This window comes from Castanea sativa, chromosome 11 (assembly GCF_040712315.1).
Source record: "Castanea sativa cultivar Marrone di Chiusa Pesio chromosome 11, ASM4071231v1".
Lineage (NCBI taxonomy): Eukaryota > Viridiplantae > Streptophyta > Magnoliopsida > Fagales > Fagaceae > Castanea > Castanea sativa.
This window is the reverse complement of record NC_134023.1, coordinates 46480884-46552972: the sequence shown is the minus strand read 5'-3', so window position 1 is coordinate 46552972 and position 72089 is coordinate 46480884. Positions and strand designations below refer to the sequence as shown.

The 72089-nt window shown below is 34.6% G+C and overlaps 5 protein-coding genes and 3 pseudogenes across 5 annotated transcripts; 1 reads left to right on the top strand and 7 right to left on the bottom strand.

Annotated features, from left to right (window-relative positions):
• Positions 1–14768: 14768 nt before the first annotated feature.
• On the bottom strand, positions 14769–19332 carry LOC142617892 (receptor-like serine/threonine-protein kinase SD1-8; annotated as a pseudogene).
• A 10561-nt stretch (positions 19333–29893) lies between these two features.
• LOC142615340 (uncharacterized) lies at positions 29894–33020 on the top strand. Its single transcript, XM_075788089.1, has 6 exons — positions 29894–30381; positions 30472–30531; positions 30736–30848; positions 31562–31630; positions 32412–32463; positions 32577–33020. Exons 1-6 carry the CDS (start codon positions 30085–30087, stop codon positions 32712–32714), a joined length of 729 nt encoding a protein of 242 aa, XP_075644204.1. The 5' UTR covers positions 29894–30084; the 3' UTR covers positions 32715–33020.
• Positions 33021–35619: 2599 nt separating this feature from the next.
• Positions 35620–36838, bottom strand: LOC142615331 (F-box/kelch-repeat protein At3g06240-like). Its single transcript, XM_075788075.1, has one exon. It carries the CDS (start codon positions 36836–36838, stop codon positions 35687–35689), a length of 1152 nt encoding a protein of 383 aa, XP_075644190.1. The 3' UTR covers positions 35620–35686.
• A 4719-nt stretch (positions 36839–41557) lies between these two features.
• Positions 41558–42947, bottom strand: LOC142617628 (F-box protein CPR1-like). The gene has a single exon (XM_075790575.1). The coding sequence runs from the start codon at positions 42881–42883 to the stop codon at positions 41675–41677; it is 1209 nt and encodes a 402-aa protein (XP_075646690.1). The 5' UTR covers positions 42884–42947; the 3' UTR covers positions 41558–41674.
• A 6187-nt stretch (positions 42948–49134) lies between these two features.
• Positions 49135–50647, bottom strand: LOC142614550 (F-box protein CPR1-like). Its single transcript, XM_075787085.1, has one exon. The coding sequence runs from the start codon at positions 50552–50554 to the stop codon at positions 49373–49375; it is 1182 nt and encodes a 393-aa protein (XP_075643200.1). The 5' UTR covers positions 50555–50647; the 3' UTR covers positions 49135–49372.
• Positions 50648–58424: 7777 nt separating this feature from the next.
• LOC142616596 (F-box/kelch-repeat protein At3g06240-like) lies at positions 58425–59624 on the bottom strand (annotated as a pseudogene).
• A 544-nt stretch (positions 59625–60168) lies between these two features.
• Positions 60169–61366, bottom strand: LOC142615175 (F-box/kelch-repeat protein At3g23880-like; annotated as a pseudogene).
• Positions 61367–64665: 3299 nt separating this feature from the next.
• LOC142617594 (F-box/kelch-repeat protein At3g06240-like) lies at positions 64666–66805 on the bottom strand. Its single transcript, XM_075790501.1, has 2 exons — positions 65537–66805; positions 64666–64788 (listed from the first exon to the last, which is right to left on the bottom strand). Exon 1 carries the CDS (start codon positions 66761–66763, stop codon positions 65576–65578), a length of 1188 nt encoding a protein of 395 aa, XP_075646616.1. The 5' UTR covers positions 66764–66805; the 3' UTR covers positions 64666–64788; positions 65537–65575.
• Between the last annotated feature and the right edge of the window lie 5284 nt (positions 66806–72089).

The following is a 72089-nucleotide window of genomic DNA, read 5'->3' as shown; positions in this document are numbered from 1 at the left end:
CAAATTGGGGTGTTTTACTTTTATTCGGATGAAAAGGAATAAAAAAGATGAACTCGAAGGGAAAAAAATTTCTAACTTTAGGAGTTCTTTTTTTGAATTTATAATAAAAATTTGTCATTTAATATTTATGACTCTATTTCTAAGAGAAGTTACCCTTCATTAGTGAGGGAATTTTCAAACCACATAAAATTCCAGGTCAAATAGGGAACTCCCCTTATAGATAGTGATAATGCTTGAAAATTAGTAGGCTGAATGCTCTGGGTTTCAACGTCGGTTGGATGACCTGAAGAGGAAGAAAGAGACAATCAAAGGTGACCGGGGTGAATCGGCTAAGAACTCTCCGATGATTAAGTCAGTTTTCTCTCTAGAACACAAATATAGTGAATGGATGAATAGTAAAACTTACCATGGTAGGACGAGGCTTGGTCCCTTTTATAGAGAGTTTAGAGTGGATCTACTTGTTAGGTGTCACTAACATCATGGGAGATGTGTGAACTTAATGGGGAGAATAGAGCGAATTTCGGGGAATTCACTCCACGTTTAGAGATGAGGGTTAGTGATCTAACCATTCAAGATTGTTGAAAATGTTCAAAAATTTACTAAGTGATTATTGATCATCCATTCCTTCTCATGATATGGATGACCATATTCTCTTTAGACAACTGGTGACATGCTTGGATGTCCTCATTTTATGTTTGTGGTTTATATTCCTTTTTTATCTTTTCTGAAGACTATCTTGGACGTTACTGGTCTTGGACGACCATTAAGGACGAAGACTACTTGTTGTTGATTACCATCAATTGCCCCCTTGTCCATAGGTTGTCCATGCCCTCGTCGTACTTTCCATGTCTTGCTTTTTCTGGGTTTTTCTAAACTTTTTTTTACACATGGCACTTTCTAATTCGTTGATGAGTTATACATGTGGTGTCCAAAGATTTGATGAAATCAGACAGTGTAGATGTTGCCACATGGCTTGATCATAACAACCAAGAGGTTGCGTCACTTTGTGCTTTGGGAAAGTGGCCACATGGCATCTTCTGGTTGGTTTATGTCGTTTCAGTGACCCAACTAGTCACCAATAAATAGCTCAATGCCTATCTTACCCTCTCACTTTTTTGAATTTTCCTTTTTGACATTCTTGTCTCAGTTTGTCCTTTATGCCTCGTCTAGAAGTCCTCTTTCATCATTAGTCTTCTTTGTTTAGCATCAGGTATTATCTCCTTCTTGGTCTAAGGTTTTCTTCTTTAGAGCTTTCTTATAAAAGGTTGAGATTGTAGTTTCTCCATTTAGCGATAGGGATGATAGGGAGATAGACAAGAATCATGACGATTATAATAGTAGTAGGGGTAGTAGTAGTAGTAGTAGTGGGGGTAGTAGTAGTAGTAGTGAGAATTATTTCATAGACGAGGTGTACTCGTCTAGGACTCCTGGGAATCCTTTAGAGGTTTTCTAGGAGGAAATAAGGAGAAGGGCAACATTTGGATCGTCTGTTGACTTGTCTACTACTCCTCTACTGTCCATTCCTTCTCCTTCTCGTCAAACGAAGGATATTTTGGTGTGTTGTGCCATGAACATTCCATCAAAGATAGACGATAAAAGGCTTCTTAAGTTTAGAGACAAATACCAAATTCCTGATGAAGTTCACACTCGTCTTCCTGTTTCGGGCAAGTGGTGTTGTACTCCAAATTCTCTTGGAGTTTTCATATATGAAGTTTATCTCTTAGGGGGATTTAGGTTACCTTTAAACGCCTTTGCTAGAGAATTCCTCCATAGGTTAGGTATTGGACGAAACCAACTTAACCCCAATGGATGGAGGATTATTATGGCAATGCAAGTGTTGTGAAGGGAGGCTTTTGAGAAGAAGCCATTCTGTTACTATAAACGAGTTTTTATATTTTTATAAACCCTTTAAAATAAACCAATCCTTATGTTTTTATCATTTTTCTGATAGGTGTTCTAGCTATAGGATGATTAGGGCTCTTCCTTCATCTGATAGGTTGTGGAAGAGCTAATTTTTCTTTGTTTTTGGGTTCTGGGCTGGTGACCCTGTTGAAGTAGGTAGGGATACATTCCCTCCTTATGTTGGTGCCATGGGTCATCTACACTCTGATAGTATGTTGCTTACTATAGCTAGTCGTAATTATCTTATCATCTTCATTTAACTTTATTTTCTTCTTTCAACTATAGCTTGTCCTTCTTTGAGTGACTTTCACTTGTGTCAAGTCTAGAGAGCTCACTCCTTTACTGATATAGATTTTCATTCCTTGGTAACACTCCATCGTCTAACGGCTTGGGGGCTTGGACCTGTTCCAACTAAAGAAGCTTTGGCTCACGAACTCACAACTCATCAACGTGAGTTTTTTCTTCTTCCCTTTTCAATTATTTATTATGTACATATGTGGTTTTGTCTAAGCTTTGACGATCCTTTTCAAGAATGGCAACTATGAAGGAGAATAAAGAGAAAGAGCTTGCCAATGGTGATGAGATTGTCTAAACTAAAGATGTTCCTCCCTTCTAGACTCATCCAAATGTCTCAAAGACTTTAAAGCTTGTGCCTCCCAAATCTTCAGAGAAGAGGAAGGCTATGTCCAAGATGATTGACACTTGGAACCTTCCTAGTGGTCAAGGCCACAAAAGGCCTAAGGTGGACACATCCATCCCTGCCAAGGCTCCAGTCGTCAAGCTCGACCCTTCTACTTTTCCTGTTGCAGAAACTCGTCCTTAGGCTCCAACTTCTGAAGTTCCTTTTTCTCGTCTTAATCCAGAACCATCTACGGTTCCTCCCGTTAAAGATCCCGCTATTGCCTCTCACACCCTTCTAAGGAGTGAGAGCTTGGCCTGGAACAGGTTCAAGACGGTTTTGAAGTAAGAGGACGTCATGGCTTGCTATGACATGTCTATCAAGGAGTTTGAGTGTTCCTCTGTCCTTGAATTGTTTTAGGTATTTTCCTCCATCTATAGCAACCTGCTAATTTTATTGCCAAGTCATAATTTAACATTTTGTTTTGCAGGTCATGTCCAAGTTTATGGTGGCGTCTAGACAAGCCACAAACTTAGACAATGAGAAGATCAGGTTGGACGCCAAGTTTCTTGCTATGGAGAGGGATTCAAGCAAGCAAGCTGGGAAGAGGTTGAAGTTGGAGGACAAAGTAAAGCACCTGGAGTCTAAGGTGAAAGAGATGAAATACTTGGCTGAAGAACTTAGGACAAATATCGTCAAAACGGAGTCTTGTTTGGACCACCTTCAAAACAAGTGTGACAAGCTTTCCTCTTCTCTAAGCAAAGCCAAGGACAAGGAAATCAAAGAGTTCAAAACTTCTGACACATATACAAAACTCCTAGACAAGAACTATGCTGTAGGATTTGAGGACTTTCATCAAGATGCATGTGAAGCCTTTCCTGGAGTAGATTTTGACTCCATAAGGCTTCGCATTGCTACTTAAAGCTCCTTACTTCCTATCAGCTCAAAAGAAGTCAACATTGAGGACGATGCCACCACCTCTGATCTACCCAAGGACAATGCTCAGCCTAAGGACAATGCCCTAGCCTAAGGATGATGCCCAAGCCAATTTATCCAATTAGCTTTCTCCTTTTTTTTTTTATTCAAGTTATTTTGGTCCATTGTTTTGGACCATTTTTAATTTTCTGTAAGTACATTTACTTCGACCATGGTTTTGGATACAAGTTTTGTACATTCGCCTTTTAGACTTAACTTTTAAGGGTTTTTGGATGTTAGTCGTTCATTTTCCATAAGATTGAAGCATAAAAATTAAGAAAACTCATCACTATAAGACAAGTCAATTATAGTCAATCATTAAAGAACTGTGGGAATTTGTTTGGTTATGGAAGACAAGTCTTTAAATGGTACTCCTAAGTTTATATATACAGATATTTTCCAATTTCTAGTTTGAATATAGTACATGGTTTTTGAAGTACCTTTATGCTTTTTTTTTTCTTTTTTTTTTTAGAGAGAGTTTTAACCTATGGCGTCCGCTCCTGATGATGCTCTTTTTCATTAGACCAAGACACCAATCAGTTTTTAGTGTGGCAGAGATTGAACCCCAGATCTCTTATCCAACCATCAGAGACTTTATTAGTTGAGCTAACTAGAACCCACTATTTATGCTTTATTGAGAGAACATTGTAAATGATAACAATGCATATAAACCAAATGAATGAAAAAAAAAAAAAAAAAAAAAAAAAAAAAAAAAAAAGTGACTCTTGCATTCAGCCTCAAATTACAATACAAATTGAAATGGCTTCAACAACAATGGCAGTTCCAAGAATACTTTTTAGGGGCTATTCAAATTCGTGCTAAGGACAATGACCTTTTTATAAATAATATTTTATTATTTCAAAATTAATCATTAGGATGATAAAATGATATTTTTTCTTGTTACCCATGATTCGAAGGAAATATTTTCAAATCAATACAAGTTCTCTTAGAAGATGAATCTTAGGTAAGAGATAAATCTTAAGGTACATGTGATTTTCTTATCAGAAATTATCTATAGTACTAGCAAAATAATAAATGATAAACTATAAATGCATTGAGCATATTGCTTCTTAGTATAATGAAAATATTAATTATTGTTGCTAAAATTAAGTTTTAGAAATCATATATTGTCTCTTGCAATAATAAAGTTATTTATTATTGTTGTTAAGTAAACTTTAATTATTCTTGCTTAGAGTACTTTAATTTATTTTATTTATTAGTTTTTTTCTTTACTCTTTTCAATTCTTTTATTTAATAGTGTAACTCAATTTTGACAACTTATTGGTCTTTGTAATTCATAAAGAAGAATTTTTATTGTGTCTTTTGCATTAAAAAAAATAATCTATGAAGAATTAAACACAATAATACAATTATTAAATTTTTTTTTTTATAAAATAATTGTCTTCACTCCCACTATCCCATACCTCACTTTCATTACGTCACACATATTTGTCTTTCAGTGTTTAAAATAATTACTACCCACTTTATTGTCTTTTTCTGAGATTTAAGATAAAAAAATTACTTATTTTTGTTGTTAGCTTTGCTTCTTCTTCTTTTTCCCAAATTTTAGATCAAATTGGTTTGTTAATGGGCCTTTTCCTTTTTGTTAAAAAGGCCAAGATAAAAGTTGGTGTTGAATTGTTTTGTTGTTGGGTTTATTTTAGGGTGTTCAAAATTTTATTTTAGAGTAGTGTCAAAACTAAAAATTTTAAAAATATTATATGTAATTTTTTTTTTTTCCAAATCTCGAACCCTTGGATGCAATGTGACACAACCACTATTCAAGGGTACAACTCGATTGATCAGGAAGTAATATTGTACCAGTATCGTCTGTACTAGAGAAATATACCATACCGGCCATTAAACTGATACTCCTCCAAAATGTACCAAAAAAATATCAAGTTATACAAACCTATTTCAGCTATACTGGCCGATATTGACATTTCAGTCAGTACAATAAAAAAAAATAAAAAATTGAAAAAATTTATTAAAAATTTTTTATTTAATCTAATGTATTGGTTAATGTACTTTAGCTAATATTTAGGCTTATAAAATATGTGGACTTTAAATTTTATGTTGATAAATATAAAAATTAATAAATTTATACTTACATAAATAATACAAATATATATATATATGTGTATAGAAATATATAAATTGCAATAATCTCAAAACGGTACACCGGTATCAACTGATACCGAAATTTCGTTCTCCTAACCAAACTGAAACAACATCTAGAACGAAATTGACTCCCTTGTGATTGATACCAATCAGCTGCTTATTATTGATATAGAAGCTAGTATTTACATCTACTCCAAAAGTTACTAAATTACAAGAATTTCTATGATAAAAGTAGATTTGAACAATTAATGACGGCTTGTATTGTCTTTTAGTTGTTCCTTAAATTGTTGGAAAACATGGTTTTTATCTCATTTAAAACAAGTAGTGAATTTTTTTTTTTTTTATCTACTCTATCATGTAAGATAACATGAAACTTTTGAATTTTAGAAAAAAGAAAATATAACTTGATTTAGTAATTCTTAAAATATAAAAAATAGAAGATCAATCTTAGGAAACTTTCAATCTTCATGATAAGAACTTGCTAGAATATGAATATGAATTGTGGAAAAGTAAGAATGGTGAATTGGAATAGTAGTTGTTGTAGGCCACTTCAAGGGGACCTAAACCTCCGGGGAGAGAGAGAGAGAGAGAGAGAGAGAGAGAGAGAGATGCAATAAGCAATTGATTCATTCTTCAATGATATCTAATGTTGAATTACAATTATGTACTTATAGAAGACTAAGTCTAATTTTCTTGGCCCACGTCAAGATAATTGGCTAGTTAATTCAACATGTACTTTATGAATTAAGTCATGTGTTAAATGAGCTACATGTACTCAAATTCTAACTAACTCATCCTAATCTCAATTAACTAACCAACTAAAGAAATTACAACAACTATGAGGAGATTACAAGACATACTTTGGGGCTCCTATCATTTCCCTCCCCTTTAAAACACTTTGTCCACATGGTATTGTTGTAGTTGGCATCTTCATTAAAGGAGGTCTTGCATAGGACCAATTCCTTAGTGACATTTTAATCACCATATTTATGCACTTCTCTTTGACAAGCAGTCTCATGTACATGAATGTTTCTTTTTCGTAGAACTTCAAACTCTCAAATTATTGAGTCTTTAATGGTTCTTCAATCTTCAAGGTCTCATTGGTTCTTTGAACCTTGGAATGTTCTTAGATCCTCAAAACCTCATTTGATTCTAGAACCATTAGAATTGTTGGTGCTTGCATCTTTGATTCTTGGCACCGACACTTGGATTGCCGATTCTTGAATCATAGACTCTTGAGTGAAAGCCTCTATTGGTGCATCAAGAATTGGTTCTTGGTCCAATGGCATGAAATTCAAGCTCTTGCATCTTAGATTCTTGGGTGGTTTTCTCCATTAATGTGTTAAGGATTGGTGATCGAAACCAATTTTGTAAGGCGCATATGACATACTCAAATCCTAACTAACTCATCATTATCTCAACTAACTAAGAGCATCCACAGCAGTGGAGTTAAAAATTTAGCTTTTTAGCTCCACAAAAAGTTACTTTATCTATTTTACCTACTCACTTTACAAAACATGTTGCAACAGTGGATCTATTTTAGCTTTTAACATAATAAAATAATATAAACATTACAATAAAATAATATATCTACTACAATAAAATAATATATTCACTATAATAAACAACAATCACATCCACCCTATCACCGCCACTACCGCTGCCACTGCCACCACCGACTCTTCCACCGCAGCCGCCATCACATAATAGAATAATATATTCTCTACAATAAACAACAATCACAGCCACTACCATCACCACTGTCACTACCACCATCGCCTTCGCAACTGCCACCACCACTGCAACCGCCACCATCAAAAAAATTATTTTTTTCTTACAAATATTAAATAGTAATAACCTACCACTTAAAATTTATTGCAAAAATATTATAGGAACATTTCTTAATTTTAATTTCTTATTATTCTTTATTTTATTTTTCCTATTTATCTTATTTGTTGGTTTCATCCAAATACACGTTTTTTTTTTCCTCTTTGTTTTTCTCATCCACACACGTACTCCTCTTATCTCTTCCACCCTCAGCCACACCTTTTAACTTTCAACCTTTTCTTTTTTTTTTCATTGTTTTATCTTTTGTTACTTTTTTTCCTCATCTCCTCCTCCATTATTCAATAACCTTCCATCTCCCGTGCTTCATTTCTTCAATCTTCTGTACTTTTCCTTCCATGGCTAGCTTGAGCTTCATCATTGGCATTATTGGTTAGTCTATGCTGTCTCACACACAGTTTCTTTAAGTTTTTTCCATGGTTATTTAAGTTTCCTTCTCCATTATTTAAGTTTCTTCTGTACTTTTCTTTCCGATGTTTGCTTCTTCTTCTTTTTTCTTTTTTTTTTTGAGAGTTTGAGCTAATCGGCGGTGAGCTCAGAAGGATCGACGGTCAAACTCAACCAAAAACCCAGATCAAACTCAGAAGGATCGGCGGCGTGGGTCTGAGCTTATCCGTGGCGGCGACGTTGACGACGAGTCAGTCCGGTGGCGGTAAACACAGTGAGGAGACCGGAGTTGAGAGAGTGAGCTTGAGAGAGAGAGAGAGATGAGATGAAAGTGAATGAGAGACAAAGAGAGGCACGGTGATAAAAGAAAGGAAAAAAAAAATGGAGCAAGTGGTATTATTTTATTCTTCAGCTGGGATAAAAATTTTTTTTTTTTTTTTTTTTGCTTTGAGCTACAGTACACATGTATCTATACATGTGCATTGTAGCTCAAAGCTAAAAAAAAATACCTATACCTCCACTGCTGGAAGGTCATTTCTTGTGTTTTGGTGGAGCTAAAATAGCTATATAGCTATTTAGCTCCACTGCTGCAAATGTTCTAACTAGCTAAAGGGATTACAACAACTATGAGGAGATTACAAGTATGACATAATTTGGTTTTTTTTTTTTTAAATGTTATGGATTATGTTTGGAGGGCCAAGATTATTTTTTTGAGAAATGCTACTCCCACAATTTTTCACAAAAATTTCACAATAAATTTTAGATGACAAGTTATTACCAATGAATAAATAAAAAAAAATTGCTGTGGAATTGTTGCGAGCATAAAATTACTCTATTTTAGTTGAACCCAAATTACTCTATTTCAATTTACTCTATATATATATATATATAAAAAAAGATGTTTATATATATATATATATAGCTGTATAGTAAACAAAAGGTGTTATTTAAAATAAATAATAAATATAAAAAATTGCAAGTATATATTTGGGTTTTGTTTTTTGGCAATCATAAGTGGCTTGTAACTTAGAGATTTTTTTCAGTCAAATATAAACTTCATCGCTTGTTTTCTTTTGTTCTTGAGTACTTCTATGACCACGCACTAATTTTACAATTTAACCACAACTCTTATTGCATCAAAGTGATTCCTCCTCGAGCATCGGAACAACCAAAATTACCTTTCTTTTCTTGTCTTATTATTTCTTTGTTTCTCTCAAAATATTTGTTTGTATCCATCAATAGTTCAACTGTCAGTATTTTATACTTGTATGGCACAAAGCACAAAAGAACCAGCGATCGGCGTGCCCTAGTTAGGGTACCATAGACGCAAAGAATTAAAACATAAATTATTAAAATTTGACAATTTATTAGACCAAATTGGACCCCATCAAAGGGTTTGATCCAATTTTTATTTGTGAAAATGAAAGTGAGTCAAGAAGGCACATTATTGAAGAAGCCACTATGACTACAAGAGTCCCTAGAAACCAGGATGACCTCTAGCAACGAGACCGAACATGTTATATTGGTCGATAACTGGGATTGTGTGGCCCAATGCCGAAACTGGCCTTCCATTGATCGGACGGTGCGATAGTCGATGTAAGGAACTTACACCTTACTTTCCAACTATGACAAGCATTGACACAATTTCTAATTACTTCACCAAATCCTTCATATTATACTACCACCGGTGAAAGTTTCCAACTATGACTAGTAATAACACTTGTTCTACTACACCTAACCCTTCTTATTATATTACCACTAGTTCCGTGTGTCACACGATTTTTGTTATAAATTTTCTTTATATATAAATATATATTTTTAAAAACAATAATTAAATAAGTTATTGTTATATAATTTTAGAACTCAAATCTAATTAAATAAATTATTATTACTATTATTATGATTATTATATCTTGTAATAAATTGCTTATAAAATGCATAATTTTGTATATTTGTCCTTATATATAATATTTATAAATTAAATTATCAACAAAAATTTGTCTTTTTTTTTTATAAATTTTTATTTGTTAATGAAGAGTGTGATATGAACTGAAGCAATAAAACCTTTTCTAATACTTGCACCAAATTTTTTTTTGATGACATGGTGGTTTATTAAATTAAAAATCATGGTAGACAAAAAATTGCATTTTATCCATGAATTTTAAGTCACAAAGGAAATAACATGAAAAACAAAAATTGAAAGCTATGAAATAATATTCTAGCCTTCTATAAAAGGAGAAAAAAGAAAGATGGCTTAATAGTCCATTTATTGGGTACTTTGAAAGAATATGTTGATTTTATCATGTTGACTAATATGATAATCTCATACTTTTGGACACAACTTCAATCGTGCTCTAATGAACAAATATCAACTTTATTAATCTCAATTTTTCAAAACTTTGTTTGAGGATTTTAAAAAACTGGGATATTTATATTAAACGTTAAGAATGCTACATTATCAACATTGGCTCTAGAAGTATTTAAATGACTTTCCTAGAATTTATAAATTAAAATTAAAATTAATTTAAAGTCATAGAAATTATCATGACTTTCCTAGAATTTATAAATTAAAATTAAAATTAATTTAAAGTCATAGAAATTATCTCATGATACGTGCATTATTCATTCTCTAACTAAAAAAAATTAGAGTAATGATATGCCCACAATAATTTTACAACAAATTCTAACTGATAAATTGTTACAGAATTTAATCTGAGTTCATCATTGGCATCATTTTTTTATTTATCACTAACAAATTGTCACCTATAATTTGTTGTAAAATTATTTTTAAAATTTGTAGTAAAAAAAATTAGTTAGTATTTAGTCTGATGACACCCAAAGTTCAAACGATTTGGTTACATACATTAAGTTAGTTCTTCTTTTTGTCTTTCTAAACGATAACTACCTCAGTAAAATATTGGGCAGTGGACGTGAATGCTATAAACCCCGTAAAGGATTTTTTCTTTTTCTTTTTTGGTTATGATATTGGTGATTTAGGGATGGGTGTTTTTGTTGTATTGTGTTTGGACTTTGGAGGGACCACGGGCCCAATGAATGGGGCAAGTGATTAATTTCATTTGGGTCATTTGGACCAATTTCAGAAATTTGATTGGGTTCTTGGGACCAAACAAAATATTAGAGAGGGAGGGGGGGGGGGACTATAAAAATTTAGGCCCAGACTGTAAAATATGAAAATTCATATATACTATATAAATATTTTTAAAAAATTGAAATTTATAAGTTTTGAAATTTTAATAATAGATTTTTAGTTGGATTAAAATTTAAAATTCTGAAACTAAGATAATAAAGTTTTAGCTAGATTAAATTATAGGTCATGTTAACATGTGCCCTTAGGGCAATTGTTAATAAATCATATTAAGAAAGTTTTAATACTACTTTTATAGGAAATATAAAAAGCTGAGGGAAAAATTAATTGGTTTTATCATTTTTTCATAAATTTTTTCTAAAAATAGTTCTTAAAACAATGTTTTGAGGACATTCATTAACATTGTCCTTAAATTATAGTAAAATTTTATCCCTTGATTCAAGGAAATATATTCTAACAATTAATAAAATAATTTGTTTAATTATTAATAAAATGTAAGATGCAACTTAAGGGAAAAATTTATGATAAATTTATCAACTCCTATGCATCCATATAGCGTGCACATCCTTCCAGTGAAAGTGGGGTTTTTTTTCCCCTCTCATAGATTAACTATTCTTCTACCTTGCAACTACACATTTTTATGCTTTGAATTTTCTTTTTGTTATTGGCTCTGGTATTTTTCAACCTTCTTAAAAAATACATGTATAATGACAATTAAGTGTGTGTGTATATATATATTAAGTTGATATGAACAAAATCTATGTTGCATGAGTTGTTAAAACATTTATTACTACTTAATTCAATGAAAGTGATAAAAACAAATAAGTTGTTATCTCTATCTAAAAAATTGCTTTTATCCAAAATATTGTTGTAATTTGGTGAAACTACTTGACGAAATCATAGCTTAGAAAGAATTGTTGCAATTTGATGAAGCTACTTGGTGCAACCACAATTTCTAAGCCCAACTTAAAAAAAAAAAAATTAATGTAAACAAATGTTGGTTGCATATTTTGTTAAAAAAACTCACTGTTATTTTATCCAAATACATTGATAATAACAAATAAGCACTTCCAATTAAAGAATTAAGCACAAGGTCTACTCACCAAATAAGCACTTCCACATCCCATTTTCAACATTCTCATTTCAAAGCTTCCTTTTTTTTTTTTTTTTTAGTTTCCCTCCATGTTTTCTTATTTATTTACTTATATATCTTGGATTGAAGTAAGATCTGCAATCTAAATCTTTGTAACACTACCAAAGAGGCACACTAAAGGAAGTAACATGTTGAATAAGTATGCTTGTTCATGAAATCTTCAAAAGGATTAAGGTGTTTTTAAAAATTAAAAATAAAAATAAAAAATAATATAAAAAACTATCAGACTATTTTTATTGAAACAAAGCAAGGAACACATCAGACAGTCAGGCGTTATAGGACTCCTAAGCCCTAAGGCTTGAACAAATTTCCCAAATCGTCTAACTGCCAATATAGATTTCATATCAAACAGAGACAATCACTAGAAACAAAGCAAGGGACTCCAAAGCAAAAATGAAGTTGGGGCAATCTTGCTAAACAAAATAGAGTAATCAGAAAACCCCTCTTTGTGCCCCTCTAATAACGTTGCAAACACTTAGGCTCTGATACCAGTTGTAGGGGAGATAAACACTCTAAGGAGCTTCCTTGAGTAATTAATATAACATATAGAGACACACTTTAATCCAAAAGGCCTAAGCCCTATGGGTAAGTGCTCAATTATGTTATATTAACTACTCATTCTTCTTATCATTATTCAATGTGTAACTTCACTCGCGTGCACACCCAACATTGCCAAGATGTTCAGTACAATGTTGTCTGAGAGATGGTTCTTACTTTTTCAAAGGATAGGTGGTTATCGACACAGTTCTCTCATTTGGGACATTTTCAAAAGAAGAGAGACAGAGAGTGAGCGAGGAATAGTACTTGGGTACTTAGATTAAAAAAGGGAATCGATTAAGTTTGTGTGTGAACATATTTTGGGGTATTATTTGATTTTTTTTTTTTAAAGAGTGGTATTATTTTACCAGTAAACTATTGGTTGGGGTGAGTTACCAAAATTTGAAGTAAAGAATAGACATTGGTTGAGCTTATTGTTTTTTTAGAGATAATTTCAACCTACAACATCTGCTCTTGATCATTGACAAGAGACTTTATTAGTTTAACTAATTGGAACCCATTGGTTGAACTTATTGTGAATGTTCTACTTAACATCTTGGAGATTTTGATAATTCCTTAGTACTATTCAATTTAAAAATAGTATGTACACTTGTTATCAAATGAGAAACTCAATATTTTTTTTTTCACAAATATTTAAGAATTCACACATAAAATAATATTACAAGAATGTTAAGTGTTACACTCAAAACTTCAGTTGGTTTTCGAGTTTTACTAAAAGGACTTGGAATGGGTCTTGTACTTCCAGTGTACTGGACCGGTTGAAATGGCAAAACGTGTCATCATCTCAACAAATCTAATGCATTGGAGTACTAAACCTAATCTCTTCACTCACTAAATAACCAAAAAGAAGAAATAATAAGGACTCTCAAAAGTTGGGCAGCAGTAGGACTCTCAGGAGACATTTACGTTGTACCCCATTATCATGAAGCCCACATCCAATGCTCATGAATTTTATAGATTAAGGTAGGGGTGTCCACGGGTCGGTCCGGGTCGGGTTTGTGCCCAACCCGAGACCGACCCGATAGAATCGGGTTGAACAAACACTGACCCGCCGCCGACCGGCGAGGGAGTCGGATCGGTGCGGTCGGTTTTGCACCGGAAGCACGGTCGGTTCGGTCAGAACCGTCCATGGTGAAAAATCCTGCCATAATTGTTGATTTCAGGCGAAAAAACGTCAACTCCGGCGGAGACTCACCGGATTGGATGGACAGCCCTAGATTGAGGGCTGATTATGTGACATACTCCCCTTCCCCAATCTCTCAAGTCTCGATTCACAATGTAGGTTAAATCATGGCTCACGGTACACAAACCACCTCTCCCAAAAAGTATATCAAAAAAGTTATAAAGAAAGAATTATCTGCATAAGTTTACTCTTAAATCTGTCACCATTTATGTGAAATCATTAGTCCAACTCTTATAGGTTGTAAATTGATTTTGAGACTAAAAAGAATGGAGGTATCCTAATAAGGGGTGAAGCACATGGTCCTTAAGAAAAATGGATGAATAAATCTGTTAGGATTAAAATTAGCTAATATTTGTGACAATATCTGAGTCGAGGTTATATTTCATGATCAATTTGTGAAGAAAATCGAAGAATTGGCACATGAAGATCTGGCTCGAACAAGCTAGTCAGATGCTGTTTCTTCATCAACCTGAGATTTTACTCCTTTCTAGCAAATGGCCTGCTCAAGCAAAACCTTGCTTGAGCGAGATGAAGCAGAGGAAGCTTAGAAAGATTTCTCTGATATTTGGAGCAGAGAATAGACGTTAGAGTGTGTGTCCAAAGCGAAGACGAAAATATCACACAATTTTTTCACAAGGGCTTTGGGTTTTAGTTTTGTAGAGCACTTTTTCTTTAGAGAGCCAAGACTGATTTTTTAGTCTCCCAGCCATATTTGTTATTTAAACTTTGTGGCCGATCACTAATTTATTTATTCTGTAAGTTCAATCAAAATGTCAAATAATATTTTGCAAAAATATTCAGCAATAAGTGTGTAGTATATCAGTTATACAAACAAAAGTGCGTAGAAGATCCTTATGCATAAAAATTAGACAAAAAACTAGATTTTACAAAATGACTTTGACTTTGATACACCAAATAGTTATCGAGCTTCCATTATAGAAACAGTAATATTGTTTATTGAGCAATTTGCTGATAGTTGATGTATTTGTGTCCATCATATTCCGGCCTGGGGTAAAAGCAGGTTGCTTGGGTGTAGGCAGAGGAACATGTTCATTGCTAAGCCATGAGACCACGTTAGACATGGTTGGTCGATCACTCGGGCTTTCTTGGACACAGAGAAGCCCTATGTTAATAAATCGCAACATAATAGAAGTGGAAGAAGGATACCCTATTGCTGGATCCATCAATTCCAAACTTCGATCATATCTCCACAGCTCCCAAGCCTGTTTCATTTCAAATAAATGTATATTCATTACTATGAACTTTTCAATTTAGTAAACTGTGCAAAAACATAAAGAACTTGAAAGGTTATAAAAGCTACATACGTATGCAAGAAGATTGAGTGACGCGCTGTTGTAGAAACCAGTATTCTTTTTTCCACTCACAATCTCTAAAAGTAGTACCCCAAAGCTAAACACATCAAACTTTATAGAGAAGAGACCCTCCATAGCATATTCAAGAGACATGTACCCACTGGATTGCAAAAATCAATATTTGATTATTTTAGTGGCTTGCTTAGTAAATTTATTTGGCAATTGCATATATATATATATTAGATGAGAAGTTGATTTCTTACTTACTAAGTTCCAACAATCCGGTTTGTAATTGCTTGTGTTTCATTGGCTCCAAATATTCGAGCCAAGCCAAAATCTGATATTTTCGATTTCATTTCATTATCCAAGAGAATGTTACTGGGTTTTAGATCTCTATGTATGATTCGTACCCTTGAATACTGATGAAGATAAAGAAGCCCTTGAGCAACCCCTTCAATAATGTGAAAGCGTGCCCTCCAATCTAACATTTGTTTCTTGGTTGGATCTTTTCAAATGGCATAACAGCTAAGAAAATCAGTACTCAAGAACCCAAAATATTCAAATATATATAGAAAAAATACCAAGATGGAAAAATACACATCAAAAAGGAAGAAATCCCGACTTTTATTAGGCATGTATTCATAATTAGTATATTTTCATCTAGCTCGATACAGCAACCCAAGAGTCTGACTAGATTTCTGTGCTGGAGTTTTGCTATTAGTGTTATCTCATTTCTGAATTCTTCAAGCCCCTGTCCTGATCTTTTTGAAAGCATCTTCACTGCAATTTCCTGCCCCTAGAGTAATTTTCCCTGTGAAAGTGAACCACAATCTCTTTGAACTTTCATGAAAATTTAACATTGTTGGTTGTCTTATAATATGTAGAGCACATTGATTAGGAGAATGGATCATACCTTGTAAACAGGTCCAAAACCTCCTTCTCCAAGCTTATTTGCATCTGAGAAATTATTAGTTGCAGCTGATACACTCTCATAACTGAATAGTGGTAACTCCACATCTTTCTTCCCTCTCTTCTTCAGACAATCTTTAGTGTTTGATCCATCATTAATTGCTTGGATTTCATCACTAAAATCAAATAACCGTAAATCATTGCTTGAATCCTTTTCTCCTGTTTGACGCAGAATGATAAGACTTCACCACTTAAATACAGTGCTCAGTCTAATAAAATCAATTAATAAGGTGACAGGAAAAGGTTCACCAAAGTTCAACCACTATGAGCCATGTCAGTACACAAAGGTAAAGAAACTTTTTTGCTCGTTTTAAAACACAACTATTAACAATGTGATATTTCATTCCCATTCACATAAATGACTAAGGATACATTTGATACGCTGAATGTAGATTACATTAGGAATGGTAATCTTTATTATTGGAAATAGAAAACATTGTAATGGAATAACTATTACTATTCATAAGTTTGGTTGTTACATATGGAAAGCTTGTAAAAGATGATGTATAAGGAAACTTTATATTTTTGGAAATATATTAATGTTAAAACCTATTATGTGCACTAAGGAATAACTATTACATCCATTTTAAAGAGGAATAACTATTCTTCAATTTAAAGAATAGTTATTCTAATATAATAACTAATCCATGTAATAAAGATGCAACCAAATGATCGAATTGATATTACACATGAATAACTATTTCATTACAGAATCTATTACAGCATACCAAACGTACCATAAATAACTGCAAAGGTCAACCCTTCCTAGGGGCTTATTTAGTAAAATCTGCATGAGGTTCACTGAAAACCTGGTTCATATCGTTCAACAGCTTGAACACCATCTTTGGCAACTGATGAGACTAATGCTTATTTTGTTTGATGGAAAACGTTTTGTAAAAAATAACTCGTTTTCTAGAATACTAAAATCATTTTCTGCGTTTAATCATGACATTGAAAATGAGCCAAAAAACATTTTATGTTGTTTGCTTAACATAGAAAATCACTAAAAAAATTTCTGCAATTTAAAATAATTATATATATAAAAGCTTTCAATATTACTTCCTATTAATATTACTTCTTTGATTACCTATCAAAAAAAAAAAAAAGCTTTCATTCACAAAAACATACACTGATTAGGATAAGGTTTTCTATTTTTTAGGTCATTTGGGAGTATCAAATTGGAAAACAAATCCCAATTTTAGGATCTATGCAAAGTGAGGAAGCAACTGGTTGGAACAAAAAAGTTGATTTGATAAATGGTCAATGAACAATCTTGAGAAACTTTTTTGTGGTGTGGAGTTTATTTGTAATGGTTTGTTAAGTATGTAATGTTCCAGAAAACACCTTCCGTTGGACATCTTTTTCGTTGAACACAGAAAATGCTTTCAATTCATTTGTGTTTTCTGCCAGACCAGATACCAGAAAATCCAAAATGTTTTCTGGGAAACACATTCCGTTGACAAAAATGGTAAAAGCTTTTCATTGCCCTGCCAGGAGTGTTGAGTACCAAGAATAAGGACCTATCACGGTTTTCTTTTCATTGTTACTGATGCAACAAATTAAAAATAATAATAATAATAATTTTGTAACATTCAGAAATAGATTTCTATTTATGGCTAGAGCTTATGCTTACCTTTGGGTTTGACCTTTCCCTTGCTTAAAAAACAAATGCAGAGCCATGACAGAAGCACTGTTGCAGATAGCGGAATGCTTACAATGACCCATACTTTCCATTTGTTGCCTGATTATGATGAAAAGAACCAACGTTAGCTCAACCATAACCAAGAATGAAGTATTCTTGCAGAAAACAAGATAACATGAGTTTGTGTAGATGTCATTGCACCCATCCTGCCTTTCAGTACCTCAAAGGGAAGTACTTCGATGCTCAGAAGCAGAAAGTCTGAGATAGATATCTTGTCCAGCCTCACCACCATCTGAGAGTTACTGCAAGTTCAAAAGAGCCCCTTCCCATATCATACACCCACTGCTGCTATTATAAGCATAAGCTGCACAAGAACAATTTTTCATGCAAGCCAATTCACATGTTGTAGCATTCCCTGTAAGATTTACTTTTGAATTTACAGGCAATCTCACATTTGATTTTTTCAAGAACCAATCTCTTTCACTGTTTGTATTCATACTATCCTCACATTGCAAAGGGGATTCCCTCACACAACCACCTGACCAATCATTTAGTTTGGTGTCTTTAACCGAAAATGGTTCAAAACCTTGTAGACATTGACAAGGGTTTGATACATTTTCATGAGACATGCCAAATGCTCCACATAAAGCATAGACATTGGACTTTTGTCTTGGTTGAAACCAAAATATATTCCAAATGCAATGTCCGGCCAACCACATCTGTTGCTGGATCATTCCTGAAAAATTAATGACAAACCTAGAAGGGATAAAAGTACTATTATTAAGAGAATAACTAAAATAGCTTTCATTTTCATTTGACACAAAACTCTAGTTGAAGATACTATTTTGTGTCATCTCAGGAGCCAAGTTGAAAAATCTTCCATTCCAAATTCCACAACTCCAATAACTTCGGGATCTATTCCACTCTAAGATATATTGACTGCCTTCACTTGGGTCTAACCCAAATGAGAACATACCCGATGCAGGATCTTCTGAATTCTTCCATGAAATAAGCTGCTTTGATTTTCCGGTAATCTTATCAATCCTAAGCTTTCCACCTGGCAACAATGTGTCAGTTGGATGATCAAAACTCTCCCAAAATACAGTAGACACATTGTACCTGTCTCTTAAAACAAAATTTCCATCATCACCAATTATTGCTTCAGTTGAATTTGACATTGGAAATGCCAAATTTGTTGACCAAAATGGTTTCTTGGAGGATCTGTCAAGCAGGACAAGATTGCCATCTTCTGAAAGTTCAAGTCTTGAAGAAGATGGGTCTGTCAAAGGGTTTTCTCTATTTGCTACCCAAACAATGTTTATGTCCTTGAACTTGACACCAAACTTCTTATACCATATTCCTAGGTAGATGTTTGAAGAAGTTCCGGGGTTGAAGAAACCGAGTTCGCAAATGCTACCTTGAGATACTAGGCTCTCACTCACTGAAAGAGACTCAGCTGCAGAAAGGGTATCACCTGCTATAGAGAAGCATGCTATATAGTAAGACAGGATTAAAAGCAAAACAGAGAAGAGCCAGGGGTTTCTAGTATTGGCAAGCATCGATCTCTAACTTGCAACCCCACAAATGGTAATTACTGAAAAATTCCAGAAAAATTATAATGATTAATGGTATATGAAAGAGATAAAAAAAATTTCTTGCCATAAATTTATAGAAGAAAAGCATTTCTAGAATTCCTGTGAAGAACTACTGACTATTCTCTTTGTTTTTTTTCTTTACTTTTGGACTAGTTCTTACATATTGGTTTAAAACGTGTAGCTATTATCATGTTTCTAATTCAACATCACTTCAACACCAATCTAACCATTAGATGGACATCTAGATGATAATCGTACGACTCAAAAAATCTTTTGAACTTAATTTTTTAAGCTTAATTTGATCTAAGCACGCACACCGGTCAAACTGCCAAACTAGACCACATTCCGTTCTTGACATTTCATAAGAACAAGTTACACCATCAGCTCACGACTGAGTCAATAGTATGGACGGAACCAAAATCTGATTTTTTTTTTTTTTTTTTGATAAACAGAATCTGAATTTATTGGGGATTTTAGTCTGCACAGGAAAATTCTCTCACAATATTCCCTTCTGTCAACTTAGGGCTTGTTCTTAATTTCCGCCCAACTTTACTCTACTCTTTCTCCCTTCCCTTCAATCCAAACAAACACTTAAAAGTTCCTGAATTTATAGTTTCCCAGAGACTTCCACTTGGTATTCCATTAAAAACTGATTATATAACCTTGGCCAAGAATGGGGTTCTTTAATCAAGGTTGGGTTTCTTGATTGACTTCCTCTCAATTTCATGTTCATTGACAAGGATTCCCTTTTACTGTGTGCTTTGTCTTTGAACTTTTTTGGATACTACTTTAGTTTCTTCAAATTTCTTTTGATTCCTTATCCAAAATTTTTTTTTTTTTTTTTACCTTACTTTTATCCATCCAGAATTCTCTTTCATATCCACTTTCTTTTTTGTGGGTTCTGTTAATTCCTCCAAAATTCACTTAGAGATTACTATTTGTTAAAATGCCGAAGATGATGTTGATTCTGTTTCATGGCTCTTTCTTTTAGTTGTGTTAATTACAAGCCTAAACAAAGTTATATGGTTTAAGTCATGGCTAGAGGTATGAGTTTTGCTCCCCACATCATTTTCTTTCAACTCACCCAATTTCATGCAATCCAAACAACTTGTGGTTTTGGTCTATTACTTTTCATTGCTTGCAGCTCATTTGTTGGGAATCATGATGATACCTTTATTCGAAGAAATGCTTGGTCCACCCGTTCTACATTAATGGCCAATTTGGATGAAGAGAGAGTAGCGTAAATTGGCTGGAAATTGCCAATTTACTAACTTGATAAGCAAAGTAATCGAGCTTGTAGTTTCAAAGATATTAACTTATTAAGTTCAATGAGCTAGAAGAAAGGACCATGACAAAAGAAAGCAAAAATCAATTTGAGCCTGTGCAGAACTTAAATACAGAAGAATATAAGAGAAATTATGACCAGAAAGGCATATAATAATATTACTAATGCTAATATCGCTGAATTCAAAGTTTTCTCTTTTTCTTAAACTTTCTTGATAACCAAAGGGATCATCAAGAAAGAACCAATGAAACAAAACAGCAAGGAATTTTCCCTCAGATTCTATTGTTCGACATAAATCAATAACCAAAGGTAAATTGCAAATGCAGGCATCTGATGATAATCAACTAACTTTACACATGAAAATTATATATAGAGAATATTCACAAATTTCAACAAGTTATTACACTAGTCTAAGTGAAATATTCCGAGAAAAAAAAAATCCCAAAACTTGTACAATTATCTATATACAGATCAAAAACTCAACAAGCACATACACCAGACATGCAAAAGTAAATAGGAGACCGTATTGATCATCAATACTAAGACCTTTTAGGGTTAATGTATAACACCAAATTAGCTTGGTTGACACCAAATCGACTCCACAGTCCATATTATATCACTCAAAATTAATCCTAAAGATATATAATATAATAGAATATATATATATATATAAAGAAGAATGCGTGAAGAGCTCCTAGGTGAAAGAAACCTTGAATCAATTCAAGTACAGCCAGAATCAAATTCAGACTCATTATAGAAGAAAAAGTTAAGATTAACAAGGAACGGACACTAAGATTAATGAACAATAAGAATCAGGATGAGAGATGAATAGGAGACAATGATATCAATTTAGAGATAGAGTTATTTTTAATTGATTATTGAAAAACTCTATTGATTATCTTTTCTTGGACATAAAAGGATGTCATGCATGCAAGTATAACAACTGCATACCATCATGTGGTCAAGCAGTTGTGGGCATGGGGCAAGCTTTGAGGACTTAAAATGTGCTAAAAAAACAAAATTATTTTATTTAGCAGATCCTTATCCAATGTCAAGACCAAACTATCTACAAATAAGCTTCTTCACTTGTCTGCATGTGCCAATTTAACATGCTGAGGAATTAAATAATTATCATTTAGAAGTCTGTAGGGGAAGTGACATCATTCTGTGCAAGCAGGTTGATGTAGTTGCTAAATTTCTTTTCTTTTTTCCCCCTAAACTCACAAACCATCATTTAGAATAAGTAGACTTAACCCATCGCTCTATCAAGGGGATTACAAAATGATTAAAAGGTCAATCACAAATAATTTAGAATTAATTATCATATGAAAATACTTATTTGAACATGCCTAGATAGGAGCTAGTTACCACTCACCAGACACTATTTTGTGCTTTGGTTGGCCATAAACAGTTCAAAAACAACCTACCTCTATTGTTCTTAACATCATAGTTGTCCAATTGAAAGTTTGGCAATTGACTTTTAAAATAAATGGTGACAATCAGATTAGTGAATTTTTGAGAGAATAAGTTTGTAAAAGTAGCATCCTGTGTTGTAAACTCCAACGACAAACACAATCTGCCACATTGTCCTGGGAATTACAGAAAGACCAAAAGGGTAAACCACAAGGATCATCCAATATTACTCTTGTAGGAAATAATATAACCAATAATATAAATAGGAGCTTACAAAGAATTTCTTGCTCAAAATCTGTACCAAATACTCTTTTGTGCTTTGGTTGGCCATAAAGGAGACAATGTAGACTCAGTTTTTGGTGCAATGCACATTTAAATAGATCCAGATGTATATTCCATCAAACAATTGAGAAAAGTGCCGCAGTTCATAGTTATATTTGATATAGGATCGAGATATCTGGCATAGTTGATTGCAGGATGCAGAATGCTAATACATTAACAAGATGGTGACCATGTAAATGAGAGGATGGAATTTTTAATAACAAGATAAGAACTTTTGCAACTACCTTCTATAACCTGAGGTTGTAGATAAGTCGTAACAGATTCAGGAATGAATTTCTGTTAAAGAAATTGTTATTCTACAAATTCATAGGAGAAAAGTTGGACAAAATCTTCTCATGTTAATGAAAGTTATATCTGACAGAGATGGAGAGTTTAAAAATTGGAGATCTTGTATTAGGTTCAAGAATCAAGATGTGAACGAAAGACCATGTAGATAGAACCAGTTGTAAAGTATGCAAGTAAAAGGCTGACTAGTTGATGTCCATTCAAGGGGTCAAATGTAGTCCCATAAGTATTCTATTTCATGGATGTTAACTTAAAACAACAAAGATATTTGCCTGCATCAGTAAAAATACTTATAAGTTGATTTAAACTTCCACTAAAGCTTGTCTCAAAGCTAAGGTATTTGACAAGCTAACTGAACTGTAAATGCCCCTAAATTCTTCTTGTCCAACCAAACAAAAGTTAGAAAAACACATTTCATGCACCTCAAAACCTAACAGCTATATATCTTTAAGTTCTTCCTCTCTTCAACCAAACAAGTTTAGTGAACAGATTCCACAGTATAAACCATAGCATATTTATAGGATAAAGAACACAACAGTACTAACAGAAACACAGCATTTAAGCAGCTAAACTTGTTGATCCGCATCCAATGATAATAAACATGTGATTGAACCCATCTAAGCATGAAATAATAACATTCCTTATCTAGATAAATCTCTTAAGGCCAGAGATAAGACGATATAGCAAAGATCACATATCTTGGGACCAACTCTCTGTCATATAAATTAGCTTCTTATTGTCAATATCAAGGTTAAATGCACTACAGAAGCAAACAAAAGACCATGTAGCTTGAACCAGGGAAGGTTAAATGCATGACCTTGGAATGGCAAAGCTCGCTAAACAAGCACTTGGCTGCTCCTTTTCAACAGCTCTTATTTAAAACAGAACAAAATGGGTTACTTGGAAACTGCATATTTTCTGTGTACTAAATCAGGAAAGCAAGAGCATCATGCTGCTAAAAAGTAAAAATTTTAAAAACATCAACTAGAATTAACCTGCCAGTTTATCAAGGGGTTTGCAGAAAGGATAAAAGGTAAAGCACAAATATAATTTAAATTTATTATCGTATGAAACAGCTTAACCAAACATAACTACATAGGAGCTGGTTTAGCTTTATCATACACTCTTTTTGTGCTTTGGATGGCCAAAAACCATTCAAAAAACCCCATCCCTACAGTTCTTACTTCTTAGCATATTATAATTGACAGATTTATACTTGAATTCAAGATAAACAGTTAGGACAAGGTTAGTGAATTGTTTGTAAGAAGTTCCTAAAAGAAGGCAGGACTGTGTTATAAAACCCCACCAAGTACAGTACCCTGCCACTTTCTCATGGGAATTGCAGAAAGACTAAAAGGTTAATTAAAGTAAAAGTGTCCAATTTTGCTATTGTAGGGATAGCTTAACCGAACACAATTCAATAGGAGCTGTACAATGTTTTGCTCAAAAGCTATACCAATTACTCTCTTGTGTATTGGTTGGCCATTAAGGAGAATTTGCTCTCAAATGTTGGTTAAAAGCAGAATTGAATAGATCCAAGTATATATGCTATAGACAACTACAAAATGTATAGTTGTAATTAATTGAGAGAAAATAGGTAAAGGCTGCTTACAAGATGCAGAATGCTGCTATGTTAGGGATGATGTGGAGTTCAGAAATTAATGGGACAATGACAAGTAGAGAATGTTATTTCTCATACTAGTGCTTGTAAAGAAATAGGAAAAGATTTAGGAATGAAGCTCTATTAAGAAATTGTAATTATACAAAATTAAAGGAGACAATTGGTGCCAATGAAAGATGTATCTGCTAGAAATATAGAATTTGAAAGGTGGAAAAAATATGTCAGTTTCAAGTTTTTTTTTTTTTTTTTTTTTGAGAAGGATGTCAGTTTCAAGTTGATGAAAGAAATTTAGTATAAGTATAAGCCTAACTTGGAAAGCAAGGTAATCAAGCTTATAGTTTTAATCCATCAAATCACTACATTACCCTTGAAGATACTAAGTCAGTCTGGAGGCGCAAATCAAATAAACTCAATGAGCTAGAACAAAGGACCAAGACAAAAGAAAACAAAAATCAATATGATACTGCACAGAATTTAATTACAAAAGAACAGAGGAGAAGATTTTACCAGAAAGACATAAAGTATTACAAATTCTATTCTCACTGAATTCAAAGTTTTACTTCTCTTTTTGTTAAACTTTCTTGGTAACCAAAGGGATCATCAAGAAAAGAACCAACAAAACAGAACAGCAAGAGAGTTTCCCTCACCAATTATATTGTTCAACATAAACCAATAACCATATGTAAATTGCAAATGCAGGCATCTAATAAAAATCAGCTAACTTTACACAGGAAAATTATACATAGAGAATTTTCACAAATTTCAAGGAGTTATTACAATGATCTAAGCGAAAGAATTCCCAGAAAAAATCTCCAAAAATTTTACAATCATCTATATACAAATAAAAAACTGACCAAGCATATAGACCCCAAAAACAAAAATTGAATAGGAAACCATATTGATCATCAATGCTAAGAGCTTTTAGAGTTAATGTAGACACCAAATTAGCTAAATTGACTCCCAAGTAAACTCCAGTCCACATTATCACACTCAAAATCATTCCTAAAGATATATCAGAAAAAAAATAATTAAAAAGAACAATATGAGTAGAGCTGTTAGGTAAAAGAAACATTCAATAAATTCAAGTAGAGCCAAAATAAAATTCAGTTTCGACAATTTTATAGGAGAAAAAGGTAAGATTAACAAGCAAGGGAGACAGATTAATTAAGAATAAGAATCAGGATGAGAGATGAATAGGAGACAATGATAGCGATTTGGAGACAGTTAGTGTTACTTGATTATTGGAAAACTGTACTGATGTATGAGCTCAAGTATAAATGATGCCATGCAAGTATAAAACTGCATACCTTCCTTGTGGTCACTGGTCATGCAGTTGCGGGAAGGATCAAGCTTTGGGGACTTAGATATGCCAAAAAAAAAAGTCTAAAAGGTCATTAATATCAGAACATATAAAATAATTAAAAATTAAAGAGTTTTTTACAAGTATTAAACAAGTCAGAACATTATCTATTGTCAAGACCAAACTACCTGCATATATCACTTATCTGCACTTGCCAATACTCACATGCTGAGGAATTAATAAAAAATATAAAAAACATAGGCACTGTTATTAGTTTGGCTTGCTACAATGGTCTTTGTTTTGTGTTTTCATAATGCATATATATAACTTCAAATTGAAGTTTCTGTTGCACAAATTAGCTACTTGTGATCAAGACCATGTATTTAGATGTACCAGTCACCAGCAAGGACAAGACAATTTTAATAAACACACATGACCTTGGAATCAGCCTATGCTCAAAGAATAAACTTTTCCATGATTTACCTATTAAAATAAAAAAGCTCTTCCATGATCCTTTCTTAACATCATCAGATTTAGAGCTTCTTTCTCACTGCTTATCAAAAAGAGCCCTTTTTCTTACTAATTCATTGTGTAATAGGGACACAAAAAGGAAAATGTAGTTTTTCTGTGATATTATCAAATCTTGAAATGTGTACAGCAATAACAAGATGCAAAATAAAACACTAACACAAGCATAGGCTTAAGCATTAGAGGATCATATTAAAAAAGAACAAATTCACCCTCCTACATTCAGACCAGTTCTTTCATGCCTACAACAAGTAAAAGGAAATAGCAGTATCATGGCTTCATTTCAATCACAGTTTGTATGACAATATTCTATGATACCATTAGTAATTTCGTTTCTCATTTAGATAGTATGTTTGCTTTATCGAGCAACACTAGGCTTTCCATTAAAGTAGCAGCTATAACTGGCCCGCATCGATTACCAAGATCATTCACCTGTGAAGTTTCTGGGTCAAATGAAATAATTGCAACGCTTGTTCAAAAAAGAAGTACACCATTCCTAGTGAAACCTAAGAAATCTTTACCATTTCCCAATGACACAGCAAAAAGTTGATCCCACACACCATACTCCCTCATCACCTGAACAAGGAGGTACAGGTGATTACCAAATGGAAATGCAATCAGAGCCAGATTTCCCTTGAACACAGAAAGATTCCGAAAATGCAAGCCATCTGACATGCTAGGAAGTTCTACGCTTCCAAATGTCTAGTTATTGACATCAAATGTCAAAATTTTGGCAGCTTGAGGCTCCTCTTCACTTTCACTCATACATATCATCCAATGCAAAACCCCATTAACAAATGGTACAGGCAAAGCGTAACCAATGTTGGAGACAGAAACATTAGGTCTCAACATAACCCTTTGCCACGAATCCGAGCTTAATGTGTAAACTTCAGCATCAGCCTTAGTTGGAGTCCCCATTTTCCTCAAACGACACGAATTCCTAACAACCTCGTAGTCATTGGAATCAGACAGATAGGCAAAACCAGGTATAACATTTTCTAACTTGCTTAGACAAGTATCAGGCGGCTTCTTCAATTTTCTAATACTGGGGTTCCACAAATATATAAGATTACCAGAAACATTATGAAAGACCCTGTTAAAGAGACACAAGAGGCCATTGAATGAACGACCATTTGGACAGAAAAAGACTGAAGAGTTAAGGGAATTTCAAACTGGGGAATCCTAGTAAAGGTGCGGTCGCAAGTGACCGTAGCGAGTTGTACGATGTTATCCTGAAGATGGGGTTCATGGGACGTGTAGCCCACGGCATGTGTATGAGATATCCGTTGTTGTTGATGATGATATTAAGGTGGGTGGAAATGAAATTAGGACTAGTGATTGAGGAGTTCCTGCGTTTGCAAACGCACCTGAATCTTAGGACTGATTTGATCGGTAGCCTCGCGAAGATGTTGAGTACAATGTCGTCCGGGAGATGATTATTCCTTTGTCGGAGGATCGGTGGTTTCCTTGCTTAGGACATTCTTTTGAAACGAAGAGACCGTTGGATGTGTGTTTGGGGAAAATTAGGCGAGTTTAGTGCAGTGAAACTATGTATGAAACCAGAAAGAAAACACTTTCTTTTTTTCTTTTTCTTTTTTTTTTGGTTCGGTACTTAGCTCAGTTAAAGTTTGGTAAGGACCTAAACCCACTTCTATTAAGAATAAGTCTAAATATATAATTTTACTCTATTTTTATATATTTTTCTTTTCAAAACAAAAGACACATACAAAAAAGACAAAACAAGATAGAAAATAGAGGATTTTGTAAAAATTAATATTTGTCTATAATTGAAATTTTAAATCTAATTGATGGGAATTAATGAGTGAAGTTTCAGCCGTTCAAACTTTAAGATGGCGTTTGGTATGAAAAAATTCACATTACTCTTGTCATCTAGATTACTGGAAATATAATACCTTGCAATCTAAATACTTAGGAATGTAACTCTGGGGGATAAAAGTGTTCGGACAAACGTGTGTGGGCTTTGGACCTGATTGGTTAAAAATAAGTCTGTTTGGTCAGGGCCCATAGGTCGGTTCGCACTATGGTGGTCCGAGGAGTTGTCCGAGGAGGAGTATGTCCTCAGGCAAGTCCAACAATGGCCCTGGGACTTGCCAAACGAATTAGGAGGAAGGATTCTGAAAGAACTGGCGGGTAAAAATGTGATCCAAGCACCCTTTAGAAGCAAGAGCGTGGGAGAAATATCTGAGGAAAAATCTGCTACCACTACATTAAAGACCCTGCATCTACCTCCATAACCGCATTAATGGGGAAATGACCTCTGAACAGTGGAGTTCAGCTTTCCTGCTATTATTTGAAGACTTCAAGAAGGTGATGGATGGGACAAGTATCTAAGGGAAAGATTTGTATGATAGGTGGATGAATCAATGAAGAAGAAGAAGAAGTATATAAGGAGACGAGAGAGGAAAGAGAGGGGACCCCGGCTTCTTAGCTAGAAAAAGAACTAAGAATTGTAATCTTTGGCATAGAAAGAGAATGAATATACAAATCGTCATCGGCTTACGTCTGAGAAGGTTTCTTTGTTATATTTGCTTGTCATTTGCATAGATTGTGGCATTCTAGCCCGTTAATCAAATTTTCAAAATCTCAAACCTAGGTTTCAAATCCATACTTTACAAAATTCATTGTATAAGGCTCATTAGGCCTGAGCCCATCACCTGCTTTTGGGTCCGGGTACAATTGTGTGCTTACAGTAACAATTCTTATGTTTGGTTTAATTGAGAATCGAATAAAGTTCAGGAATTTGAATTTTTTTTCCATGTGTAATATTAATATATGTGTCCTTAAAGGCTAAAGCATAATATAATTAAAAACATTACTCAAGTTATATAAGTTAGGGTGTTAACCATTTCAATAAAATCAATACTAAAACAAATGATTTAAATATCAAAATAAGACTTAAAAATGAATTTCTTTTAGGTGCACAGAACAATTGATTTTTTAACCTAAAGTTTGGAATTAATTATTTTAGGATAACCCTATTTATGCAAGTATTAGAAAACATTTACCTGTTTGAGCTCAGATCACAATCTTCATTAATAAATAAGGAATTAGAAAAATAATAATTAAAAAAGTTTTTATTGATAATTATAATTAGAGATATTATATATAAGGACAAATATAAAAAAATTATGCATTTTATATAATAATAATCATTCATTTAGTTAGAAACAAGTTCTAAAATTATGTAATAATAACTCATTTAGTTACTATTTCTCAAAATATATATATATATATATATATGCAAATATTAAAAATATTATTCATATTTTGTGTGTCTACCTTGAGGTGTTTTCAATGTAGTTCGGTGCAGTTTTAGTCTATTTTTATCGTCGTATTGCATGGTGCAATTTGGTGTGGTTTTAGTCCATTTTTATCACCGCACTACATTGTGCAATTCGATCTAATATATCATGGTGTAGTTTGGTCAGTTTTGGATTGGGAAATTTTTCAAAATTTTGGGTTACATTAGCGTAGCCCAAAGTTAGTTTTCTTTTGTTTTGAGCCAATTTTTAAAATGTTAGACTGATTTTTCTTTATTTTGAGTTGATTAAGAGTAGCCTAAAAAGTTTTTAAGCATGGAATGAGTCATCTTCCAATAATATTAATATATTTAGTATAAAATAAATAAATTTAGTTATTAAGTGCGGTGTGATTACGCTAGTGGTTTTTGTTAATTTAAGTGCGGTGATGCGAGTTGAGCGGTTTTGGTGAACACCCACTGTCTATTCTACGATGTAAGATTTACCCAATGTAAGATTTTTTCTATCAAAAATAAATAAAAAAAAAATCCAAACTATGCTTCAATCAAAAATTTAAAAAAAAAAAAATTGAAACGATGCGTTTGGCGGCTTCGTAATCTCTCTCTCTCTCTCTCTCATCAGTCACTCAGATAACACAGTACAGACTCTACACAGCGCGGAGATGGGTTGGCAGCAGCAATTAGGAGTAGGAGTAGGAACTTTACAACCACACTTTCTCTCTCCAAATCCAACCACTCATAAACCCGTAAATACCCCTGCTTCTCTGCCACTATCCTCTACCAAAACCCGTAATTATACTCCCACACTAAGGGCAATTTCTCTACAACAACTTCCCCCTAATGCCCTTCGCCGGAAAAGAGACCCCAATTGGAGAGGTGGGTTCAGTCTAGGGGTAGATTTGGGAATGTCCCGCACTGGCCTCGCACTCAGCAAAGGCTTCTCAATACGTCCTCTAACTGTAATGTTTTGTATTTCTCTTCAGATAACTTTTTTTTTTTTTTGTTAAGGATAATGAAACTAAGAAATGGACAATATTTTTGAATCTTAGGTTCTGGAATTACGAGGACAAAAACTTGAGCTTCAGCTTCTTCAGATTGCACAACAGGAGGTACTGCTAGTCTGCTACTAAATGCACACTTCATTTTGAGTACCGTACTGGTGACGTAACCTTATTATGTTATAATTTTTTAAAAATTGCTCGTGTTGCCATGTCATACAGTACACTTTTCCGTGTCCGTGTCCGTGTCCGTGTTTTGTAGATAATATGTATGTGATTATATTTATTTATGGTTTGAGGGGAAAAAAAATGTAGGAAGCTGATGAATTTATAATTGGGCTTCCTAAATCAAGTGATGGAAAGGAGACACCTCAGTCAAACAAAGTTCGTAGTGTTGCCGGAAGATTTGCTACTCGAGCTGCCGAGAGGTATACATTCATTCATTCATACATACATACATACATGCATGCATACATATACACCGAGGTAGTGTAATGTTTATGTTGTTTAATAATGTAATAAAATCCATGTGAGAGTGACAATGATAATGATCATGGCCAGGTCAAAATCTGTATAGATGGATCTATGATTCTGTGTATTCTGCCTTAGTTGGTAATTGACTGATGTCTCTTGCATCGGAAACTAGATTTCTGAATGATTTATCAACTCTCTATTTGCCTTGGTTTATTTCTTCTAATTACTAATACTTGTGCAAATTTCATTTTTTCTTGGATAAATAGGTGTAGTTTGTGTACTTATTACTTTCTTAGGGATGTTTTTGTTAAGGATAACACACATTGTTGACAAGGAATCAAAAACACTGAATGGCAAGAAGAATCCTGAAGATAATGTACCGCCAAAAGATTCTCTGTATCCTATTATGTTATCTGATATTTGTCTGTTGATTCTTTGAATGTCTTGTTATAGATAAGAGCCCCCCACCTGTTGTAATAGTATTTAAGGACTTGTAATGTAAAAGAATCGTATTATCCCTGTGAATACAAGAACAGGTTGTCAATTATCTGAATTTTTTCTTCTACTTCAAAACTCTTTAGTTTTGCTTTCTTTCATTTTTCAATTACTACTTCACTAGAGTTTTGAACTTTAGATGTGGATTGGTGATCCCAAATTTAATATTCAGGGGTTGGAGAGTATACCTGCAAGATGAACATGGGACAACAACAGAAGCGACAGATCGCATGATTTGCATGTAATATTTTCTCTCTTTTTCCTTTTTTAATGCTTTTAGGATTGGATACCAGTTATTGGCAATTGTGGTTGCTCTTTTATTTTATTCTTCTGCTTTGGTTATATTAGCATGTCTTTGCCAAGAAGCTAGAGTTGTTAAATAGCCTTATCATTTATCTTTCTTTTTTTGGAGTTATATAGCTATTGGTTTATTATGTTCTTCATGGCATTTGTGAGTGTGATGTAGAGGCATAACCACATTCACTGAAATGAATATACAAGGTCATACTTCGTGAAAAACTGTTGAATTGTTTAAGTTTTACAACATTATGAATCTTTTTTCATAAGCTATAAGGAATACAATGGATGAATTCATTTCTCTAGACCCCAAATACCATATAATTCCTTGTTAAACCTGCATTATGAGCTATTTGGTGAAATACATTGAATAAAAGTAGTAATTATCCTTGATGTCTTAAGGATTTGCTATGTTTCATTTGATTTGAAGCAATATATTTAGAAGAAAGGGAAGTTTGATATATATATAAAAGATTGGCATTGTTGCAGCTGTTTCCAAATTCAATATGCTTATTTTCTTGGTTCTGTGCTTTACACCTGATGAAAGATACAATGTCTTGCCTCAAGTATATTGGTTGATATGCCTAGTTATTTGGATCATTGTCTAATTTTGAAGGCATAATACTCAATGTCTATGGCATAGGTTATAATTATATCATTGAAAAAGATGGTGAAAATGCCTGTACTAATGAATACTGTATATCTGTGATATAACTTATTTTCAGGGGCCTCAGCAGGTCTACTCGTCAAAGCAAAATTGATGCATATGCTGCCATGGTATGGAACAAAATTTATATTTGGTTCCTTTCAGTTTTTAATCATCTACACTTTTCTACTTAACGAAGTGTGTTATTTTGCCCCCATTCCTTTTCTACCTTTTGTGGCTGCAGATGGTACTGGAGAGATATTTTTCCTTGGCAGGCCAGGAAACTGAACTTGTACTGCCCAAGAATTTGGATTTACAAGAAAAACTTAAGACAGGTCCACCTAGAGACATTGATTTCTTTCCTGAAGAATTTGAGGGTTGACAATTTTCTTTTGGTTCTCACAGTTTGATTCAGATTCATTCAGTTACATTATGCTCTCCTTTGTAACACAACTACACAAGTAGCATAGAGTAGTAGAAAGTAGTAGAAATATAATTGTAAAACATCAAACCAGCAGAAGCTGGCAGTGTTTTTCAATTGGTAATGTTTTCACGAAGTACCCATATATGATGAGAGTACTATCGGTTTCTTTTTCCAATTTGATTCTACATTATGCACCCAAAGTTGTAATCTTTATAAGTTGTTTTATACCATAAAACTTTTACAAACCAAACGATTACAAATGTATTGCACTGCTGTCAGAAAAGATTTTTTTGAAAATGAGTTAATTGCAGGAAGTGAGTAAATAAACCAAGAAAAAACCGACAAAGAAAGAAACAGCTACTTATCCTTCACGTACTAGTGTACGTCTTCAATGAATATCTTTTGGGTGACGGGTGTTTCATATCAATCATTATAATATATTTTTAACATGGTCCTAATTGAAGTCATATTGAACAAATTATTGATAATTGATGTGTTAAAAAATGCAATAACTTCCTTGATCAAAAAGAGGTTCTAACTCAACCAAAATTTAGAAAAGCGCGAGTTGAGCTACAAGGCTTATGACGTATGATTTGGGCTCAAAATAACTAGGAAGTGCTAGTTAAGTTACAAATTTATTGGCCCATGACATTTTTCATTCATTTTTTAAACCAAAAAAAAAAAATACCAATACTATACAAACAATAGCACAAGCACCAAGGATGAAATAAATCAACAATAATTTTACTCTACGAAGTCAAACCATTACTTTCATGCTTGTTGCAAAAGAAAATGAGTTTTATTTTTTTATTGCATAAAAAAGGTGGAATCCTTAGAGCAAGTCACTTTTCACTGTGACAAGTTAAACCCTCATGCTAGATAGCCCTGCCACCTTGGTATTAATCTGTTAGCACGACTTGAACCCAAGTTCTAAGGTGAGATGGACGAAATGCTTGACCACTAGACTCTCCCCTCAAGGTTAAGCATTAAACATTTCTCAATCATTGATTGCATTGCAAAATCCTATAATGCCATCATTTATGCCACTTCTTATTCAAAAACATTTCTTATTCAAAAGCATATTTTCTCCATCAATTAACACAATCCTCTCCACAAAAGTAGCTGTGGCATAGTTGGAAAACCTAGAATACCAAGATCCTTCCCATGTAGAGTTTCAGGATCCAATAAGTCTATACACAGAAAAATCACCATTTTTTTCACAAATTCTCTTTTTCAATTGTATTATAATGGGCCAAGTGAGGTGAACACATGAAAGAAAATGAAAAATTCGAATTTTCTGGCCAGCCTAAGCAGGGACTTTTTGAACCAAAAGTTCCATGCCCAGTGTAACCCAAAAAAATCTAGAACATTTTCCAATTGCACCAAAAAAATAAAAATGTTACTGCAAGATTCATGCAGACTATACTACCTCATCACCCAAAAATCCTGAGTGTTCGAAGTGACAGTATGCAATCAAAGCCGAATTTTCCTTGTACACTTCAAGATGTTCCAACTGCGTGTCATCTCTAACAAGTGGTAGTGTGATGTGATCCAATAGGTTCACTGATTAATTTCTGCAGGAGTGCTATCTCTCCGAATTTCTCTATATTGGCATCAAATGACATCATTCATTCAAGCGGGTTGATGCTGTTGCTAATTTTTTTCTAAACTTACAAACCATGTACTAGACTAAGTATACTTAACCCACCACTCTATCAAGGGAATTACAAAAGGAAAAGCACAAATAATTTTGAATTTATTATCATATTAATGTACTTATTCAAACATGCCTACATAGGAACTAGTTACCACTTACCAGACACTATGTTGTGCTTCGGCTTGCCATAAAAAAATGAAAAACAACCTCTATTGTTCTTAACATCATAGTTGTCCAGATACTTGACTATCAAAATAATGGTGAGGATGGGATTAGTGAATTTTTTAAGAGAATCAGTTTATGAAATTAGCATCCTGTGTTATAAAACTCTACCAACTAATACAATCTGCCACATTGTCATGGGAATTTCAGAAAGACTAAAAGGGTAAAGCACAAGGAACATCCAATTTTACTCTTGTAGGAAATAAGATAATCAATAATATAAATAGGAGCTGACAGAAATATTTTTGCTCAAAAGCTGTACCAAATACTAGTTTGTGCTTTGGTTGGCCATAAAAAAGACAATGAAAACTCAATTTTTGGTGCAATGCACATTTGAATAGATCCAGAGGTATATTCCATCAAAAAATTGGGAAAAGTGCAACAGTTAGTAACTGTATTTGATTTATGATCGAGATATCTGGCATAAGCTGATTGCAGGAAGAAGAATGCTACTACTGAAGTGATGTTATAGAGTTCATAAGTTAATGAGAGGATGGTATTTTTAACATCAAGATAGGAGCTTTTGCAACTACCTTTAATAAATTAGCTTCTAACTGCCAATATTAAGGTTAAACGTACCACAGAAACAAACAAAAGACCATGTAGCTTGAATCATGGAAGAAAGAACATGCCCTCAGAATGGTAACATGCTCTCTATACAGGTACTTTGCTATTCCTTTTCAACATTCTTAGTTTTACAGCTTCTTTTATTCTCCTCTTGTTTTGGTCATTTCTTATTTTATATTGTGGTGAGGAGAGCTCTAATCTAGCTCTTTAACACTACCAGAGGGACACAAGTAAAAAAAGGATTATGTTGGCCAAATATTGTTTTTGTTGACATTGCCAGATCTAGGTAAGTGCACAACAGCCATCCACATAGAAAAATCAAATATTAATATATAATAGCCACAAAAGGATAATTAAACTTAGTATAAAAATCAAGCATTTTGTAGTACTATCATGCCCACGGCTAAAGGAAAAGGAATAACAAGGGCTTCACTTCATCCATACTTCTAATGACTTTACTTCGAATATGCACGCCACCATCCCCTTAATAAGACACCATGTTTGCTCCATCAAGCAAAGCAAGGCTCTCCATGAAAGTTCCTACACATGAAGCATGTTGAATATCAGAATCCTTCTCGAGTAGAGTTTCAGTGTCAACTAACACAAACTTATACTTCTTGTTCTCCAATTGATCATTTCTTCTGCAAATCAGAAGAGAACCACTCTCAGTGAAGCCAATGCAAATAGCTACTCTTCTTCCAAATGGTAGAACAAAAAGTTTATGCCAAGACTCATGCGCACCATACTCCCTCATAACCCATATGGTGTGTTGGTAGTATTGTTCACTCTCCCCATATGTAATGACAGCTAGTTTCCCCTTGAATGATGCAAGACATATTTGAAAGGAGGGTACGCTCATAGAACCATCAGGCATTTCCAGATTCCTGAATCTCTCACAATTGACATCAAAGCACATAATCATTTCACTACAGTGCTTTTCCTCTTCTTTTATGAAACCTGCCATCCAGTGCAAAGCTCCACCAACCAATGGGATTGGCAAAAAATAATTATTATCATAAATATTGCTTCTCAACGGCATTTCAATCCTTCTCCATGAATCTGAACTTAATGTGTACACCTCAATTTCAGATGGAGGCACAGAATGAGAAATTGAAATCCTCACAACCTTGTAGTCATTATTCTCAGAATGATACGAAAATCCAAGTGTAACAGAATCTAATTGTCCTAAGCAAGGTTTGGGCAACCTCTTGAACTTTCTAATGCTGGGATTCCACAAATATATAACATTACCAGAAGTGGTAGTACTTTCAATATCAGCAAGACACAATAAGCCATTGTAGGAACCGACTATTTTGGCACACCCAGAAGGAAAATCAAAGGGAATTCCTATATCAAAAATCCTATCAAACGTTCCATCGAAAGTGACTGTACAGATTTGCCTCAGACTTGTAATCCACGGCATGTGTATGAGATAACCATGATCTTTGTTGTTATTGGTATTATTAAGGTGGGAAGAGATGAAATTGGGTGTGGTGATTGATGCGCAGTAGGATTTGCAAATGCACCTAAATCTTAAGAGTGATTTAACTGGTAGCCTAGCCAAGATGTTGAGTACAATGTCATGTGGGACATAGTTCTTCTGTTGGAGGATTGGAGGTTCTCTCGTTTGGAACATTTTTCAAGCGGAAGAGAAGAAAAGAGAGAGTAAAGTAGTAAGGATTTTAGGATCTTTATAAAGAGTTGTGCTCTGAAAGTGTTTGATCTGCTGAGGAGTTTAAGATATTTGTAACTTTAAAGACGACTCCTTATACTCATCAAAAAATGATTCATTGTAAGAACAAACTCCTACACCAAGCTTGGCCTTTCAGTCTTCTGTCAAAGCAAGATACTCTAAAAAAATTACATATCTAATTAGCAAAAATTTCATTGTGCCAATTATAGATCTAGAGCTTGCATTTTTTTTTTTTAAATCTTGAAATCAATAGAAAGATGCCAAGAGCTTTTTTTATTTCATTATTATTATATAAGAAAAAGAGCTTTATAGTTTAAATGACATCGTTTTAGAGTTTTTAATTGAGATAAACATAGAGGATAATTATATAGTATCACTAGCCTTATCACATGCCTTACGTGCATGATCAGATTTTTTTTTTTTTAACTTTCAAAATTCTTTATTCATCCCATTTGGTTGTTTGTCTTCATCCTAGTAAACCCAATCCAAACTCGATCTTCAACACCACTAGTTGCCATTTGTAACTTGATTAGAAGCACCAGATTTGTTAGCTTCATTTAATTTCTTCAAACATTTAATACCAACAACTTCATTACTCACAGTAACTAGTAAAGCAGTCCAACGAAATAGAGAATTAGCAACTCGATTAGAAGCACCAGAGTTATGTTCAACAACACAGCAGGCAAAAAATAATTATTATCATAGAATTTAATATTGCTTCTCAACGGCATTTCAATCTTTCTCCATGAATCTGAACTTAATGTGTACACCTCAATTTCAGATGGAGGCACAGAATGAGAAATTGAAATCCTCACAACCCTGTAGTCATTATTCTTGGAATGATATGCAAATCCAAGTGTAACAGAATCTAATTGTCCTAAGCAAGGTTTCATGTACTCCATTGAAATTAAATAATTTTCCTATTCTCCAAGGCAACTGCATACACCCAAGGTAAAATGTTTGCTAAATCTGTTTTTATGCAAAATTGCAACCAATGGTTAAAAAACTGAACTGTCTAGGAAGAAAAAAAAAAAAAGAGATAAAAAAGAAGAGATTCAAGGTTTTAGGGTCAAACTAGTCTTTTAACCAAAGTAGAACCATGATAATGTTATAATTAATTTTATATTTATTAAAAATAACAAATAAATTTATAAAAAGAACAAAATTGGTTAAAAGATATCTGAAGAAATTTGACCAATTTTCTCATGAATTTTCATGATTTTAATAAGTTCAAAAGAAAATAATAGTACATAAACAAGCATAAACAAAATGTTGAGTTTAGTGATCCTTCAAGTAGAAAGTATTTAAATCTAAATTAATATTATTCATACTTGTAAAAAAATGTATTTTAATCTAATTAAGACCATTTTTAAAACAAATTTATAAGTAGCACATTGACATGCAAGATCACAATTCTTAAATCTCATATTAAGCCATGGAAAATTTTTCCCTTCCACATTAGACCATTACTTTCATGCCTTCTGCAAAAGAAAAGGAGCATTCAGCATTCCTCAATCACAGCTTGAGTTGCAAATAATGACACTTCTTATCCAAATAGCATATTTTCTACATCAAGTAACGCAATCCTCTCCACAAAAAGAGCAGGCAAAGCTGGAAAAGATAGAATACAAAGATCCTTCAGGATCCAATAAGTTGATACACAGAACAATTATCCAATTTTTCGCAAATTCTCCTTTTCATTTGTGTTATGATCAGCCCAATTAGTCAGGAAAATACATGAGAGAGTGATAAATTTAAATTTTTCTTGCCAACCAAAGCAGGGACCTGCTCTTTGAACCAAAAGTACACCAAGCCTGGTGCAACTGGAAAAAGTCTAGAACATTTTCCAATTGCACAAAAAAAAGATGCTTACTATATGATTATGATTCATGCAGACCAAACTATCTCATCACCCAAACAATGCATAGCTCACCCAAACAATCAAAGCCAAATTTTCCATGTACAATTCAAGATGTTCCACTTGCAAGTCATCTACAACAGCAACAGGTAGTGTGATCCAACGGGATGACTGAATAATTTCTGCAGGGAGTGCTATCTCTCCGAATTTCTCTCCACTGGCATCAAATGACATCATTCTAGGCAAGTAAGTTGATTTTGTTGCTAAAGTAACTTAAACACCAGTGTAAGTGCACAATTTGCACCTGGCCCCAAGAACAGTTATGGGCTCAGGCCCAATGAGCCTTAAACAATATGAATTTGTAGAGTGTGGGCTTGAAACCCAGGTTAGAAGCGTGTGAGGATTAAATGACAAACTAAAGATTGCAAATACTTGGAAACAACAAGGAGTATAGTAAATCAGCTTCCTCGGATGTAAGCCGAGAGTTGTTCTTATATTATATCTTTCTCTTTGTTTCTTTTTCTTTTTAAGTTACAAAAAGTCCGTCCCCTTTTTCTGTCTTAGATTGCTCTTTAAATACTACTCTTTTGAATACTTTGTACACGTGTTGCCTCACCTCCCCCTTAGCCTAGATATTTCTTTTCTCAGTGCCTTTGAATAGTAACCAGAAGTTTCTCTTCCACTGTTCAGGTGTCACTTCCCCATAAATGCGGCCAGGGTGGTAGGTGCAGGGTCTTTAATGTGGAGGTAGCAACCTTTATCTTTGACATTTCTTCAACACCGGTGCTTCTGGGGCATTCTAGGGTTCACCCCTTTTAACCATTGGCCTTAACCGTGTCATCCCCTAATCTTTACTATGAAATCCCGAGTTCTTCGGTGTCCATCCGAGGGCAAGTTCACCCTCGCCTGGATCCTCGGCGTATGGGCCGACCCATAGTACTAACAAATTCTAAACCCAGGAGCAGGTCGGCCTTCCTTAACTCGGCCCAAAAGGCCCACATTCCCATCAGGATCTTTTTGCCCCCCAGAACCAGCTTCTCAAAAAAAAAAGTAACTTAAACACCATCAACTAGACTAACGCACCACTCTATCAAGGGGATTACAAAAGGATAAAAGGTCAAGAACAAATATTTTGAGTTTCATATCATATCAAAGTACTTACTCAAAAATGCCTACATAGAACCTAGTTACCACTTCCCAGACACTATTTCATGCTTTGGCTTGCCATAAACAATTCAAAAAACAACCCACCTCTATTGTTCTTAATATCATATTTGTCCAATTGATACTTGAAAATCAAAATAAATGGTGAGGATGGGATTAGTCAATTTTTTGAGAGAATAAGTACATAAAAGTAGCATCCTGTGTTCAAGAACTCCACCAATTAGCACAATCTGCCACATTGTTATGGGGATTACAGAAAGTCCAATTTTAATCTAGTAGGAAATAAAATATAACTAATAACAAAAATAGGAGCTGGTATAGAATTGTTCACTCAAAAGTACCCTTTTCTGCTTTAGTTAGTCATAAAGCAGACAGTGTAAACTCAGTTTTGGTGAAATGCACATTTGAATAGATCCAGATATATATTCTATCAAAACAATTGGGAAAAGTGCAATGGTTGATAGCAGTATCCAATAGAGATTAGAGATGGAGAGTTTAAGAATCGGAAGTACTGTATCAAGTTCAAAAAAATCAAGATGGTGAAAACAAGAACGTGTAGATAGAACCGATTTTAGAGTGTATGCAAGAAAAAGGATGACAAGTGGATTTCCATGTAAGAGGTCAAATATAGTACCATATGTATTCTATTTCATGGATTGTTAACTTAAACAGAGATGTTTGCATACATCATAAAAAATACTTGTAAGTTAATTTAAACTCCCACTGATGCCTGTCGCAATGCCAATGTATTTGACAAGCTTACAATTGTACACACCCCTAAATTCTTCTTGTCCAACCAAACGAAAGTTCAGGAAACACATTTGATGTAGCTCACAAAATTCTTCCGCTTCAACCAAACAAGTTTAGTGAAACCATAGCATATTTCTTTAGGAAAATGAACACAAAAGCACTAACAGAAACACAACATTTAGGCAGCTAAACTAGTTGATCCACATCCAATGAACAAAAAACATGTGATTTAACTCATCTAAGCATGAGATAATAGCATTCCTTATATATATAAATCTCTGAGACTCTAAAGATATGATCAAATAGCAGGATCACATATCTTGGGACAGAAAGACTCTGTCATATAAATTAGCTTCTTATTGTCAATATTAAGGGTAAATATACTGCAGAAACAAACAAACAAAAGACAATGCCGCCTGAGCCAGGGAAGTAAGAACAAGACCTTGTAATAATATAGCGGGATCACATATCTAGGGACAGACTCTCTTTCATATAAATTAGCCTATTATTGCCATTATTATGGTTAAATGTACTACTGAAACAAACAAAAGACCTTGTAGCTTGAAACAGGGAAGTAAGAACAAGACCTTGGAATGGTAATATGCTCACTAAAATAGCACCTGGCTACTTCTTTTCAAAATTCTCAGTTTTAGAGCTGCTTATATTCTCTCCTCTTTTTTGGTCATTTCTTCTTTTAAAGCGTAGTCATGAGAGCCATAATCTAGATCTTTTTAACACTACCAAAGGGACACATAAGCAAATAAGGATTATGTTGGCCAAGTATTGTTTTCTACTTACATTGCCAAATCTAGATTTGTGCACGACAAACATCCCCAGAGAAATATCATATACAAATATATAATACTATAATAGCCACAAAAGGATATTGTAAACCTGGGACAAAAATTAAGCTTTTCACAATACTATTGTGCCTACTACTAAAGGAAACTTCATCCATAGTCCATACCACTAGGGACTTCACTTATAATATGCATGCCACCAACCACTTAGTAAGACACCATGCTTGCTCCATCAAGTAAAGCAAGGCTCTCCATCAAGTTAGCAACACATAAAGGTTGCTGGATATCAAAATCCTTCTCATGTAGAGTTTCGGTGTCAACTAAAACAAACTTCTGTTCTTGATTGTTGGTCTTGAGGCAGTGAGTCAAAAGTGAACCACACATAGTGAAGGCAATGCAAACAGCTAATCTCTCAAGTGGTACAACAAAAAGTTTATTCCAAGACTCAAGCACGCCATATTCCCTCATCACCCAGATGGAGTATTGGAAGCCACCACGTTGTTCACTTTGTCCAAATGTAAGGAAAGCCAGTTTCCCCTTGAATGATGCAAGACATGTCTGAAATCTCACCATTGACATAGCACCATCAGGCATTCTTAACATTCTAAATTCCTCACTATCGGCATCAAATGACACAATCAATTCAACCTTGCGCTCCTCTTCTCCTTCTACGACACGTGAGATCCAGTGCAAAGCTCCACTAACCAATGGAGCTGGCAAAAGAAAACAATCATCAAGTACCTTAACATTGACTCTCAATGACATCCCAACCCTTCTCCATGAATCCGAACTTAATGTGTACACCTCAATCTCATCGGGGATAGGCGGTCTCATCCCAGGATAACCTGAAATTCTCACAACCTTGTAGTCATTGTTCTCCGAATGATATGCAAATCCGTATTTAACAAAACCCAACCTTCCTAAGCAAGAATCGGGCAACTTCTTGAATTTTCTAATGCTGGGGTTCCACAAATATATAACATTATCACAAATGTTCAAATTTCCAATATCAGCAAGACACAATAACCCATTGGAGGAACCGACTATATGGGCAGACCCAGAAGGAAAATCAAAGGGAATTTCAACCTCGGAAATCCTATCAAACGTGAGGTCAAAAGCGACCGTACAGACTGCTCTGTTAGAAGAATTTTTGGTGGCACGTAAATGCCACGGCATGTGTATGATGGAACCATCACCATCACCATTACCATTATCATTATCATGATCATGAGCAAAGTTATTTAGGTGAGTTGAGATGAAATAGGGGGTGGTGATTGAGGAGTCCCAGGCTTTGCAAACGCACCTGAATCTTATGACTGATTTGGCAGGCAGCCTTGTCAGGATGTTGAGTACGATGTCATCTGGGAGATCATTCTTCCTTTGTCGGAGGATCGGTGGTTCTGTCGTTTGTGACATTTTTCAACGGAAGAGTTGATACACAGAGACAAGGTCAGAGAGATTCGGGGTTTCTGTGTGCGCGCGCGCGTTTTTTTGGTCTTTCGTTTGAACTTGTTATTTTATTTTTTAGGGATGTTTTATGTTTAGTATTTTTTGGCCCATTTTTGTGCTTCGAGGCCCAAAGCTTTATGCTCCTAGGTATCTTGAGTGTGTTTTTCTCATATCAAGCGATAAAGAAAATCGACTAGCACATATTTTAGCTTAATATGCTAATGATCTGTTTGAATGCCATGAATTTGATGATCTATTTGGATTTGAGGTGCTTGAAATCCAAATTTTTTGTTTAAATAAGTTAAAAGAATTGGATTTGGATTTAACTCCAAACCCAACTAGAATTTGATTGGCCAAAATTCATGGATTTCAAATACCCTCAAATACAATAGAATTTATGAAATCTTTCATGCACTCTCCTCTTTCTCTCTACTTAGGCTTGTGCTTCTCTATCTTTCTCACAATGCAGCAAGCTTCTTCTTCTCTCTCTTTCTCGTGAAAACTTATAGTTTGTCCCTCTTAACTCTTATCTTTCTCTTTAACTTCTTTGTTTCCCTCTTTCTACTAAATCTAAATTCACAAAGACTGTGGGTTTTTTTTTAGTTGGCTATGACTAAAGATATTTAGTCATCATTTTGTTAATTGGATTATCAATACTATCTCGTGTATTTAAAATTAAAATGTAGAAGGATTAAAAATAATAATAAGTAAAAAAATAAATTGTATTGATCTCAAATCTAGATCCAAATTTAGATATTCAAACAATGGAATTTCAAACAATTAATTTCAAATCCTACATTGCTTAAAAAGACACAAACAAGGCATTTCAAATCAAGGCATTCAAATCAATGAATTTCAAATCTAAATCTAAACGTTGTCGTCCAAACACAATCTAAAGACATTTTGAATTATGAAAATTAGATAGAAGATTACCCATGTATGATTGAGGCAGCTCTTGTAAATGATGTTTACATTTTGCTAGTACTTAATAATATTTTAAGATTCACATTAATATATATTTTTTGAAAGATAATATTTTTATGTGCTTTATTAATAACCAACAGGTAGAATCAATCCATTTAATAAAAAAAAAACATGTGGAATCATTTATAATTAAGAAGTAAACTAATATTACTTTAATGAGATTAATTAATGATAAATTAATAACAACAATAATTCATGAACTTTGATGGTGTACCAAATAGGCCATTCTGTCCTAGGCCTTATAGTTCAACTTATACTTCCAAGCAGGAATAAACCCAAGAGGATCATATGAAAAAAAAAAAGTATATTAGTTATATTTTGACCGAAAAAAAAAAAAAAAAAAAATATATATATATATATATATATATATATATATATATATATCTATATTTAGACCCTCTTCGAAGTACCTTGGTACCTTTGACCTCTCCTCTCCAAAACCATTAGCCCAAACTCATGTAAATCCTCAACTCAAAACATATGGATGCTTATTTGAATTTTTTTTTTTTTTTTTTAGAAATACTCTGTTTATAACATTTTCATAAAAACTTTCGCAACAAATTTTAAATGAAAGATTATTATTAGTTGTTATTGGGTAGAAAAATAATTTCAATAGTGGATTCAAATTAGAAATAATAACAACTAACCACATAGGATTTGTTGTAAAAGTATTGTGAACACAGTACCTTTTTTTATGTTTATACACCAGCCCCCCTTAGCTTAAAATCTTAGGTCTATTCCTATATTTAGATATTTTTAATAAAGACATATAGGGTTAAAATTTCATTTTCAAACATCAAATTATCAATAAAACAAAATTGTTCAATTAGTGTTCCATCAACATAATAATATACCCAAAATCTCTTACTGACATAATTGGAACTCCCCCATCGAAATTAATGTTAAATCTATTCAAATGAACCCCTAATTCACAAAATGGCAACATTAGGAAATCCAAATTACTCACAAATTAAAATACAAAGTAAGGAAAAGTCGCACAATTAGTACATTGGTAAGAACACGATATATTATCCATTTGGCCAAATTAGTCGTATATTTGATTATTTTAGATATGGGAATTCATATTTTACTGATCAACATAATAATAAGATAAAAAGTATAATAAATTCCTTAGGTTTAGAGATAGGAATCAGTAACGTAACGTAAGATTCCAATTCTGCAAGACTTTTGTTATTGCTAAAGGCAAAACACAATAGAACATTGTAGATTTAGGCTTGACTTAAAGTATATACGAGGTACAAACTAAAAGCAAAAAGGTTAAGAGTGTTATAGAGTAGGAAAAAAAATTGTTGAAAAGATCCTGGAACTTCAAAAGCCCAAAGTAACCAACCAAGACTCGTTTAAACAGCAGAATTTAATACAAGGGTAAAGTAGAGTTTGATTCTTTCAAGCTAAATAAGCATATAAGGATTATGTTGGCCAAGTATCGTTTTTTTGTTGACATTGCCAAATCTAGGTTTGTGCAAGACAACCATCCACACAGAAATATATAACAACCACAAAAGGATAATGTTAACCTAGGATACAAATCAAGCTTTAAGCAGAAAATTAGTTCACAAAATTTTCTTTTAAAATAATAAGTAATAACATAACAATAGTCATGTCATGTGGGAACCACTTCACTCAAATATAATAGGTTTAAATCCTATTATATAAAAATAAATAAATAAATAAATAAATAAAACCCCGCAAGCATTTAAAAATTATATAAGTCATGGATAATTTTACTTTTCCCCATCAGACCATTACTTTCATGCATTTTGGAAAAGAAAAGGAGCATTCAGCATTACTCATCACAGCTTGAGTTGTAAATAATGACACTTCTTATCCAAATAGCATATTATCTACATCCAATAATGCAATCCTGTCCACAAAAGTAGCAGGCATAGTTGGAAAAGCTAGAATACCAAAGACCTTCTCATGTAAAGTTTCCGGATCCAATAAGTCCATACACACAGAATAGTTTTTTTTTTTTTTTTGGATAGGTAATAGATATTTCATTAATAAAATAGTACATCATGTTCACAATGATGAACAGACTGTACTTGAAACAAATACAAAAAACAAAATCACAAAGAAACAAAAACGATTGTAGGAAATCAAATACGGAAATACATTGCATAAAATCCCAAATACTAGACTATCCAAACAATGTCCCAACTCGCAGAGACTTCAAAAGATCCACAAATTTCTCAACATTCTCAAAAGTGCAGGTATTTCGTTCCCTCCAAATTAGCCACATCAAACAAGCTAACACCATATTCCAAATCGAAGAAGAGTGTATCCCTAAATAATTCTCCCATGCACAAAGAAGAGAAACAACCGTCCTTGACATCACCCATTGTATACCAAACATTAAAAAAAAAAAAAAACTTCACTCCATAAGGCATTTGCGAACTTACAATGAAGTAAAAGATGATCCACTGTTTCTCCATCATAACGGCACAAACAACACCAATTAACCAAGGGTAGGTTCCTTTTTACAAGGTTATCGATGGTAAGAATACTATATCGAGTTGTTGTCCATAAAAAGAAAGAAACTATTCTAGGTACCTTAGAACTCCAAATCCACTTCCAAGGGAAAGAAATGGTTGGAGCAGATAAGGAATTATAAAACGAGCGCACGTCAAAAACACCATTCGGGCTTAAGTTCCAAAACAAACTATCAACCCCCACACCCCTTGGCATTTTGGAATAAATATGATCGTAAAAAGCATCCACTCTCTCCACCTCCCAATCATCAGGAGCCGATGGAATTGAATATTCCAACTCCTACTACTACCATCAGATGTAATAGCAATCAACTCAGAAATCCAAGCATCTTTACTCAAATCACAAGAGAAAAGATCAGGGTAAAGATCTTTTAAAGGAATGTGTCCACACAAAAGGTCATACCAAAATCGAATACGAAGACTCTCTCCCACCACATACAACACATGACCAAAGAAACTCTCTGCGCTTTCTCTAATATTCTTCCACATTCCACACCCCTGCGAACCTCTACCAACTCTAGTGCACCAGCCTCCACTAGTTTCTCTACACTTGGTAGCTATAACCTGACGCCATAAACGATTGGTTTCACATCCAAACTGCCATAACCATTTTCCAAGCAAGGCTTGATTAACTATACACACAGAATAGTTATCTATTTTTTCACAAATTCTCCTTTTCATTTGTGTTATGATGGGCCGAGTCAGGCAAATACATGAGAGTGTGATAAATTTGAACTTTTTTGCAACCTAAGCAGGGACCTTTCTCAACCAAAGGTACACCATGCCTAGTGCAACCGAAAAAAGACTAGAACATTTTCCAATTGCACAAAAAAAGAAGTTTACTCTATGATTATGATTCACGCAGACCATACTATCTCATTACTCAAAAAATCCTCAGTGGTCGAAGTGACCATACTCAATCAGAGCCAAATTTTCCTTCTACAATTCAAGATGTTCCACTTGCAAGCCATCTCCAACAGCAGTGGTAGTGTGATCCGAATTTCTCTCCGTTGGCATCAAATGACATCATTCTAGGCAAGCAAGTTGATTTTGTTGCTAAAGTTCTTTCTAAACTTAAAAACCGTCAACTAGACTAAGTAGACTTAACACACCACTCTATCAAGGGGATTACAAAAGGATAAAAGGTCAAGCACAAATATATTGTGTTTCCTATCATATCAAAGTACTTACTGGAACATGCCTACATAGAAGCTAGTTACCACTTACCAGACGCTATTTTGTGCTTTGGCTGGCCATAAGCAATTCAAAAACAACCCACCTCTATTGTTCCTAACATCATAGTTGTCCAACTGATACTTGAAAATCAAAATAAATTGTGAGGATGGGATTAGTCAATTTTTTGAGAGAATAAGTTCATAAACTAGCATCCTGTGTTACAGAACTCTGCCAACTAGCTAAATCTGCCATATTGTTATGGGGATTACAATATTTTAATCTTGTAGGAAATAAAATATAGCCAATAACATAAATAGGAGCTGACATAGAATTTTTCGCTCAAAAGTACACTTTTCTGCTTTAGTTGGCCATAAAGCAGACGATGTAAACTCAGTTTTGGTGAAATGCACATTTGAATAGATCCAGATATATGTTCTATCGAAACAATTGGGAAAAGTGCAACAGTTGATAGTAGTATCTGATAGAGATTAGAGATGGAGAGTCTAAGAATCAGAAGTACTGTATCAAGTTCAAAAAATCAAGATGGTGAAAGCAAGAACGTGTAGATAGAACCTATTTTAAAGTGTGTGCAAGAACAAGGATGACTATTGGATTTCCATGCAAGAGGTCAAATATAGTACCATAAGCATTCTATTTCACAGATTGTTAACTTAAAACAGAGATGTTTGCATGCATCATTAAAAATACTTGTAAGTTAATTTAAACTCACACTGATGCCTGTCTCAATGCAAATGTATTTGACAAGCTAACAACTGTACACGCCACTAAATTCTTCTTGTCCAACCACATGACAGTTCAGGAAACACATTTGATGTAGCTCACAAACTAACAGCTATATATACCTTTAAATGCTTCCGCTTCAACCAAACAAGTTTAGTGAAACCATAGCATATTTCTTTAGGATAAAGACACAAAAGTACTAACAGAAACACAACATTTAGGCAGCTAAACTAGTTGATCCACATCCAATGAACAAAAAACATGTGATTGAACCCATATAAGCATGAGATAATAGCATTCCTTATACGTATAAATCTCTCAGACTCTAAAGATATGATAAAATAGCATAATCACATATCTTGGGACAGACAGACTCTCTGTCATATAAATTAGCTTCTTATTGTCAATATTAAGGGTAAATATATTACAGAAACAAACAAAAGACAATGCCGCCTGAGCTAGGGAAGTAAGAACAAGACCTTGTAATAATATAGCAGGATCACATATCTAGGGACAGGCTCTCTTTCATATAAATTAGCTTATTATTGCCAATATTATGAATAAATGTACTACTGAAACAAACAAAAGACCTTGTAGCTTGAAACAAGGAAGTAAGAACAAGACCTTGGAATTGTAACATGCTCAATAAAAAAGCACTTGGCTACTTCTTTTCAAAATTCTCAGTTTTAGAGCTGCTTTTATTCTCTCCTCTTTTTTGGTCATTTCTTCCTTTAAAGCGTAGTCAAGAGAGCCATAATCTAGATCTTTTTAACACTACCAAAGGGACACAAGCAAATAAGGATTATGTTGGCCAATTATTGTTTTCTACTTACATTGCCAAATCTAGATTTGTGCACGACAAACATCCCCAGAGAAATATCATATACAAATATATAATACTATAATAGCCACAAAAGGATATTGTAAACCTGGGACAAAAATTAAGCTTTTCACAATACTATTGTGCCTACTACTAAAGGAAACTTCATCCATAGTCCATACCACTAGGGACTTCACTTATAATATGCATGCCACCAACCACTTAGTAAGACACCATGTTTGCTCCATCAAGTAAAGCAAGGCTCTCCATGAAGTTAGCTACACATAAAGGTTGTTGGATATCAAAATCCTTCTCATGTAGAGTTTCGGTGTCAATTAAAACAAACTTCTGTTCTTGATTGCCAGTCTCGATGCAGTGAGTCAAAAGTGCACCACACATAGTGAAGGCATTGCAAACAGCTAATCTCTCAAGTGGTACAACAAAAAGTTTATTCCAAGACTCAAGCATGCCATACTCCCTCATCTCCCAGATGGAGTATTGGTAGCCACCATGTTGTTCACTTCCTCCAAAAGTAAGGAAAGCCAGGTTCCCCTTGAATGATGCAACACATGTCTGAAATCTCACCATTGACATAGCACCATCAGGCATTCTTAACATTCTAAATTCCTCACTATCGGCATCAAATGACACAATCAATTCAACCTTGCGCTCCTCTTCTCCTTCTACGACACGTGAGATCCAGTGCAAAGCTCCACTAACCAATGGAGCTGGCAAAACAAAACTATTATCAAGTACCTTAACATTGGCTCTCAATGACATCCCAACCCTTCTCCATGAATCCGAACTTAATGTGTACACCTCAATGTCATCAGTCACATTGGGTCTTATCCAAGGACGACACGAAACCCTCAAAACCTTGTAGTCATTGTTCTCCGAATGATAAGCAAATCCGAGTGTAACAACACCCAAATTTCCTAAGCAAGAATCAGGCAACCTCTTGAATTTTCTAACGCTGGGGTTCCACAAATATATAACATTAGTGGAAGTGGCGAGACACAACAACCCATTGGAGGAACCGACTATTTTGGACAACCCAGAAGGTAAATCAAAGGGAATTTCAATCTCGAAAACCCTATCAAATGTGCGGTCCAATGCGACCGTACAGACAGGTCTGTTAGAAGAATTCATGGCGCGTGTATGACGCGGCATGTGTATAATATAACCATCACCATTATCATTGTCAGTATCAGTATCATGAGCAAAGTTATTAAGGTGAGTTGAGATGAAATAGGAGCTGGTGATCGAGGAGTTCCAGGGTTTGCAAACACACCTGAATCTTATGACTGATTTGGCAGGCAGCCTTGTCAGGATGTTGAGTACGATGTCATCTGGGAGATCATTCTTCCTTCGTCGGAGGATCGGTGGTTCTGTCGTTTGAGACATTTTTCAACGGAAGAGTTGACACACAGAGATAAGGTCAGAGAGATTCGGGGTTGCTGTTTTTGTTTTTTTTTTTTTTTTTTTGCTGCTGCGGGTTAGCTTTTTGTTTCTTTTGAACTTGTTATTTTTATTTTATAGGCACGTTGGTTTTATGTTTAATATTTTTTGGGCCCATTTTTGTGCTTGGGGGCCCAAAGCTTTATGCTCCTAGGTCGCTCGAGTATGTTTTCGGCATATGAAGGGACAAATAAAATCAACCCCTCGTATCTTGGTCCAATCTGCTAATGGTTTGTTTGGATTTTATGAATTTGGCTATGGATTTAGATTTGAGGGACACGAAATCTAAATTCTTTGTTTGGTTAAGTTAAAATAAGTGGATTTGGATTTGACCCAAAATCCAACTAGAATTTGATGTGTCAAAATTCATGGATTTCAAATACCCTCAAACATGGTGAAATTTTTGAAATCTTTCACGCGCACTCCTCTTGTACTTCTCTCTCTCTCTTCCTCATGACGCAACAAGCTTCTTCTTCTCTCTCTTTCTCGCGACAACTCTAGGTTTGTCTCTCTCAACTCTTATTTTTCTCTTTAACCTCTTTGTTTTTCTCTTTCTACTAAATCTAAATTCACAAAGACTGTGGGTTTATTTTTTTAGTTGGCTAAGACTAAAAATATTTAGTCATCATCTTGCAATTGGATTTTCAATACTACCTCATGTATTTAAAATTAAAATGTAGAAGGATTAAGAAAAATAATAATTAAAAAATATATTGTATTGATCTCAAATCCAAATCTAAATTTAGGTATCCAAACAATTAATTTCAGTTTCTTCATTGTTTAAAAAGACCCAAACAAGAAATTTCATGTAGCTTGGTGCCTTTGACCTCTCCCCTCCAAAACCATTTGCCCAAACTCATGTAAATCCTTAGCTCAAAACAAATGGATGCTTAATTGGAATTTTTTTTTAAATGCTATGTTCATAACACTTTCAAATTTAGATATCCAAACAATTAATTTCAAATCCTTCATTATTTAAAAAGACCCAAACAAGGCATTCATGTAGCTTGGCGCGTTTAACCTCTCCCCTCCAAAACCATTAGCCCAAACTCATGTAAATCATCAACTCAAAACATATGGATGCATAATTGGATTTTTTTTTTTTTTTTTGGAAATGCAATATTTATAACACTTTCACAACAAATTTTAAGTGGCAGGTTGTTATTGGCTGTTATTAGTGGGTAAAAAAAATAATTTTACTAGTGGGTTCAAATTATAAACAATAACAACTAACCACCTAGGATTTGTTGTAAAAGTGTTGTAAAAACATTATAGACATAGTACTTTTTTTTTATTATATATACCGACCCCCTTTAGCTTGAAATCTTGGGTCCATTTATGTATTTATGTATTTTTAATGGAGACATATAGGGTTCAAATTTCATTTTGAACATCAAATTATCAACAAAAGAAAAAACAAAATTGTTCTATTTGTGTTCCATCAACACAATAATATACCCAAAATCTCCTAATGACATAACTAGAACTCCCCCATCCAAACTACCGTTAAATCCATTTCTAAATCCCTTCACTAAGCGATTACAAAAATCTATTCAAATGAACCCCTAATCCACAAAATGGTGACTCCAGGAAATCCAAATTACCCACACCATTTCTAAAGAAGGTTTGGCTATTTGAAGATTCAAACAAAAAAAAGAAAGAGAAGGGTGGGATAGAGTAGAACATATATTTTCCTTTTGTGGTGGGGGAGGGGGCGTAAATTGGTGATATTTGGTAACATTTTTGTGAAGTAAGCAAGTGTGAGAATCATATCTTGTTTCCTCTGGGTAACATTTTTGTGAAATAAACAAAGTGATGATGAAAAGTTGCACAACTAGTACATTGGTAAGAACACTATATATTTTCTATTTGGCCAAATTAGTTGTACCTATGACTATTTTAGATATGGGAATTATAAGAGTGGGATAGAGTAAGGAAAAAAATTGTAGAAGAGATTCTGGAACTTCAAAAGCCCAAAAAAACCAGCCAAGACTCGTTTATGGCTACCAAATAACCAGCAGAATTTAATACAAGGGTAAAGTAGAGTTTGATTCTATCAACCTAAACAAACCATTAGTCAAGAAGCCATTATTTATTTATTTAGCTATCAATAAAAGAAATTATGTTATGTCATTGTCTTCACAGAAATATATATATTATGACGCTGCATTTTTTTGATATTGAAAGTAACGATAGATAAAAGTTAAATTTAGCTGAAATAGTATAGTAGAACTCATGAATAGTACCAAAAAGTGTAATAAAATTCATGAATAGTAGCAAAAATAAGCTGAATAGTAAAATAAGGTGGCAAAATTAAGCCATATCAAACGCACACTAAAAGTCCGTTTGGAATCCTCTTATTTTGTTGAAATTAAAAACTTTTTGCTAAAAGTATTGTAAATAAAGGTAAATGTTAGCTGAAATAGTAGAATAAGACCTATAAATAGTATCAAAAAATGCAATGGGACCCATAAATAGTAGAAAAATAAGCTAAATAATAAAATAAGTAGGAAAAATAATTTTTGCCATACACACACTGAGTGTTCATTTGAAATTCGTTTATTTTGCTGAAATTGAAAATTTTTTGCTGAAAGTACTTTAGATAAATGTAAAGTTAACTGAAGTAGTACAGTAAAACCCATGAATAGTACCACAAAGTGTAATGAAACTTATGATTAGTACCAAAAATAAGTTAAATAGTAAAATAAGTTGGTAAAAATTATTTTTGCTAAATGGACATTAAATATTACCAAGTTACATTATTGGGTTTAGAAGTTGGTGGGAAAATTACCATATTCTAAGGGGAAAACACTCTTTCCATATCCATATAGAGATCTTTGCAACTATCACATCAATAAGGGGGTTTGCAACTATTGAAGAAGTAAAAGATTCAGGAATCAGAATTGAATTTGTTAAATGATTTGTTATATTATAAAATCGTAGGAGATGATTGGGGAAAAAATGGTAGAAAATTGGAAACCTACCCTTGTAAAAGCCAATAACACTTTGTTTGTAATACTATTCTTAATGATGCCTAACTCAGAACCAATTGTATTAGTTCACTTCAGCACATAAAAGCTGGATGTATAATTATTGAGTCTAATTCAAAAAAATGTGTTTACGTTGACCATAAACTGATAAACCATGTAGCTCTGCTTGATAAGAATGGCAATTTTTCCCTGCCCCGCTTGACCCTCCCCTTTCCACTTCGCCCCGTACGGGTTTTTCCCACCCCGCAAAGGTGATGGGGCGAGGATGGAGAGAGATTTTAGACCCGCACCACGGGGCAAGGCGGGGATGGGTTTACATTTTTTGGACCCATCCCGCCCCGCCCTGCCCCGCGTTAATAAGGATTAAGTTGTAATTTTTTCATACTCTAAAATCCTACTATTTAAACAAAAATATCATTAGCTCATTTTATTCTATCTAACGTAGTTCTACCTCTCTTTTCTCTCAAGCAAAATTGGAAATAAGGTACGAATTATAACTCTCTTTTTTGTCTTTTCATTCATGATTCATATGAGATTTTTGTGTCATACTATGATATTTTTGTTATGATATTGTCTTGTTAAACATTTTGATAATATTATTTAGTTTTTACTAAAAATTAGTTTGATTTAATAGGATAAATTTATTTATAATTTCAAGTATATTTTTAATACTGAAACATGTCATTTTATTTGAAAAAATGGTAATAGTTATAGGGAAAATTAACAAGAAATAAAGTTTTACGGTGTAGGGCGAGCTTCGCAGGTCTTCGAGGGGCCTTAAGGGGCGGGGATGGGGTTAAAAATTTTCTCCATCATGCAAGGCGGGGCGAGAATGGGGTAAGAAAAATCTATAAAGGGCGGGGGCGAAGATCCCATCCTTCGGCCCCGCCCCGCCTCATTGTCATCCCTACTGCTTGAGCCAAGGAACTATTAACATGACCTTGGACTGGTAACATGCAGGGCCGGCCCAAGGCCTAGGCCTAAGGCCCACCCAAAAAAACAAAAATCACCTTACAGAAAATGCCCCACATGGTTAAAAACCCAGATTTTTATAAAATTATAGATATTTTTTAAAGGTGGTGCATTTTTTATTATTAGTGATGTTAAGGATACTATAAATTTTACTATTAGCTTACAAATTGCCATGTTACTAATCACAAAAAAGTCATTTAAACATTCATTAGTTAAATTGATGAATTTTATCAATGAGAGTTTATGTCACATCATATTGTGAATATTTTATAATGCTTTTAGCACATTTTTCCACCCTAAAATGTTTCCAAAAAAAAAAAAAAATGTTGCAAATATGTTAAATCATCAATTATAGATTAATCTCTCCTAATAATTTGAGACTTTAACTTTTGAAAACTCATATCCTACAAAGCCACACACCACATAATATCTATCTCTGTTTAACTAACATTAATTTAGTTAGCATTATTCATCAAATTATATATTTAATGTATCAAATTAACCTTGATTTGATTAGTATTAAATAATTTTGTTTAATTAATATTTACATATTAAAAATTCTGTATAAATTTTTCGCCTTAGGTCCCAAATTACGTTGGGCTGCCCCTAGTAACATGCTCACTAAACAAGCACTTGGCTACTCCTTTTCAACGGCCAAATTTGCTAAATAGTACAAATCCTGGAAAAATTTTGGGGCATGGCATGCAAATCAAAGTAATTAGTTAGTTGGACTGATTTTAGAACTCGAATTTGCTAAACTCGAGTTCCACATTGGTTTTTATTTTTTATTTTTTATATATATATTTTAATTCCACATCAGATTGCTGTTGGTCAGACCTCGAGTATACCAAAATCGATTTTGAGGTGGAACTCGAGTTCCAAAATCAGTCAAACTAACTAATTACTTTGACGTGCATGCCACTCACTGAAATTTTTCCAAAATTTGTACTATTTAGCAAATTTGGCCCCTTTTCAACATTCTCAGTTTTAGAGCCTCTTATACATTTTGTTCTCTTCTTTTAAATTGTAGTCAGGAGAGCTATAATCTAGATCTTTTTGACACTACCAGAGAGAAGCATAAGCAAATAAGGATTATGTTAGCCAAGTATTGTTTTTTTGTTGACTTTGCCAAATCTACGTTTGTGCAAGACAATCATCCACATAAAAAGATAAAAAAAATCTAATAAAAAATAACCACAAAAGGATAAGGTAAGCCTAGGATACAAATCAAGCTTTAAGCAGAAAATTAGTTCACAAAATTTTTCCAATTTTTTTTTTTTTAAAGTAATAAGTAATAACATAACAATAGTCATGTCATGTGGGTTCCATTTCACTCAACTATAATAGTTTTAAATCCTAATATATTTGGGGAAAAAAAAAAAACCACAAGCATTAAAAAATTATAGTCATGGATAATTTTACCCTTCCTCATCAGACCATTACTTTCATGCCTTTTGGAAAAGAAAAGGAGCATTCAGCATTACCCAATCACAGCTTCAGTTGTAACTAATGACACCTCTTATCCAAATAGCATATTTTCTACATCCATTAATGCAATCTTCTCCACAAAAGTAGCAGGCATAGTTGGGAAAGCTAGAATACCAAGACCTTCTCATGTAGAGTTTCAGGATCCAATAAGTCTATACACACAGAATAGTTATCTAATTTTTCACAAATTCTCCTTTAAATTTGTGTTGTGATGGCCCAAGTCAGGTAAATCCATAAGAGTGTGATAAATTTGAACTTTTCTGCAGCCTAAGCAGGGACCTTTCTGAACCAAAAAACACCATGCCTGGTGCAACTGAAGTAAGAGTGTAAGACTAGAACATTTTCCAATTCCACAAAATAAGAAGTTTACTCTTTGATTATGATTCATGCAGACCATACTATCTCATCACCCAAGCAATCCTCAGTGGTCGAAGTGACCATATGCAATCAAAGCCAAATTTTCCTTGTACAATTCAAGATGTTCCACTTGCAAGCCATATCCAACAGAAAGTGGTAGTGTGATCCAAATTTCTCTCCATTGGCGTCAAATGACATCATTCTAGGCAAGCAAGCTGATTTTGTTGCTAAATTTTTTCTAACTTTAAAACCGTCAACTATACGAAGTAGAATTAACACACCACTCTATCAAGGGGATTACAAAAGGATAAAAGGTCAAGCACAAATATTTTGGGTTTCTTATCATATCAAAGTACTTACTGGAACATGCCTACATAGAAGCTAGTTACCACTTACCAGAAGCTATTTTGTGCTTTGGCTGGCCATAAGCAATTCAAAAACAACCCACCTCTATTGGTCTTAACATCATTGTTGTCCAATTGATGCTTGAAAATCAAAATAAATAGTGAGGATGGGATTAGTCAATTTATTGAGAGAGTAAGTTCATAAAACTAGCATCCTGTGTTACAGAACTCTGCCAACTATTACAATCTGCCATATTGTTATGGGGATTACAGAAAGGTTAGAAGAGTGAAGCACAAGGAAAATCCAATTAACTTTTTTTTTTATAAGTAAAAGAGAATATTTTAAACTTATAGAAAATAATATAACCAATAAGAGCTGACACAGAATATTTTTGCTCAAAAGTACTCTTTTCTGCTTAAGTTGGCCAATAAAGGAGACAATGCAAACTCAGTTTTTGGTGCAATGCAGATTTGCATAGATCCAGATGTATATTCGATCGAAAATAATAGGGAAAATTGCAACAGTTAATAGTAGTAGATGGAGATTAGAGATGCAGAGTTTAAGAATCTGAAGTATTGAATCAAGTGCAAGACTCAAGATGGTGAAAGAAAGAACATGTAGATGGAACCAATTTTAAAGTGTGTGCAAGATAAAGGATGACTATTCAATGTCCATGCAAGAGGTAAAATATAGTACCTTAAGTATTCTATTTCATGGATGTTAAAAGTTAAAACAGAGATATTTGCATGCATCATTAAAAATACTAATTTGTTAATTTAAACTCCCACTGATGGCTGTCCCAATGCCAAGGTATTTGACAAGCTAACAACTGTACACACCCCGAAATTCTTCTTGCCCAACCAAACAAAAGTTCAGGAAATACGTTTCATGTAGCTCACATCCTAACAACTGTATTAGCCTTTAAATTCTTCCTTCTTCAACCAAACAAGTTTAGTGAAACCATAGCATGTTTCTTTAGGATAAATAACACAAAAGTACTGAGAGAAACACAACATTTAGGCACCTAAACTAGTTGATCCACATCCAATGAACAAAAAAAAAATGTGATTGAATCCATCTAAGCATGAGATAATAGCATTCCTTATCTAGATAAATCTCTCAGAGGCTATGATAAAAATAAAATAGCAGAATCACATATCTTGGGTCAAAGACTCTCTGTCCTATAAATTAGCTTCTTATAGTCAGGGTAAATGTACTACAGAAACAAACAAAAGACCTTACAGCCTGAGCCAGGGAAGCAAGAACAAGACCTTGGAAAAATATAGAAGGATCACATATCTAGGGACAGACTCTCTCATATAAATTAGCTAATTATTGTCAATATTAAGGTTAAATGTACCATTGAAAAAAACAAAAGACTATGTAGCATGAGACAGGGAAGTAAGAACAAGACCTTGAAATCGTACATGCTCACTAAAAAATCACTTGGCTACATCTTTTCAAAATTCTCTTCTCTTTTTTTGGTCATTTCGTCTTTTAAATTGTAGCCAAGAGAGCTATAATCTAGACCTTTTTAACACTACCACAGTGACACATCAGCAAATAAGGATTATGTTGGCCAAGCATTGTTTTTTATTGACATTGCCAAATCTAGGCTTGTGCACAACAAACATCCACAGAGAAATATCGTATACTAATATATATTAGCCACAAAAAGGATATTGTAAACATGGGATAAATACTATCATGCCTACTACTAAAGGAAACTTCACCCATACCACTAAGGACTTCACTTCTAATTTGCATGCCGCCATCTTTGCTTCATCAAGTAAAGCAAGGCTCTCCATGCAAGTAGCTACACGTGATTGATGTTGGATATCAGAATCCTTGTCATGTAAAGTTCTAGTGCCAACTAAAACAAACTTCTTTTCTTGATTGTTGGTCTGGACGCAGCAAATCAAAAGTGAACCATACATGGTGAAGCCAGTGCCAACAGCTACTCTCTCAAGTGGTACAACAAAAAGTTTATTCCAAGACTCAAGCACGCCATACTCCCTCATCATCCACATGGAGTAGTGGTAGCCATGATGTTCACTTTGCCAAAATGTAAGGAAAGCCAGTTTCCCCTTGAATGATGCAAGACCTGCCTGAGATCTCCTTATTGACATAGAAACATCAGGCATTCCTAACATTCTAAATTTCTCATTATTGACATCAAATGACAAAATCACTTCACTCTTGCGCTCCCCATCTCCTTCTACGTCACTTGCATTCTAGTGCAAAGCACCACTAACCAATGGGATTGGCAAACGAGAATTATTATCATATAACATAAGATTGGCTCTCAATGACACCCGAACCCTTCTCCATGAATCCGAACTTAATGCGTACACCTCAATGCCATCAGGTATTTGCGGTATTATCCAAGGACAACACAAAACCCTCACAACCTTGTAGTCATTATTCTCTGAATGATAAGCAAATCCGAGTGTAACAACACCTAAATATCCTAAGCAAGAGTCAGGCAACCTCCTGAATTTTCTAATGCTGGGGGTTCCACAAATATATAACATTATCGGAAATAGCGAGACCTGCAATATCAGCAAGACACAATAACCCATTGCAGAAACCGACTATTTGGGCAGACGCAGATGGAAAATCAAAGGGAATATCAACCTTGGAAATCCTATCAAACAAGTGGTCAAAAGCGACCATACAGACTGGTCTGTTAGAAGAATTCATGGTGGCACGTAAATGCCACGGCATGTGTATGATGTAACCATTACCATTATCATGATCATGAGCTAAGTTATTGAGGTGAGTTGAGACAGACTCTCTGTCATATAAATTAGCTTCTTATTGTCAATATTAAGGGTATACTACAGAAACAAAGAAAAGACCATGCCGCTTGAGCCAGGGAAGTAAGAACAAGACCTTGGATAATATAACAGGATCACATATTTAGGGACAGACTCCTTTTCATATAAATTAGCTTATTATTGTCAATATTATGGTTAAACGTTCCACTGAAACAAACAAAAGACCATGTAGCTTTAAAAAAGCACATGGCTACTTCTTTTCAAAAGTCTCTGTTTTAGAGCTGCTTTTATTCTCTGCTCTTTTTTTTGGTCATTTCTTCTTCTAAATTGTAGTCAAGATAGCTATAATCTAGATCTTTATAACACTACCAGAGGGGCACATAAGCAAATAAGATTATGTTTACCAAGTACTGTTTACTATTGACATGGTCACATGGCCAAATCTAGGCTTGTGCACAAAAAACGTCCAAAAAGAAATATCATATACTAATATATAGTGGCCACAAAAAGGATATTGTAAAACTGGGATAAAAATCAAGCTTTTCACAATACTATCATGCTTACTACTAAAGGAAACTTCATCCCTACCACTAAGGACTTCACTTCTAATATGCATGCCACCATCTGCTTAGTAAGACACCATGTTTGCTCCATCAAGTAAAGCAAGGCTCTCCATGAAAGTAGCTACACATGAAGGATGTTGGATATCAGAATCCTTTGCATGTAGATTTTTAGTGTCAACTAAAACAAACTTCTCTGCTTGATTGTAGGACTTGGTGCAGCGAATCAAAAGTGAACCATACATGGTGAAGCCAATGCATAAAGCTACTCTCTCAATTGGTACAACAAAAAGTTTATTCCAAGACTCAAGCACGCCATACTCTCTCATCACCCACATGGAGAAGTGGTAGCCACACTGTTGACTTATCCCAAATGTAAGGAAAGCCAGTTTCCCCTTGAATAATGCAACACATGCCTGAAATCTATTTATTGACATAGAACCATCAGGCACTCCTAACATTCTAAATTTCTCACTACTGACATCAAATGAAATAATCACTTCACCCTTGGGCTCTTCTTCTTCTTCTATAACAAATGAGATCCAGTGCAAAGCTCCACTAACCAATGGGAATGGCAACAGAGAACTATTATCAAATATTGTAACATTGGCTCTCAATGACATCCCAACCCTTCTCCATGAATCCGAACTTAATGTGTACACCTCAATCTCATCAGGGATAGGCGGTCTCATCCCAGGATAACCTGCTGAAATCCGCACAACCTTGTAGTCATTGGTCTCCGAATGATATGCAAATCCGAGTGCAACAAAACCCAACCGTCCTAAGCAAGAATCGGGCAACTTCTTGAATTTTCTTATGCTGGGGTTCCACAAATATATAACATTATCCGAAATATTGAAATTTCCAATACCAACAAGACACAATAACCCATTGCAGGAACCGACTATATGGGCAAACCCAGATGGAAAATCAAAGGAAATTTCAACCTCGGAAATCCTATCAAACGTGCGGTCAAAAGCGACCGTACAAACTGGTCTGATAGAATAATTCATGGTGTTACGTGTATGCCACGGCATGTGTATGATGTAACCATCGCCATTATCATTATCATGATCATGAACAAAGTTATTGAGGTGAGTTGAGATAAAAATTGGGGGTGGTGATTGAGGAGTCCCAGGGTTTGCAAACATACCTGAATCTTATGACTGATTTGGCAGGCAGCCTTGTCAGGATGTTGAGTATGATGTCGTCTGGGAGATCATTCTTCCTTCGTCGGAGGATCGGTGCTTCTCTTGTTGGTGACATTTTTCAACGGAAGAGTTGACACACAGAGACAACCCCAGAGAGATTATTTTTTTTATTTTTTTATTATTATTGATTGTTGAACTTGTTATTTTATTCATAGGAGGCGAAAATAGCAAATTAGCCCTTAGTTTCTAAGTATATAGTTAGGAGGCCCGGTTCTCAAACTATATAATTTAGTAACATCTCGAGTCTTAGAGGCTCGATTTTGGGCCTATAAATCGAGTCTTTGAGGCTCGGTTTTTCAATTTGATGTGGCGCTTTTTCCACGTGGCGTCCACCTGGAAATCGAGTCTCTAAGACTCGATTTATGTGACGTGGCCATCTGGGTATGATATGGTTGATCCACGTGGGAAAACAGGAGACCGAGTTTCTAAGACGCGATTTCAATTTGGGGTTTTTTCATAATTAACGCCTCTCACACAGATACTCTCCCCTCTCTCTAACACAACAGACTCTCACACTCTCACTCTTCCTCTCACCCACCCTCACTCTCACACACCGAACCTCACTCAGTCTCACTCGCTCACCTTCTCCACTCTCACTCACTCACCCTCTTCGTACTCACCACTGTTCTCTCACTCAGTCTCCACCCTTTTCCTTCAGTCTACGCAATCTCTCAAAGCTAAAAAAAAAGGTGAGTGCTTTGTACAAAGTTCAGTGGGAAAAATCTGATAACCCTTTATCTTGCTCTACGCCTCCACTGCCTCCCTCTTGCTCACAGAGAAAACCTTGATTCAGAGAACAACTTGTAAGGTAAGTGAATGGTCTTTTCCTTTTTTTCTTTGTTCATGGATTATTCCGAAATTGCTAGAAGTTTGCTATGTATTTTGCGTTGAATCTGGGTTTATTCAGAATGGGTATTTTCTGTGTGTGTGTTTGGTTTGGGATTTTGGGGTTTTGGGTTTGCTTTGGCCGTGTTGGTATGCTTGTGAATTGAATTGGTGTAGGCTATTGTTTATCATTTGCTTTGGCCGACGAGCTTCACTCTGGTCTACACGCTCTTTCTATTGTCGTTAACACACCTCAAGAAGCTGAAGCCAAAGCCAAAACCCAATACCCAATAAATAGTTAGTAATTATATATTTCTCCACTACTATCAACGTTATTATTTCCATTTCCATTTCCATTTCCATGTGACAGAGATTTTTACTTTTTTTTTTTTTTAACTGCTTTTGCTATTATTATGATTGCTAAGAAAACTGTCTACAGTAAATAACTATATCTAGATTTGTAATAGAAGAGGTATGATTTTACCATGAACTGTTTTTGTTATTCAATTGTGCTATTGCTTATGAGTTATGGGGTGTGTTTGTATAAGCTGTGTTTTGAGTTTAAAGTGAGTGTATGTAAAAAATGTACAAGGAGTTGTGGTTGCAAATCAGAGTTTTGGGTTTTAAAAATGCTCTGTTAAGTTCTTAAAGTGCTTAACCATTGCTAAGAAAACTGTCTACAGTAAATAACTATATCCAGATTTGTAATAGAAGAGGTATGATTTTAGGATGAACTGTTTTTGTTATTCAATTGTGCTATTGCTTATGAGTTATGGGGTGTGTTTGTATAAGCTGTGTTTTGAGTTTAAAGTGAGCGTATGTAAAAAAGGTACGAGGAGTTGTGGTTGCAAATCAAAGTTTTGGGTTATAAAAATGCTCTTTTAAGCTCTTAAAGTGCTTAACCAAACGGTCCCATGGTCTTTAGTTTTTATTGTTTTCGGGTCCAATGCATGGTGCCTAAGAGGGTTTTGGACTTAAGTTTTTATTATTGTTGAAGTTGAACTGAACAACTCCATGTTTTAAGATATTTGTTCGAGTGGTCTTGTACTTTTGCATCTAGTGATCTATTGTGGATTTTATAAATTCACTTTCTTTTCGCTTGTGTTTCTCTTGTAAAATGTTAGGAGGGCTTTAAAGAGACTTCTTGTTGAGTGGCCTAGGGGATGAAAGGTAATTTCATTAGCTGAATGGAGAGTGGAGACACAGTTAGCTCTACAACACAGTTAGCTCTACGACACAGTTTTCCTTGTACAATTCAAGATTGTCCACTTGCAAGTCATTTCCAAGAGCAAGTGGTAGTGTGATCCAATGGGGCGACTGAATAATTTATGCAGGGAGTGATATATTTCCGAATTTCTCTCCACTGGCATCAAATGACATCATTCTAGGCAAGCATGTTGATTTTGTTGCTTAAGGTTTTTTGAAACTTAAAAACCATCAACTAGACTAAGGCTTGGTTTGGATAGTTGAACGTGTTTAGCGTTCAACGTTTCCAGCCTCTTTTCTTTTTTTTCTTCCTGCACAGGTTTCAACCAGCGACAAGAGCACTATTCATCACTGTGATGTACTGTTCATGCACTGTTCATGAACAGTACCATCACTTTTCAGTTTTTTTTATATTTAAAATGGGACCCGCGGTACTATTCACACATTTAAAAATTATTTTGCTACAGTATTTTCAGTTTTCAGTTATATCCAAACGGACCCTAAGTTTACTTAACGCACCGCTCTATCAAGGGAATTACAAAAGGATAAAAAGGTCAAGAACAAATATTTTGAGTTTCTTATCCTATCAAAGTTCTTATTAAAAAATGAGTACTTACCAGGCACTATTTCGTGCCTTGGCTGGCCATAAACAATTCAAAAACAACCCACCTCTATTGTTCTTAACATCATAGTTGTCCAAGTAATACTTGAAAATCAAAATAAATGGTGCGTATAGGATTAGTCAATTTTTTGAGAGAATAAGTTCATAAAACTAGCATCCCGTGTGAAGGAACTCCACCAACTAGCACAATCCGCCACATTGTTACTTATGGGGATAACAGAAAGGCTAAAAGAGCAAAGCATGAGGATAGTCCAATTTCACACTTGTAGGAAATAATATAATCAATAACATGAATAGGAGCTGACATATAAGTTTTCACACATAAGTACTCTTTCTGCTTTGGTTGGCCATAAAGGAGACAATGCAACTCAGTTTTTGGTGCAATGCACACTTGTATAGATCCAGATGTATATTCGATCAAAAACAATTAGAAAAAGTGCAATAGTTAACAGTAGTATCTGATAGAGATTAAAGATGGAGAGTTTAAGAATAAGAAGTATTATATCAAGTTCAAGAATAGAGACGGTGAAAGCAAGAACACATAGATAGAACCAATTTAAAAGCATGTGCAAGAAAAAGGATGACTATTTGATATCCATTCAAGAGGTCAAATATAGTATCATAATATTCTATTTCATGGATGTTAACTAAAAACAGAGATATTTGCATGCATCATTAAAAATACTCAATAAGTTAATTTAAACTCCCAGTGCTGCCTGTCTAAATGCCAAGGTATTTGAGAAACTGACAACTCTACACACCCCTAAATTGTTCTTGTCCAACGTAATGAAAGTTCAGGAAACACATTTGATGTAGTTCACAACCTAACAGAAAAATATGCCTTTAAATTTTTCCTCTTCAACCAAACAAGTTTAGCGAAACCATAGCATGTTTCCTTAAGATAAAGAACACAAAAGTATTAACAGAAGCACAACATTTAGGCAGCTAAACTAGTTGGTCCACATCCAATGAACAAAAAACATGTGATTGAACCCATCTAAGCATGAGATAATAGCATTCCTTATCTATATAAATCTCTCTAAGGCTAAAGATATGATAAAATAGTAGGATCACACATCTTGGGACAGACAGACTTGCTGTCATATAAATTAGCTCCTTATTGTCAATATTAAGGTTAAATGTACAGCTGTAACAAACAAAAGACCATGTACCTTGAGACAGGGAAGTAAGAACAAGACTTTGGAATGGTAATTAGCTCACTAAAAAAGCACTTGGCTACTTCTTTTCAAAATTCTCAGTTTTAGAGCAGCTTTTATTCTCTCCTCTTTTTTTGGTCATTTTTCTTTTAAATTGTAGTCAAGAGAGCAATAATCTAGATATTTTTAACACTACCAGAGGGACACATAAGAAAAAAATGATTATCTTGACCAAGTATTGTTTTCTATTGACATTGCGAAATCTAGATATCCACAGAGTAATATCATATTCTGATATATAATAGCCACAAAAGGATATTGCAAACCTGGGATAACAATCAAATTTTAGCAATACTATCATGCCTACTGCTAAAGGAAATGGAATAACAAGGGAAGGGTTTCACTTCATCCATACCACTAAGGACTTCCATCTAATTTGCATGCCACCATTTGCTTAGTAGGACACCATGTTTGCTCCATCAAGTAAAGCAAGGCTCTCCATGAAAGTAGCTACACATAAAGGTTGTTGGATATCAAAATCCTTCTCATGTAGAGTTTTAGTGTCAACTAAAACAAACTTCTCTGCTTGATTGTTGGACTCAACGCAGCGAATCAAAAGTGAACCATACATGGTGAAGCCAATGCAAGCAGATATTCTCTCAAGCGGTACAACAAAAAGTTTATTCCAAGACTCAAGCACGCCATACTCCCTCATCACCCACATGGAGTAGTAATAGTCCCGTTCAATACTTCCAAATGTAAGCAAAGCCAGTTTCCCCTTGAGCGATGCAAGACATGTCTGAAATCTCACTATTGACTTAGAACCATCAGGCATTCTTAACATTCTAAATTTCTCACCATTAACATCAAATGACATAATCACTTCCCTCTTGTGCTCCTCTTCTCCTTCTACTACACGTGAGATCCAGTGCAAAGCTCCACTAACCAATGGCATTGGCAAAGGAAAATTATCAACACATTCCATAAAACTGGCTCTCAATGACATCCCAACCTTTCTCCATGAATCCGAACTTAACGTGTACACCTCAAACTCATCAGGGATGTGCGGTTTAATCCCAAAATAACTCGAAATCCTCAAAACCTTGTAGTCATTGTTCTCCAAATGATATGCAAATCCGAGTGTAGAAGAACCCAAGTGTTCATAACCCATCTGTGGTAAGCAAGAATCAGGCAACCTCTTGAATTTTCTAATGCTGGGGTTCCACAAATATATAACATTATCACTAGTGGTGAGACCCCTGTTATGAGCAAGACACAATAACCCATTGCAGGAACCGACTATTTGGATAGACCCAGAAGGAAAATCAAAGGGAACTTCGATCTCAGAAATCCTATCAAAGGTGCGGTCAAAAGCGACCGTACAGACTGCTCTGTTAGAAGAATTTGTATCCCATGGCATGTGTATGATATAACCATCACCATTATCATTATCATTAACTAAGTTATTAAGGTGAGTTGAGATGAAACAGGGGGTGGTGATTGAGGAGTCCCAGGTTTTGCAAACGCACCTGAATCTTATGAGTGGTTTGGCAGGCAGCCTTGTCAGGATGTTGAGTGCAATGTCGTGTGGGAGATCATTCTTCCTTCGTCGGAGTATCGGTGCTTCTCTAGTTTGTGACATTTTTCAATGGAAGAGTGGAGAGACTACTGGGTTGCTAGTGGTTTTTTTTTTTTTGGTTAGCTTATGTTTCTATTGAATTTGTTAATTTATTTATTTAGAGGGCTCGCTGGTTTTTGTGTAAAATATTTTGTGGGCCCATTTTTGTGAATTATGAGCCCAATATGGTAAAATCTGCTCTGCCAAAACTTTGGTAACTTTCTAATAACATTGTTCAAGAATTATAAAAATACGTGTAGGTGACAAAATCATTTTCACTCTCAAGCTTCTGTTCACGTTGAATGATATCTACTATCCAGTGCAAAGCTCCACCAAACAATGGAATTGGCAAGAAAAAATTCAAAGGTTCGAAATTAATATTGGGTCTCAATGAAACCTCAATCCTTCTCCAGGAATCCGAAGATAATGCGTACACCTCAACCCCAAACAGAGGTGTCGGTGTCAACAAAGAACGTGTAATCCTCACATCCTTGTATTCTTTATTCTCAGAATGATATGCAAATCTGGAAAAAATCTTGTATGCGCCAGAGGCATACAACATCCCTCTCATAGCCGAGTGGGCCCCACAAGTGTGGGGCCCACCTAATTGTGATAGAGATGTCTCCTACGCCTGGCGCATGAGATACCCTCTCGCACTTGATGAGTTTGATTAGAGGACAGAAGCAATAGGCCATTGCATGAACCCACTATGTTGACCGAATGAAAAGGAAGGTTAGAGGGAATTTCGAACTCAAAAATCCTATCAAACCCAACGTCACTATTGACCATACAGAACGGTCTGCTACTAGGACTAGGAGGAGAATCAGAAGAATTAAACCATTTCATTGACATGAGATAACCACGATCATTATCATTATCATGCGGTAGCCTTTTTGCCTTGCCACAACTGTGATGTGACAAAGTGTGATTAGTAAAGAAAAAATAGTGGATCTATGTGTAAATTATGGTTAATTACTCATAATTTGCCACGTAAGAGTTGTGGCAAAAAAATTGTGGAATATTTTGTAGAATGTTATGTAATATATTATAAGCCTGTTTAAAAAACTCTATATACTACTTTTGTGTTTGTGCGTTCTAATAAGTATTACTCTTTCCTCTATTAAAAATTTTTAAAAAAAATGGACCCATTAAGGGCCTGTTTGGATACCGTTTATTGCTAAAAACTGAAAATACTGCAGTAAAATAATTTTTAAATGTGTGAATAATGCCGGGAGACTCAATTTTAAAGTTGTTTTTACTGAAAAAAGTACTTGCAGGTCTTGTGAATAGTACACAAGACCCACTAAAAAACGCAAGGATGCAAACATTGTATCCAAACTTACACTAAATTCTACAATCAATTAGTTTTGGATATATATTTCTATCCTTCTATAAAAGATTTTTTTTTTTAAAAATTATGATTAGTATCTATCTATACTACTAATTACTAACTAGTCTCTTCGCATGCTTGTTGCGCGCGCTCAAAGACTTTTTTTTTTAGAACAAAAATTTTCATCCATTATAATTAGGGGTTGATGCATTTTTCAATCACAAAAATTTTTAAGAGTGTGATTATAAGAGAGTAGGTTCTGGTCTTTAGCTAAATCAACATGAGATTAACGCATTGAATAGCATAATGACGTGTTATGAAATGATATAATTCATGTGTTAAGTTCGTATTCCTAATAATTTTACTTTAAGCAAGCAGAGAATTTAATATTAAAGAAACAAAAATTCCCACGAAAACACCAAATTTAATGGTGAATGCACTCCAATGAAGTTTTGTGGCAAAACTTTCTTGTAATTGACCCATACAAACTTCGCAGTCGCTTATTGACTCATATTCATCCAATTCTTCATTCTCTTATAACCTACAAAAGAAAAAACAAAATAAAACATCAAATCTATTGTCCAGAAAGTGTGCTTTTTTTTTTTTCTTGCTTTTTTTTAGTGAAAAAGGGAAAATTGGGGGACCTCAAAGTAAGTGGGATGGAGAATAAGTGGGAACCGGGTTTGTTTTTGTTTTCTTCTTAAAAATTAAATCCAACAAAAAAGAAAAAAAAATCAAAGCTCCAAAGAGTCAAGAGAAACTACAAACATGAATGAATAAGGACACGACACACATATATGTCATTTATAGTTATCTCTTCTCGTTCATAGTTCTAGGAAAATTGCCAACATGTCATACTAAAAAAATAATTTAAATGAAAATAAATATGTACATACATATTGAAACTCATAAAATATCCTCAACAACTGTACATGACTTAAAAGAAAATAGGATAAGAACAATACCTTGGACAAATTCTCAATTTGATTTGTTCTAATTCCTATTTATCATTATGTAACTCCCAAATGCATTTCAGAAAATCCTCTTGTGACTGGTGATTTTTTTTTTTTTTTTTTTTAAAATTCTTCTAGAGAAGATGGATAGCCATAATTGAAAGGGATGGTGAGACGGGGATGTTTTATTTTTCGGATAACATTGAAAGTTTGAAACTGCTACATTATGGTAAATTGCTAATGGTGAAGTTCATTTTATTTTTTGTAAATTATCTATAGACATCGTATTTTGTACCTTTACAACTCGGGCCCCCGTTCTCTAATGATATAAGAATTTTAAAACTCAAGGTTAGTTTAGGGCTCGATCAGATGAAAATTGACTTGAGGAAAGTGTTTATGGAAAATATAACTTATTTTTGGATCAAATAAAATATTTTTGGAAAATAAAGACAACTGAAACTCTAGGGCATGCGTACTCATACTCGCATATGTGCACACATGCTCAAACTCTGCATGCACATGTGTACACATACATGTGCATGTGTGCACATGCTAGGGTTCCAAAAACTATGTAAGGCAAGTTTTATGTATTAAAACTTGGTTCTTAACGAATCCCACATCGTTTAGGAGCCGCTCCAAACCCCTATTTTTTTTACTATAGTTGATTTGAGATAAAACCTGTTGGTTTGACAAAATCCAACAAATCTCAGTGATCATGGGTGTAGCTAGGCTGTGCGAGTAGATTAGGACATTGATTTTGGGGGAGAGGGACAACGTTTATGAAAGATCAGCAAGCTGTTGGGGAAAGAGAGAATCCTGGTGATAGAGAGAATCCTGGGGAGTGAGAGTGAAAAGAAGACGAAAGGGTATTATCTCAAACCCACAGGCTTTATCTTAAACCAACTTACCAACAGCCAACAAATCTCAGCAAAGGGGAAGAAGGGAGACTGGAGAGTGGTAAATGGGGGGAGTTGGCTTTGATGTTGTACTGAAGAGAGGGTGATATGACATCAATAACGGTAAGCATACCATTTTTGAATTTAACAAAAACACTAAACACTTACCTTAGGTGCGGGAGCATCGTTGGAGGAGGATGATAAAGATGGTGCAAAGACTGAGGAGGACGAAGCAGTGGAGGAGGATGATGAAGATGGTAAAAAGATTAAGGAGGACGAAGCGAGCTCCATCTATAATGCCAGACATGGAGTGAAGAGTAATTAAAGTTGATTTGAGATAAAGCCTGTGGGTTTTGACAAAATCCAACAAATCTCAGTGATCATGGGTGTAGTGAGGCTGTGCGAGTAGATTAGGGCTTTGATTTTGAGGGAGAAGGACAATGTTTAAGAAAGGTCAGCAGGCTGTTGGGGAAAGAGAGAATCTTGGGGATAGAGAGAATCCTGGGGGTAAGAGTGAAAAGAAGACAAAAGTGCTTTATCTCAAACCCACAGGCTTTATCTCAAACCCACTGGCTTTATCTCAAATCAACTTACCAACAGCCAACAAATCTCATCAAAGGGAAAGAGGGGAGATTGGAGAGTGGTAAACGGGAGCAGGTTGGCTTTGATGTTGTATTGAAGAGAGGGTAATATGACATCAGTAACGGTAACCATACCATTTTTTAATTAAACAGAAACATTAAAAACTTACCTTAGGTGCAGGAACGTCGTTGGAGGAGGAATATGAAGATGGTGCAAAGACTGAGAAGGACGAAGCAGGGGAGAATGATGATGAAGACGGTGCAAAAACTGAGGAGGACGAAGCGAGATCCATATGTAATGTCGGACGCGGGGTGAAGGGAAATTAAAGTTGATTTGAGATAAAGCCTGTTGGTTTGACAAAATCCAACAAATCTCAGTGATCATGGGTGTAGCTGGGCTGTGCGAGTAGATTAGGGCATTGATTTTGGGGGATAAGAACAACGTTTATGAAAGATCAGCAGGCTGTTTGGGAAAGAGAGAATCTTAGGGATAGAGAGAAGCCTGAGGAGTGAGATTGAAAAGAAGACGAAAGGGCTTTATCTTAAACCCACTGGTTTTATCTCAAATCAACTTACCAACAGCCAACAAATCTCAGCAAAAGGGAAGAGGGGAGACTGGAGAGTGGTAAATGGGTGCATGTTGGCTCTGATGTTGTATTGAAGAGAGGGTGATATGACATCAGTAACGGTAAACATACCATTTTTGAATTAAACAAAAACATTAAATACTTACCTTAGGTACAGGAACGTCGTTGGAGGAGGATGATGGAGATGGTGCAAAGACTGAGGAGGACGAAGCAGTGGAGGAAGATGATGAAGACGGTGCAAAAACTGAGGAGGACGAAGCGAGATCCATATGTAATGTCGGACGCGGGGTGAAGGGAAATTAAAGTTGATTTGAGATAAAGCCTGTTGGTTTGACAAAATCCAACAAATCTCAGTGATCATGGGTGTAGCTGGGCTGTGCGAGTAGATTAGGGCATTGATTTTGGGGGATAAGAACAACGTTTATGAAAGATCAGCAGGCTGTTTGGGAAAGAGAGAATCTTAGGGATAGAGAGAAGCCTGAGGAGTGAGATTGAAAAGAAGACGAAAGGGCTTTATCTTAAACCCACTGGTTTTATCTCAAATCAACTTACCAACAGCCAACAAATCTCAGCAAAAGGGAAGAGGGGAGACTGGAGAGTGGTAAATGGGTGCATGTTGGCTCTGATGTTGTATTGAAGAGAGGGTGATATGACATCAGTAACGGTAAACATACCATTTTTGAATTAAACAAAAACATTAAATACTTACCTTAGGTACAGGAACGTCGTTGGAGGAGGATGATGGAGATGGTGCAAAGACTGAGGAGGACGAAGCAGTGGAGGAAGATGATGAAGACGGTGCAAACACTGAGGAGGACAAAGCGAGCTCCAACTGTAATGCCAGACGCGAGGTGAAGGGTAATTAAAGTTGATTTGAGATAAAGCCTGTTGGTTAGACAAAATCCAACAAATCTTAGTGATCATGGGTGTAGCTAGGCTGTGCGAGTAGATTAGGGCATTGATTTTGGAGGAGAGGGACAACGTTTATGAAAGATTAGCAGGC

Bases quoted from the DNA above. Each gene is read 5' to 3' on its own strand.
- LOC142615340 (XM_075788089.1), top strand. From the start codon at position 30,085: ATGGGTTGGCAGCAGCAATTAGGAGTAGGAGTAGGAACTTTACAACCA. The intron at 30,382-30,471 runs GTAATGTTTTGT...TTTGAATCTTAG, and splicing joins TCTCAATACGTCCTCTAACT to GTTCTGGAATTACGAGGACA. The intron at 31,631-32,411 runs GTAATATTTTCT...ACTTATTTTCAG, and splicing joins ACAGATCGCATGATTTGCAT to GGGCCTCAGCAGGTCTACTC.
- LOC142615331 (XM_075788075.1), bottom strand. From the start codon at position 36,838: ATGTTCCAAACGAGAGAACCTCCAATCCTCCAACAGAAGAACTATGTC.
- LOC142617628 (XM_075790575.1), bottom strand. From the start codon at position 42,883: ATGTCACAAACGACAGAACCACCGATCCTCCGACAAAGGAAGAATGAT.
- LOC142614550 (XM_075787085.1), bottom strand. From the start codon at position 50,554: ATGTCTCAAACGACAGAACCACCGATCCTCCGACGAAGGAAGAATGAT.
- LOC142617594 (XM_075790501.1), bottom strand. From the start codon at position 66,763: ATGTCACAAACTAGAGAAGCACCGATACTCCGACGAAGGAAGAATGAT.